This window comes from Lolium rigidum, chromosome 5 (genome assembly GCF_022539505.1).
Source record: "Lolium rigidum isolate FL_2022 chromosome 5, APGP_CSIRO_Lrig_0.1, whole genome shotgun sequence".
Taxonomy (NCBI): domain Eukaryota; kingdom Viridiplantae; phylum Streptophyta; class Magnoliopsida; order Poales; family Poaceae; genus Lolium; species Lolium rigidum.
In genome coordinates this window covers 116,875,066-116,947,154 of record NC_061512.1, presented here as the reverse complement: position 1 = coordinate 116,947,154, position 72,089 = coordinate 116,875,066, and the positions used below count along the sequence as shown (strand labels likewise).

The following is a 72,089-nucleotide window of genomic DNA, read 5'->3' as shown; positions in this document are numbered from 1 at the left end:
AGCATGCATATTGTTAGAGAAGAACTTTGGGCCGCTAACTAAAGCCATGATTCATGGTGGAAGTTTCGAGTTTTGGATGCATATCCTCAATCTCATATGAGAATAATAATTGTTGCCACATGCTTATGCATTAAAGAGGAGTCCATTATCTGTTGTCCATGTTGTCCCGGTATGGATGTCTAAGTTGAGAATAATCAAAAGCGAGAAATCCAAAATGCGAGCTTTCTCCTTAGACCTTTGTACAGGCGGCATGGAGGTACCCCATTGTGACACTTGGTTAAAACATGTGCATTGCAAAGATCCGGTAGTCCAAGCTGATTAGGACGAGGTGCGGGCACTATTAGTATACTATGCATGAGACTTGCAACTTGTAAGATATAATGTACATAACTCATATGCTTTATTACTACCGTTGACAAAATTGTTTCATGTTTTCAAAATAAAAGCTCTAGCACAAATATAGCAATCGATGCTTTCCTCTTTGAAGGACCATTCTCTTTACTTTTATGTTGAGTCGGTTCACCTATCTCTCTCCACCTCAAGAAAGCAAACACTTGTGTGAAGCTGTGCATTGATTCCTACATACTTGCATATTGTACTTGTTATATTACTCTATGTTGACAATTATCCATGAGATATACATGTTACAAGTTGAAAGCAACCGCTGAAACTTAATCTTCCTTTGTGTTGCTTCAATGCCTTTACTTTGATTTATTGCTTTATGAGTTAACTCTTATGCAAGACTTATTAATACTTGTCTTGAAGTACTATTCATGAAAAGTCTTTGCTTTATGATTCACTTGTTTACTCATGTCATTACCATTGTTTTGATCGCTGCATCCACTACATATGTTTACAAATAGTATGATCAAGGTTATGATGGCATATCACTTCAGAAATTATCTTTGTTATCGTTTTACTCTGCTCGGGACGAGCGAGAACTAAGCTTGGGGATGCTTGATACGTCTCCGACGTATCGATAATTTCTTATGTTCTATGCCATATTATTGATGATACCTACATGTTTTATGCACACTTTATGTCATACTCGTGCATTTTACGGAACTAACCTATTAACAAGATGCCGAAGTGCCGGTTCTGTTTTCTGCTGTTTTTGGTTTCAGAAATCCTAGTAACGAAATATTCTCGGAATTGGACGAAACGAAGACCCGGGGGCCTATTTCGCCACGAACCTTCCGGAAGACCGAAGAGCATACGAAGTGGGGCCACGAGGTGGCCAAACCACATGGCGGCGCGGCCAAGGGGGGCCCGCGCCGCCCGTGGTGTGGGCCCCTCGTTAGCCCCCGACTCCGCCCTTCCGCCTACTTAAAGCCTCCGTCGCGAAACCCCGATGCGAAGAACCACGATACGGAAAACCTTCCGGAGCCGCCGCCATCGCGAAGCCAAGATCCGGGGGACGGGAGCTCTGTTCCGGCACCCTGCCGGAGCGGGGAAGTGCCCCGGAAGGCTTCTCCATCGACACCGCTGCCATCTCCACCGCCATCTTCATCACCGCTGCTGCTCCCATGAGGAGGGAGTAGTTCTCCATCGAGGCTCGGGGCTGTACCGGTAGCTATGTGGTTCATCTCTCTCCTATGTGCTTCAATACAATAATCTCATGAGCTGCCTTACATGATTGAGATTCATATGATGATGCTTGTAATCTAGATGTCATTGTGCTAGTCAAGTGAGTTTTACTTATGTGATCTCCGGAGACTCCTTGTCCCACGTGTGTAAAGGTGACGAGTGTGTGCACCGTGTGTGTCTCTTAGGCTATATTTCACGAATACTTACTCATTGTTATGAATGGCGTAGTGAAGTGCTTATTTATATCTCTTTATGATTGCAATGTGTTTTGTATCACAATTTATCTATGTGCTACTCTAGTGATGTGTTATTAAAGTAGTTTTATTCCTCCTGCACGGTGTAATGGTGGCAGTGTGTGCATCCGTGTTAGTACTTGGCGTATGTTATGCTCATGATCTCTTGTAGATTGTGGAGTTAATTATCATTATGATAGTATTGATGTGATCTATTCCTCCTACATAGCGTGAAGGTGACAGTGTGCATGCTGTGTTAGTACTTGGTTTAGTCGTGTTGATCTTTCTTGCACTCTAAGGTTATTTAAATATGAACATTGAATTGTGGAGCTTGTTAACTCCGGCATTGAGGGTTCGTGTAATCCTACGCAATGTGTTCATCATCCAACAAAAGAGTGTAGAGTATGCATTTATCTATTCTGTTATGTGATCAATGTTGAGAGTGTCCACTAGTGAAAGTCTAATCCCTAGGCCTTATTCCTAAATATCGCTATCGCTGCTTGTTTCTTGTTTTCTTGCGTTACTACTGCTTGCGTTACTACTGCTGCGTTACTACTGCTGCGTTACTACCTTGCTTGTTCTTGTCCCGGGCAAAGCACTTTTACGGTGCCGTTGCTACTACTTATTCATACCACCTGTATTTCACTATCTCTTCGCCGAACTAGTGCACCTATTAGGTGTGTTGGGGACACAAGAGACTTCTTGCTTTGTGGTTGCGGGGTTGCATGAGAGGGATATCTTTGACCTCTTCCTCCCCGAGATCGATAAACCTTGGGTAATCCACTTAAGGAAACTTCGTCTGCTGTTCTACAAACCTCTGCTCTTGGAGGCCCAACACTGTCTACAAGAATAGAATCTCGTGTAGACATCAGTTACCTTGTATTGTATTGATATGGTTCCAATCACAAGAGTTTGATATTCTTCTTTAGGCTCATATATTGGACAATCAATAGTTCCCACTTTGATAGTTCTCACATTAGAAATTGTATTAACTCCACATGCTTTCTCAATCCTCTTGGGAAAATAAACGATATGCTCCTTGTCATCGACATTGAAAGTAACTTTTCCTTTATTGCAATCAATAACAGCCTCGCGGTGTTAAGAAAAGGTCTCCCAAGAATAATAGACATATTATCATCTTCGAGCATTTCCAACACAACAAAATCGGTTAATATCAAGCGGTTATTAGTAACTTGAACAGGAACATCCTCACATATACCAACATGAATAGCAGTAGATTTATCAGCCATTTGCAAAGATATATCAGTCGGTATCAACTTATCTAAATAGAGTCTCTTATAAAGAGAAAAAGGCATAACACTAACACCCGCTCCCAAATCACATAGAGCAGTTCTAACATAATTATTCTTAATAGAGCAAGGAATAGTTGGTATACCTGGGTCGCCAAGCTTCTTCGGAACCTTGCCATTAAAAGAGTAGTTAGCAAGCATAGTGGAAATCTCCTCATTAGGAATTTTCCTTTTGTTAGAGACAATATCTTTCATATACTTTGAATAAGGAGGCAATTTAATAGCATCAGTCAAAGGTATTTGCAGGAATAAAGGTTTCATCCAATCACAAAATTTGTTATAGTGTTCTTCTTCCTTTGATTTTAGTTTCTTAGCAGGAAAAGGCATTTGCTTTTGAACCCAAGGTTCCCTTTCACTACCATGTTTCTTAGCAATAAAATCTTCTTTAGTATACTTCTTATTTTTAGCATGCTTTTCGGGTTCTTCTTCAACCTCTTCTTTATCAGAAGCATCATTCTTATCATTATCTTTATCATGTTCATTACCACTTTCAGTTTCAGCATCAGAAATAGAAATACTATTAGGATCATTAACAGAGCTCGGAAGGATTCTACAACAGTTTTATGTTTCTTTTTCTTTTTCTTAGATGGAGCACTAGTTTCGGTTCGTTGAGAATCTTGTTCAACTCTTTTGGGATGCCCTTCGGGATATAGAGGATCCTGGGTAGAAACACCGCCTCTAGTTGTTACTTCATAAGCATGTTTTTCTTTAGAATTATCTTTTAACAAGTCATTTTGCACTTTAGTGAGTTGATCAATTTGAGTTTGAACCATTTGAAAATGTTTAACAAGCATCTTAACATCATTGGAGGTTCTCTCCACAATACCATGCAATTCACCAATAGCTCGAGAATTTTCCATTAAATGATTCTCTACTCTCATATTGAAATTACTTTGCTTAACAATATAATTATCAAACTCATCTAAGCATTGAGCAGGAGGTTTTGAATATGGAATATCTTCTCTAGTAAAGCGTTCAAGAGGGTGTACCTCAATCATGGATGAAGGGGGAGTGATCTTACATGAATCTTCTATGGGAGGTAAATTCTTCACGTCTTCGGATTTAATACCCTTCTCTTTAAGAGATTTCTTGGCTTCCCTCATATCTTCATCATTTAATTTAATCATACCCCTTTTCTTCAATACCGGTGTCGGGGTTGGTTCGGGTGTAGACCAATCATCATGATTCCGGCCTATTTTCGCCAATAATTCTTCAGCGTCGTCTGGAGTTCTTTTCCTGAAAACACAACCAGCGCAACTATCCAGGTATGCCCTAGACTCAATGGTTAGTCCACTATAAAATATATCAAGTAAATCATGCTTTTCCAAATCATGGTCAGGCCGAGTGATGCGTGTAGCTGACACGTCCGTTGGGAACCCCAAGAGGAAGGTGTGATGCGCACAGCGGCAAGTTTCCCTCAGTTAGAAACAAAGGTTTAATCGAACCAGTAGGAGTCAAGAAGCACGTTGAAGGTTGATGGCGGCGGGATGTAGTGCAGCGCAACACCAGAGATTCCGGCGCCAACGTGGAACCTGCACAACACAACCAAAGTACTTTGCCCCAACGAAACAGTGAGGTTGTCAATCTCACCGGCTTTCTGTAACAAAGGGTTAACCGTATTGTGTGGAAGATGATTGTTTGCAAGAACAGTAAAAAACAAGTATTGCAGCAGATTTGTATTTCAGTATAAAAGAGTGGACCGGGGTCCACGGTTCACTAGAGGTGTCTCTCCCATAAGATAAAAGCATGTTGGGTGAACAAATTACGGTCGGGCAATTGACAAATAGAGAGGGCATAACAATGCACATACATGTCATGATAAATATAGTGAGATTTAATTGGGCATTACGACAAAGTACATAGACCGCTATCCGAGCATGCATCTATGCCTAAAAAGTCCACCTTCGAGTTATCGTCCGAACCCCCTCCGAGTATTAAGTTGCTAACAACGGACAATTGCATTAAGTATTGCGCGTAATGTAATCAATAACTACATCCTCGGACATAGCATCAATGTTTTATCCCTAGTGGCAACAGCACATCCATAACCTTAGAGGTTCTTGTCACTCCTCCAGATTCACGGAGACATGAACCCACTATCGAGCATAAATACTCCCTCTTGGAGTTAATAGCGAAAACTTGGCCAGATCCTCTACTAATAACGGAGAGCATGCAAGATCTTAAACAACACATAGGTAATAACTTGATAATTAACATAACATAGTATTCTCTATCCATCGGATCCCGACAAACACAACATATAGCATTACAGATAGATGATCTTGATCATGTTAGGCAGCTCACAAGATCCAACAATGAAGCACAATGAGGAGAAGACAACCATCTAGCTACTGCTATGGACCCATAGTCCAGGGGTGAACTACTCACTCATCACTCCGGAGGCGACCATGGCGGTGAAGAGTCCTCCGGGAGATGAATCCCCTCTCCGGCAGGGTGCCGGAGGAGATCTCCGAATCCCCGAGATGGGATTGGCGGCGGCGGCGTCTCAGTAAGGTTTTTCGTATCGTGGCTCTCGGTACTGGGGGTTTCGCGACGGAGGCTTTAAGTAGGCGGAAGGGCAACGCGGGGGGCCACACGAGGGCCCCACACGACAGGCTGGCGCGGCCAAGACCTAGGCCGCGCCGCCCTAGTGTGGCGGCGCCTCGTGGCCCCACTTCGACTCCCCTTCGGTCTTCTGGAAGCTTCGTGGCAAAATAGGACCCTGGGCATTGATTTCGTCCAATTTCGAGAATATTTCGTTACTAGGATTTCTGAAACCAAAAACAGCAGAAAACAACAACTGGCTCTTCGGCATCTTGTTAATAGGTTAGTTCCAGAAAATGCACGAATATGACATAAAGTGTGCATAAAACATGTAGATATCATCGATAATGTGGCATGGAACATAAGAAATTATCGATACGTCGGAGACGTATCAGCATCCCCAAGCTTAGTTCTGCTCGTCCCGAGCAGGTAAAACGATAACAAAGATAATTTCTGAAGTGACATGCCATCATAACCTTGATCATACTATTTGTAAACATATGTAATGAATGCAGCGATCAAAACAATGGTAATGACATGAGTAAACAAGTGAATCATAAAGCAAAGACTTTTCATGAATAGTACTTCAAGACAAGCATCAATAAGTCTTGCATAAGAGTTAACTCATAAAGCAATAAATCAAAGTAAAGGTATTGAAGCAACACAAAGGAAGATTAAGTTTCAGCGGTTGCTTTCAACTTGTAACATGTATATCTCATGGATAATTGTCAACATAGAGTAATATAACAAGTGCAATATGCAAGTATGTAGGAATCAATGCACAGTTCACACAAGTGTTTGCTTCTTGAGGTGGAGAGAGATAGGTGAACTGACTCAACATAAAAGTAAAAAGAATGGTCCTTCAAAGAGGAAAGCATTGATTGCTATATTTGTGCTAGAGCTTTTATTTTGAAAACATGAAACAATTTTGTCAACGGTAGTAATAAAGCATATGAGTTATGTAAATTATATCTTACAAGTTGCAAGCCTCGTGCATAGTATACTAATAGTGCCCGCACCTTGTCCTAATTAGCTTGGGCTACCGGATCATCGCAATACACATGTTTTAACCAAGTGTCACAATGGGGTACCTCCATGCCGCTTTGTACAAAGGTCTAAGGAGAAAGCTCGCATTTTGGATTTCTCGCTTTTGATTATTCTCAACTTAGACATCCATACCGGGACAACATGGACAATAGATAATGGACTCCTCTTTAATGCATAAGCATGTGGCAACAATTATTATTCTCATATGAGATTGAGGATATATGTCCAAAGCTGAAACTTCCACCATGAATCATGGCTTTAGTTAGCGGCCCAATGTTCTTCTCTAACAATATGTATGCTCCAACCATTAAGGTGGTAGATCTCTCTTACTTCGGACAAGACGGACATGCATAGCAACTCACATGATATTCAACAAAGAATAGTTGATGGCGTCCCCGAAACATGGTTATCGCACAACAAGCAACTTAATAAGAGATAAAGTGCATAAGTACATATTCAATATCACAATAGTTTTTAAGCTATTTGTCCCATGAGCTATATATTGCAAAGGTGAATGATGGAATTTTAAAGGTAGCACTCAAGCAATTTACTTTGGAATGGCGGAGAAATACCATGTAGTAGGTAGGTATGGTGGACACAAATGGCATAGTGGTTGGCTCAAGGATTTTGGATGTATGAGAAGTATTCCCTCTCGATACAAGGTTTAGGCTAGCAAGGTTATTTGAAACAAACACAAGGATGAACGGTGCAGCAAAACTCACATAAAAGACATATTGTAAACATTATAAGACTCTACACCGTCTTCCTTGTTGTTCAAAACTCAATACTAGATATTATCTAGACTCTAGAGAAACCAAATATGCAAACCAAATTAGCAAGTCTGTAAGTGTTTCTTCATTAATGGGTGCAAAGTATATGATGCAAGAGCTTAAACATGAGCACAACAATTGCCAAGTATCAAATTATCCAAGACATTTTAGAATTACTACATGTAGCATTTTCCAATTCCAACCATATAACAATTTAACGAAGAAGAAACTTCGCCATGAATACTATGAGTAAAGCCTAAGGACATACTTGTCCATATGCTACAGCGGAGCGTGTCTCTCTCCCATACAGTGAATGCTAGGATCCATTTTATTCAAACAAAACAAAAACAAAAACAAACCGACGTTCCAAGCAAAGCACATAAGATGTGGCCGAATAAAAATATAGTTTCAGGGGAGGAACCTGATAATGTTGTCGATGAAGAAGGGGATGCCTTGGGCATCCCCAAGCTTAGACGCTTGAGTCTTCTTGAAATATGCAGGGGTGAACCACCGGGCATCCCCAAGCTTAGAGCTTTCACTCTCCTTGATCATATTGTATCATACTCCTCTCTTGATCCTTGAAAACTTCCTCCACACCAAACTCGAAACAACTCATTAGAGGGTTAGTGGACAATAAAAATTAACATGTTCAGAGGTTACACAATCATTCTTAACACTTCTGGACATTGCATAAAGCTACTGGACATTAATTTATCAAAGAAATTCATCCAACATAGCAAAAGAGGCAATGCGAAATAAAAGGCAGAATCTGTCAAAACAGAACAGTCCGTAAAGATGGATTTTATCGAAGCACCAGACTTGCTCAAATGAAAATGCCCAAATTGAATGAAAGTTGCGTACATATCTGAGGATCACTCACGTAAATTGGCTTAATTTTCTGAGTTACCTACAGAGAATTAGACCCAGATTCGTGACAGCAAAGAAATCTGTTTTGCGCAGTAATCCAAATCTAGTATTCACTTTACTATCAAAGACTTTACTTGGCACAACAAAACAAAAAACTAAGATAAGGAGAGGTTGCTACAGTAGTAAACAACTTCCAAGACTCAAATATAAAATAAAAATACTGTAGTAAAAACATGGGTTGTCTCCCATAAGCGCTTTTCTTTAACGCCTTTCAGCTAGGCGCAGAAAGTGTATATCAAGTATTATCGAGAGATGAAGCGTTGGCATTCTTACCAGGGGTGTTGCTCTTACCTTTCTTACTCTTATTCCTACTCTTTGGTCTAGGGAATACATGACCGCATCCGGGTGTAGAGGTAAAATTTAGAGTGCCTTTCCCAACATCTATGATTGCTCCCATGAGTTTCAGCAGGGATCTTCCAAGCGTGATTTGTCCCATCCCTACACATTCAATAACGAGATAATCAGTGGATACCGGTCCTTCCAAGAAAGGTTGTGAAAACACCTTCAGCTATACCCTTAGGAATTACAACTGAGTTATCCGTAAGAGTTATTTCTTCTCCTCCTTCAGTAAGTTCCCAAAGTGTCAAAGATTTATAAATATTTTCAGGCATAAGGCAAAACTCAGACATAATATCACAACGAGCAGGGAAAGTTTCACCACCAATAGTAGCTTTAATGGTAGGTGATACGTCTCCGACGTATCGATAATTTCTTATGTTCCATGCCATATTATTGATGATACCTACATGTTTTATGCACACTTTATGTCATATTCGTGCATTTTCTGGAACTAACCTATTAACAAGATGCCGAAGTGCCGGTTCTTTGTTTTCTGCTGTTTTTCGTTTCGAAATCCTAGTAACGAAATATTCTCGGAATCGGACGAAATCAAGACCCGGGTTCCTATTTTCACCGGAAGCATCCGAACACCGAGAGCCGCCGGAGGGGGCCCTGTGGGCCCCGGATGATAGGGTGGCGCGGCACGGGCCCCGGCCGCGCCCCCCTATGGTGTCGCCGCCTCTTCGACCCTCTGACGCTGCCCTTCCGCCTATTTAAAGCCTCCATCGCGAAAACCCTGATGTGAAGAACCACGATACGGAAAACCTTCCAGAGCCGCCGCCATCGCGAAGCCAAGATGCGGGGGACAGGAGTCTCTGTTCCGGCACCCTGCCGGAGCGGGGAAGTGCCCCCGGAAGGCTTCTCCATCGACACCGCTGGCATCTCCACCGCCATCTTCATCACCGCTGCTGCTCCCATGAGGAGGGAGTAGTTCTCCATCGAGGCTCGGGGCTGTACCGGTAGCTATGTGGTTCATCTCTCTCCTATGTGCTTCAATACAATAATCTCATGAGCTGCCTTACATGATTGAGATTCATATGATGATGCTTGTAATCTAGATGTCATTATGCTAGTCAAGTGAGTTTTACTTATGTGATCTCCGGAGACTCCTTGTCCCACGTGTGTAAAGGTGACGAGTGTGTGCACCGTGTGGGTCTCTTAGGCTATATTTCACAGAATACTTATTCACCTGTTGAATGGCATAGTGAGGTGCTTATTTATATCTCTTTATGATTGCAATGTGTTTGTATCACAATTTATCTATGTGCTACTCTAGCAATGTTATTAAAGTAGTTTTATTCCTCCTGCACGTATGCAAAGGTGACGAGTGTGTGCACCGTGTTAGTACTTGGTTTATGCTATGATCATGATCTCTTGTAGATTGCGAAGTTAACTATTGCTATGATAATATTGATGTGATCTATTCCTCCTACATATGCATGAAGGTGATAGTGTGCATGCTATGTTAGTACTTGGTTTAGTCTTTTGATCTATCTTACACTAAAGGTTACTAAAATATGAGCATTATTGTGGAGCTTGTTAACTCCGGCATTGAGGGTTCGTGTAATCCTACGCAATGTGTTCATCATCCAACAAGAGTGTAGAGTATGCATTTATATCGTTACTGTTATGTGATCAATGTTGAGAGTGTCCACTAGTGAAAGTCTAATCCCTAGGCCTTGTTCCTAAATATCTGCTATCGCTGCTTGTTTACTGTTTTTCTTGCGTTACTACTTGCTGCGTTACTACTTGCTTGTTTATTGTTCGGGCAAAGCACTTTTACTGGTGCCGTTGCTACTACTTATTCATACCACCTGTATTTCACTATCTCTTCGCCGAACTAGTGCACCTATTAGGTGTGTTGGGGACACAAGAGACTTCTTGCTTTGTTGTTGCGGGGTTGCATGAGAGGGATATCTTTGACCTCTTCCTCCCTGAGATCGATAAACCTTGGGTAATCCACTTAAGGGAAACTTGCTGCTGTTCTACAAACCTCTGCTCTTGGAGGCCCAACACTGTCTACAAGAATAGAAGCTCCCGTAGACATCAAGCACTTTTACAGGCGCCGTTGCCGGGGAGGAAAGGTAAAAGGATCTCATACTACGGTCTCAGGTAAAGTATTTTTCCGGCGCCGTTGTGTGTGTGCTCGAAGCTATTTCCTTTAGATCCTGCAATTGCATCTTTTTGTTTCTTGTTTACACTAGTTTGGCATAATGGACAACAATGAGCTTCTTATTCTATTTCCTGATTTAAAACATGGATTGTTTGATGCGAAAATTAAAAAAACCTATGAAATCTTATTTGCATGCTGGTAGTAATATTAGTATGAACGCTTTGAACACCATTGTTGATAATAATATAGAAAGTTCTAAGCTTGGGGAAGCTGGTTTTCATGATCTTTTTAGTCCCCCAAGCATTGAGGAGAAAATTTTCTTTGATGATACTTTGCCTCCTATTTATGATGATAATGATAGTGGTCTTTTGGTGCCACCTACTATGGAGAGTAAATTTTGTTGTGATTATACTATGCCTCCTACACTTGATGAGAATAATAATGATAGCTACTTTGTTGAATTTGCTCCCACTACAACTAATAAAATTGATTATGCCTATGTGGAGAGTAATAATTTTATGCATGAGACTCATGATAAGAATGCTTTATGTGATAGTTATATTGTTGAGTTTGCTCATGTTGCTACTGAAAGTTATTATGAGAGAGGAAAATATGGTTGTATAAATTTTCATGTTACTAAAATGCCTCTCTATGTGCTGAAATTTTTGAAGCTACACTTGTTTTATCTTCCTATGCTTGTTACTTTGCTCTTCATGAACTTGTTTATTTACAAGATTCTTTTTCATAAGAAGCATGTTAGACTTAAATATGTTTTGAATTTTCCTCTTGATGCTCTCTTTTGCTTCACATAGTATCTTTTGCGAGTGCATCATTAAAACTGCTGAGCCCATCTTAACGGCTATAAAGAAAGAACTTCTAGGGAGATAACCCATGTGTTATTTTGCTACAGTAATTTATTTTATATTTGTGTCTTGGAAGTTGTTTAATACTGTAGCAACCTCTCCTTATCTTAGTTTTGAGTTTTTTTGTGCCAAGTAAAGTCTTTGATAGTAAAGTAAGTACTAGATTTGGATTACTGCGCAGTTCCAGATTTCTTTGCTGTCACGAATCTGGGTCTACCTCCCTGTAGGTAGCTCAGAAAATTAAGCCAATTTACGAGCATGATCCCCAGATATGTACGCAACTTTCATTCAATTTGAGCATTTTCATTTGAGCAAGTCTGGTGGCCTAATAAAATCCATCTTTACGGACTGTTCTGTTTTGACAGATTCTGTCTTTTATTTCGCATTGCCTCTTTTGCTATGTTGGATGAATTTCATTGATCCATTAATGTCCAGTAGCTTTATGCAATGTCCAGAAGTGTTAAGAATGATTGTGTCACCTCTGAACATGTGAATTTTTATTATGCACTAACCCTCTAATGAGTTGTTTCGAGTTTGGTGTGGAGGAAGTTTTCAAGGATCAAGAGAGGAGTATGATGCAATATGATCAAGGAGAGTGAAAGCTCTAAGGTTGGGGATGCCCCGGTGGTTCATCCCTGCATATTCTAAGAAGACTCAAGCGTCTAAGCTTGGGGATGCCCAAGGCATCCCCTTCTTCATCGACAACATTATCTGGTTCCTCCCCTGAAACTATATTTTTATTCCGTCACATCTTATGCACTTTGCTTGGAGCGTCGGTTTGTTTTTGTTTTTTGTTTTGTTTGAATAAAATGGATCCTAGAATTCACTTTATGGGAGAGAGACACGCTCCGCTGTAGCATATGGACAAATATGTCCTTAGGCTCTACTCATAGTATTCATGGCGAAGTTTCATCTTCGTTAAATTGTTATATGGTTGGAATTGGAAAATGCTACATGTAGTAACTCTAAAATGTCTTGGATAATTTGATACTTGGCAATTGTTGTGCTCATGTTTAAGCTCTTGCATCATATACTTTGCACCCATTAATGAAGAAATACTTAGAGCTTGCTAATTTGGTTTGCATATTTGGTTTCTCTAGAGTCTAGATAACATCTAGTATTGAGTTTTGAACAACAAGGAAGACGGTATGGAGTCTTATAATGTTTACCATATGTCTTTTATGTGAGTTTTGCTGTACCGTTCATCCTTGTGTTTGTTTCAAATAACCTTGCTAGCCTAAACCTTGTATCGAGAAGGAATACTTCTCATGCATCCAAAATACTTGAGCCAACCACTATGCCATTTGTGTCCACCATACCTACCTACTACATGGTATTTATCCGCCATTCCAAAGTAAATTGCTTGAGTGCTACCTTTAAAATTCCATCATTCACCTTTGCAATATATAGCTCATGGGACAAATAGCTTAAAAACTATTGTGGTATTGAATATGTACTTATGCACTTTATCTCTTATTAAGTTGCCTTTTGTGCGATAACCATGTTTCTGGGGACGCCATCAACTATTCTTTGTTGAATATCATGTGAGTTGCTATGCATGTCCGTCTTGTCTGAAGCAAGAGAGATCTACCACCTTCATGGTTGGAGCATGCATATTGTTAGAGAAGAACTTTGGGCCGCTAACTAAAGCCATGATTCATGGTGGAAGTTTCAGCTTGGACATATATCCTCAATCTCATATGAGAATAATAATTGTTGCCACATGCTTATGCATTAAAGAGGAGTCCATTATCTCGTTGTCCATGTTGTCCCGGTATGGATGTCTAAGTTGAGAATAATCAAAAGCGAGAAATCCAAAATGCGAGCTTTCTCCTTAGACCTTTGTACAGGCGGCATGGAGGTACCCCATTGTGACACTTGGTCAAAACATGTGCATTGCAAAGATCCGGTAGTCCAAGTTAATTAGGACAAGGTGCGGGCACTATTAGTATACTATGCATGAGAATTGCAACTTGTAAGATATAATGTACATAACTCATATGCTTTATTACTACCGTTGACAAAATTGTTTCATGTTTTCAAAATAAAAGCTCTAGCACAAATATAGCAATCGATGCTTTCCTCTTTGAAGGACCATTCTTTTTACTTTTATGTTGAGTCAGTTCACCTATTTCTCTCCACCTCAAGAAGCAAACACCTGTGTGAACTGTGCATTGATTCCTACATACTTGCATATTGCACTTGTTATATTACTCTATGTTGACAATTATCCATGAGATATACATGTTACAAGTTGAAAGCAACCGTGAAACTTAATCTTCCTTTGTGTTGCTTCAATACCTTTACTTTGATTTATTGCTTTATGAGTTAACTCTTATGCAAGACTTATTAATACTTGTCTTGAAGTACTATTCATGAAAAGTCTTTGCTTTATGATTCACTTGTTTATTCATGTCATTACCATTGTTTTGATCACCGCATTCATTACATATGTTTACAAATAGTATGATCAAGGTTATGATGGTATGTCACTTCAGAAATTATCTTTGTTATCGTTTTACCTGCTCGGGACGAGCAGAACTAAGCTTGGGGATGCTTGATACGTCTCCGACGTATCGATAATTTCTTATGTTCCATGCCATATTATTGATGATACCTACATGTTTTATGCACACTTTATGTCATATTCGTGCATTTTCTGGAACTAACCTATTAACAAGATGCCGAAGTGCCGATTGCTGTTTTCTGCTGTTTTTGGTTTCAGAAATCCTAGTAACGAAACATTCTCGGAATCGGACGAAATCAAGACCCAGGTTCCTATTTTCACCGGAAGCATCCAGAACACCCGAGAGCCGCCAGAGGGGGGCCCTGTGGGCCCCAGATGATAGGGTGGCGCGGCCTGGGCCCTGGCCGCGCTAGCCTATGGTGTCGCCGCCTCTTCGACCCTCTGACGCTGCCCTTCCGCCTATTTAAAGCCTCCGTCGAGAAAACCCTGATGCGAAGAACCACGATACGGAAAACCTTCCAGAGCCGCCGCCATCGCGAAGCCAAGATCTGGGGGACAGGAGTCTCTGTTCCGGCACCCTGCCGGAGCGGGGAAGTGCCCCGGAAGGCTTCTCCACCGACACCGCTGCCATCTCCACCGCCATCTTCATCACCACTGCTGCTCCCATGAGGAGGGAGTAGTTCTCCATCGAGGCTCGGGGCTGTACCGGTAGCTATGTGGTTCATCTCTCTCCTATGTGCTTCAATACAATAATCTCATGAGCTGCCTTACATGATTGAGATTCATATGATGATGCTTGTAATCTAGATGTCATTATGCTAGTCAAGTGAGTTTTACTTATGTGATCTCCGGAGACTCCTTGTCCCACGTGTGTAAAGGTGACAGTGTGTGCACCGTGTGGGTCTCTTAGGCTATATTTCACAGAATACTTATTCACCGTTGAATGGCATAGTGAGGTGCTTATTTATATCTCTTTATGATTGCAATGTGTTTGTATCACAATTTATCTATGTGCTACTCTAGCAATGTTATTAAAGTACTTTTATTCTTCCTGCACGTATGCAAAGGTGACAGTGTGTGCACCGTGTTAGTACTTGGTTTATGCTATGATCATGATCTCTTGTAGATTGCGAAGTTAACTATTGCTATGATAATATTGATGTGATCTATTCCTCCTACATATGCATGAAGGTGACAAGTGTGCATGCTATGTTAGTACTTGGTTTAGTCTTTTGATCTATCTTACACTAAAGGTTACTAAAATATGAGCATTATTGTGGAGCTTGTTAACTCCGGCATTGAGGGTTCGTGTAATCCTACGCAATGTGTTCATCATCCAACAAGAGTGTAGAGTATGCATTTATCTGTTCTCTTATGTGATCAATGTTGAGAGTGTCCACTAGTGAAAGTCTAATCCCTAGGCCTTGTTCCTAAATACTGCTATCGCTGCTTGTTTACTGTTTTACTGCGTTATTACTCGCTGCGTTACTACCGCTTGTTTACTCGTTCGGGCAAAGCACTTTTCTGGTGCCGTTGCTACTACTTATTCATACCACCTGTATTTCACTATCTCTTCGCCGAACTAGTGCACCTATTAGGTGTGTTGGGGACACAAGAGACTTCTTGCTTTGTTGTTGCATGGTTGCATGAGAGGGATATCTTTGACCTCTTCCTCCCTGAGATCGATAAACCTTGGGTAATCCACTTAAGGGAAACTTGCTGCTGTTCTACAAACCTCTGCTCTTGGAGGCCCAACACTGTCTACAAGAATAGAAGCTCCCGTAGACATCAGTAGGCACCCACATTGAAGGTTCGAAGCTTAATGGAACACAATCATAGTATTCGCGAATTCGGTTATACACTTCTTTTAAACAAGATATATTTGTTTCAATAGTGTTTAATCTATTATGCATACTAGCATGAGATGGATCAAAATTATTATCGAGCTAAATGATGTAATCAATTTCCTTATAGCATTAAAAGCTTGATCCCCATCACAATGAAGGAAATCTCCTCCCACTACAGAGATCTAAGGCATATCTATAACGAAGAATAAGCCCAAAATAGAAATTACTAAGAAGCAAGCTTAAGGTCATTTTAGGTTCAGTTTTACTATAAGAATCAAAAATTCTAGACCATGCTTCTTTAAAATTCTCTTCACCTCCTTGTTTAAAAGTGAAGATTGATTCCTCAGGTGATAGAGTAACAACTACGGGACTAGACATGATAATAAAGTAAATGCGAGTAACTAATTTTTTTGTGTTTTTGATATAGAGTGCAAGACAGTAAATAAAGTAAAGCTAGCAACTAATTTTTTTGTGTTTTGATATAATGCAGCAAACAAAGTAGTAAATAAAATAAAGCAAGACAAAAACAAAGTAAAGAGATTGGGAAGTGGAGACTCCCCTTGCAGCGTGTCTTGATCTCCCGGGCAACGGCGCCAGAAATTTGCTTGATGCGTGTAACTGACACGTCCGTTGGGAACCCCAAGAGGAAGGTGTGATGCGCACAGCGGCAAGTTTCCCTCAGTTAGAAACCAAGGTTTAATCGAACCAGTAGGAGTCAAGAAGCACGTTGAAGGTTGATGGCGGCGGGATGTAGTGCGGCGCAACACCGGAGATTCCGGCGCCAACGTGGAACCTGCACAACACAACCAAAGTACTTTGCCCCAACGAAACAGTGAGGTTGTCAATCTCACCGGCTTGTTGTAACAAAGGGTTAACCGTATTGTGTGGAAGATGATTGTTTGCAAGAACAGTAAAAAACAAGTATTGCAGCAGATTTGTATTTCAGTATAAAAGAGTGGACCGGGGTCCACAGTTCACTAGAGGTGTCTCTCCCATAAGATAAAAGCATGTTGGGTGAACAAATTACAGTCGGGCAATTGACAAATAGAGAGGGCATAACAATGCACATACATGTCATGATAAATATAGTGAGATTTAATTGGGCATTACGACAAAGTACATAGACCGCTATCCAGACATGCATCTATGCCTAAAAAGTCCACCTTCGAGTTATCGTCCGAACCCCTCCAGTATTAAGTTGCTAACAACAGACAATTGCATTAAGTATTGCGCGTAATGTAATCAATAACTACATCCTCGGACATAGCATCAATGTTTTATCCCTAGTGGCAACAAGCACATCCATAACCTTAGAGGTTCTTGTCACTCCTCCAGATTCACGGAGACATGAACCCACTATCGAGCATAAATACTCCCTCTTGGAGTTAATAGCGAAAACTTGGCCAGAGCCTCTACTAATAATGGAGAGCATGCAAGATCTTAAACAACACATAGGTAATAACTTGATAATTAACATAACATAGTATTCTCTATCCATCGGATCCCGACAAACACAACATATAGCATTACAGATAGATGATCTTGATCATGTTAGGCAGCTCACAAGATCCAACAATGAAGCACAATGAGGAGAAGACAACCATCTAGCTACTGCTATGGACCCATAGTCCAGGGTGAACTACTCACTCATCACTCCGGAGGCGACCATGACGGTGAAGAGTCCTCCGGGAGATGAATCCCCTCTCCGGCAGGGTGCCGGAGGAGATCTCCAGAATCCCCCGAGATGGGATTGGCGGCGGCGGCGTCTCAGTAAGGTTTTTCGTATCGTGGCTCTCGGTACTGGGGGTTTCGCGACGGATGCTTTAAGTAGGCGGAAGGGCAACGCAGGGGGCCACACGAGGGCCCCACACGACAGGCTGGCGCGGCCAAGACCTAGGCCGCGCCGCCCTAGTGTGGCGGCGCCTCGTGGCCCCACTTCGACTCCCCTTCGGTCTTCTGGAAGCTTCGTGGCAAAATAGGACCCTGGGCGTTGATTTCGTCCAATTCCGAGAATATTTCGTTACTAGGATTTCTGAAACCAAAAACAGCAGAAAACAACGAATCGGCTCTTCGGCATCTTGTTAATAGGTTAGTTCCAGAAAATGCACGAATATGACATAAAGTGTGCATAAAACATGTAGATATCATCGATAATGTGGCATGGAACATAAGAAATTATCGATACGTCGGAGACGTATCACCGAGCTCTAATGAGAGAGCAAAATCTAGCCCAAGCCTCAGGCAATTTCTCTCCATCTTCCTGATCAAAATTATAAATTCTCTGCAAAGCAATATGTTGAGCACTAGCAGGAAAGTATTTCCGGAAGAAAACATCAAGCAATTCTTTTGGACTATTAATGGAATCAGGTGGCAAACTATTATACCAAGTTTTAGCATCGTCCTTTAATGAGAAAGGGAAAATTTTAGCAACGAAATAAGTACGCTTCTTAACATCATCAGAAAACAAGCTACTAAGAGTAGATAGCTCAATCATGTGTTCTACATCACTTTCTTTTTCAGTACCACAAAAAGGTGTTTTCTCCACAATAGATATATGAGACAAATCAAGAGAAAAATCATAATCCTTATCCTTAATGTTTATAGGAGATGTGGCAAATTTAGGATCAGGAGACAGTTTATATCTAACAATATGTTGTGCAAGCAACTTTTTAATTTTTCTTGCATCAGTAGTAGCATTGCATTTATCAATAAAATCATCATCAAGTTCTACATAATCCTCATCAAGATCATCACTAGAGTATTCAACAGACTCAGGTGAATTAACGAGTGTAGCGAGCATTTTCATTAGGAGTTTCAGCATTTTCAATTTGTCTAGACCTAGCAATTGTAGCATCTAGAAAAGATCCCAATGAACCACTATCATCAAGCACAGCAGAAGCATCATCAATATTATAAGAATTCTCAGATCTAGCAGAAGTACCAGCATGTGAAGCATGTGGTGGTGAAACAAGTTTATCAATCATAGATGGTGAATCAAGAGCAGCAGAGATACTCAGAGTTGTACCTTTTCTTGTAGTGGATGGTAATATGGCGACTTTAGGATCGCGAGGTTTACACATGATGGAGAATTTGCAGCGAACAATATCAATCCAAGTGAACTTCCAAATAAAGCTATGCTCCCCGGCAACGGCGCCAGAAAATAGTCTTGATGACCCACAAGTATAGGGGATCGCAACAGTCTTCGAGGGAAGTAAAACCCAATTTATTGATTCGACACAAGGGGAGACAAAGAATACTTGAATGCCTTAACAGCGGAGTTGTCAATTCAGCTGCACCTGGAAACAGACTTGCTCGTAAGAGTTTATCAGTAGTAACAGTTTTATAGTAGTAGCAGTAGTAAAATAACAGCAGCAGAGTAACAAAGACACCAGTAGTGATTATAGTAAACATCAGGATTAAAATACTGTAGGCACAGGGATGGATGAACGGGCGTTGCATGGATGAGAGAAACTCATTTAACAATCAAAGCAGGGCATTTGCAGATAATAATAAAACGGTATCCAAGTACTAATCAATCAATAGGCATGTGTTCCATATATAGTCGTACGTCCTCGCAATGAGAAACTTGCACAACATCTTTTGTCCTACCAGCCGGTGGCAGCCGGGCCTCTAGGGAATCTACTGGAAATTAAGACACTCCTTTTAATAGAGCACCGGAGCAAAGCATTAACACTCCGTGAACACATGTGATCCTCATATCACCGCCATCCCCTTCGGTTGTCCCAATTTCTGTCACTTTGGGGCCTCGGGTTCCGAACAGCAATACGTGCATACAACTTGTAGGTAAGATCATAAAGCAATGAATATCATAATGAATTGATAACATGTTCAGATCTGAGATCATGGCACTCGGGCCCTAGTGACAAGCATTAAGTATAACAAGTTGCAACAATATCATAAAAGTACCAATTACGGACACTAGGCACTATGCCCTAACAATCTTATGCTATAACATGACCAATCTCATCCAATCCCTACCATCCCCTTCAGCCTACGAGCGGGGAATTAGTCACACATGGATGGGGGAAACATGGCTGGTCAATGGAGAGGCGTCGGTGATGATGATGGCGATGATCTCCTCCAATTCCCCGTCCCGGCGGAGTGCCAGAACGGAGTTTCTGGTCCCGAGACGGAGTTTCGCGACGGTGGCGGCGTACTGGAAGGTTTCTGGCGATTTCCGACTTCTCCCCGTGCGTTTTTAGGTCGAAGGCAATAAGTAGTCCGAAGGAGGGCGTCGGGGGCCAGCCGAGGCCGCCACACACTAGGGCCGCGCGGGCCCCTCCTGGGCCGCGCCGGCCTAGTGTGTGGGGCCCTCGGGCCCCCACCGGCTTGCCCTTCCGGCTCCGTCGCATTCTGGGAAAATAGGACCTTTCGCATAAATTCCGAGGATTTTCCTGAAAGTTGGATTTCTGCACAAAAACGAGACACCAGAGCAATTCTGCTGAAAACAGCGTTAGTCCGTGTTAGTTGCATCCAAAATACACAAATTAGAGGTAAAACAATAGCAAAAGTGTTCGGGAAAGTAGATACGTTTATGACGTATCATCCACTGTTACCCATATGAGCCGTGTTAAATATCCACTACCTATCGTCATTGTTTCTTGGTTGAGCCTTGTGAGTTGTAGCGCGTGTTTAGGGATCTGCTTCTCTATATCTGTTGGGTTGTTGGGAGGTTATAACATGTTATACCAGTGGTTGGAGATACTCATGATTTACTTAATTGGTAACAACTAAAATTGTAAGAAGTGGCATCTGTGAGCCCCTTTGCGAAAGCATTGAATCTTTGTCTCTCTAATGTCCCCTAGGACCCGAGTTTTTGTTATCTGTTCCGAGACTGAGCGCTCTACCCGTACGTGGGAGAGTGGGACCCCCATCACCCACTACCTTTCCTCGAGTCTGTTTATTGGGAGCCACAACCTTGGTTTTATTTGCTCATATGCTCATATTTGCTCATATGTTTATATTCTGTACTATACTCATATCGTGGGCCGCCTTATCCTGTGCCTAGTTGTTAATGCCCGCCTGGACGTCATCGCAAACTTCTGGGTCTGTATCGGAGTACGGCCGAACTTCGTCACGTGTAGCTTAGTTGGGTGGCTCCCGTTAAACTTTCTCTTTCATTGGGAACGGTCTTGTTGTGAGACTTCACCTGTGGTAAGTGGGTTCAAGCATGCGTATGGTTACATTTGGGCAACCCCTGCAGGGTGTACATCTTATCGGTAAGCCGGGTCCGCGGTTATAGACGACTTGGAATTGTATGGCTTGATCATAGAACAACTTACACCGCTATCTTGTTGATACTAATTTGCTAATAACTTGCGTAGTAATATAGCATTACTACAACCAATATCTAATAAAACTTGTCAACCATGTGAGTGCCCTTGTTAGTACTTCTTCCGTTGTGAAGGGGGAATGTATCGGTTGGGTTATGTTTGCAGAGTTTAGAACTGTTAGCTTATGCGCTCTCTCACCTTCTGTGATTAGACGAATATTGTAGCGTGTCTCTATTGGTTAGTACAAGCTTTGCTGCCGCTTAACTCCACCATATAGTCGGGCGATGTTTATACCGCCCACCAGCGAGCCAGCTGGTCTTGTCTCGCAAGTACGTGCCATTGGTACTTACCCTCTCCTTTCTTTCTATTTTATCTCTCCTCTCCCTTTTGTCGGCAACCCTTGGCCCGACTTTCACAGGTTTAAGATGACGATGTTAGCAAGGTTACCCTTCCAGCTTGACCTGGGCAGGGTTATGGACGCCACTGGTTATCTTCGGGACTCTTAGTACAATTTGTATCTTGTCCATACTCGGACGTATTTGATCTTTTGTATGATTCGGATGTTCGTGTTGTATATTTGTATCTTGACTCGTTGGAGTCGTTGTTGCAATATATGTTTCTTGTGGGCTCTATTGTAAACATGTTGTAATGTTACTGCTCGTGGTAATTGTCTGGCATCACGTGTGTGGTTCGTCGCGCACGTCGTGCCGGAGGGCGTCTCTGAATCGATATCGTGCGGATTTCGGCAAGATCGCTGGAATCCTCATGATACTGGTTCCGCGGCGTCACATGCCACCGGCTGGGCTAGGTATATGGGGTGCGGGGAGAGAGGGGAGATGGGTCAGGAAGGGAGAGTGGCCCAGGTTAGGTTAGGTTAGGTTAGAGTTTTTTCCTTTTTCCAAAACATTTTCTCCTTTTCTTTTAAAATCCGATTGCAAAAAGATTTGAAACCAGCTCAAATAAAATTTTAATTTCTAATACAAAGGTGGAGAGATAGAGAAGAAATTACAAGCATTGCCAAAATATTTGATACCAAAAATAAAATAGTTTTGCTTGGTAGGGTTTTGTGAAAAGAAAGAGAAGGGGAGGTTTTATTAAACCATATGAGAAGGAAATAAAATAACTAGTATTTATAAAAATAATTTTTATTTCGTAAAAACATGGATGATATGATGCATGATATCATGATGATGCACAAAAATATAAAAAAACAAAATCTAATAGGGGTCGTTAAAATCGACACCACTAACAAGGAACCTTGACCCGAGGTTCCACTTCATGGTACGAGGGAGAGAGGTGAGCTAGCGGATCTTCTTGCGACGTGTCGACCTCCTCGACACCACTAACAAGAGTTCTTGCTCCAAGCTGATTGGGCTACACGGCCAACAAGAATTGTTCCATCGACGATGATGTGCTTCTATCGAGAATGGTTGCATAAGATCAGGCTTCGTACAATAAAGATGAAAGGAGTAGCAATCACATTGATCCACCAATTCACGTAACGAGGGTGAATAGTACGAGTAGTCAGTATGGGGGCCACTCCATTCTGCACCCAAACATTAACCCTGAACATGAATAGGAGAATCGTGCAACAAACTCCCAAAAATCAGATTGACGGCCTTGAAAGCATTGTCAGGAAAGATTCGATGGGGTCAAGGCACAAAGAATTTAAGGGATTCCACAAAAGCAAAGGTGGTTTCAACGGAGAAGACAAGGTTAGCCGTCGTTGTTGTTCTTCTGTCGGAACTTCAGAGATCGGACCTATTAGGTTAAAGGCATAGATCATCCAACCCACGTGGAAACCTAAGACTAAGAAAACTCAGATAAGAGAGAAGACTCAAAACTCGTAAAGGTAAGAGGAGAAACAATATAGATAAGGAAAAAATGCAGAGCTAATCAGAACTATCAAATAAATTTTCAGAAAATAGGTTTTGACACTAGACACAACAACGTCCGTTGGCAAGGTTAACCTACAGGCAAAGCGGACCAGTGGGGTATTGTCAACCTGAGCTCTGATACCAACTTGTGACGCCCTGGAACCGGTACCATGAGGATTCCAGTGATTCTGCCGAAATCCGCACGTATCGATGCTGAGACGCCCTCCGACACGACGTGCGGGACGAATCACACACGTGATTTCAGAGGAATTACCACGAGCCGTAATATTACAACAGGTTTACAATAGAGCCCCAAAAAAACATATGTTACAACAACGAGTCAAGAATACAAATATACAACACAAGATCCAAATTGGACTAAGAGTGCTGAAGATAATCAGTGGCGTCCATAACCCCGACAAACTTGACCCAACTCCGGTGATGGATGAGTGAGAATGGCAGCACGCTCTCGGCTCGCGCTAGTGTATGTAGTTGTTGCTAGGTAGTCCACATTAATTCTTGGGATAGGGATTTGGTGTTCACACAAGTGCTCTCTCCACTTTATTTTTTTAAACTTTTTTAAAATCTCACACTTCTATTTCTGAAAAAATTATGGCATTAAATATGTAGATAGATATGTACAGGAGAAGTCTACACAAAAAGTCCCGGTAAAAAATACTTTAAATTTTGAGAAATACAAAATAAACAAATTTCTGACCTAAAGACATACTATTTTAATACTATTGTACTACCATTTACTATCAAAAATTTGTCTTTTTATATTTCCCCAAAATACAACGCATTTTTAACGGGACTTTTTTTGCATACATCCATACTGTACATATCTATCTATATATTTAACACCATAATTTTTAGAGACACAGAAGTGTGAGACTTTTAAAAAATTAAAAATCTGAAATTGAAGGGAGCACTAGTGCCTATATATGTCAAAGACATTTTTTGTAGTTTTTGTTACTTTGTAGATTGTCTGCACTTTCGATGACGATTAGCAATAGATTGAGGGTGATTTCTTAAAACCCAACGGCGCTGTTAAAAAATACTGCACGGGCGCGCATGTGGCTCGACGAAGTCAAGACTTGTGCGTGGACCGTAGAGCATGAGTAGCTCTGTTGTGCATGCACGCAGCAAAGTAACTAGATAGGCGCATCCAAGCCAGGTCAGATGCTCAAATCAAGTCGGTAGGCAGCGTACGGTTGCCAGGGATCCACGATGGATGAGCTCCTGCGAGTCGTGGACGTACGTCACTGCTAATCCAACGAGGTTGTGCGTGTGGCGGCGAGACGATCTACGTACGACGGAACGACGTGACGTGCGACGTAATGGTTGCCTTGGGGCGGGGTACGGTGCCTATCGATGCGGTGTTGACTGCGCTGTGCAAACCACGGGATGGACCACACCACGCGCGGGCGCGGCGCGGGGGAGAGAAGCAAAGTGTCCAAGTCGATCTGCCGCCTGTTGGTCGGCCGGCCCGAAACCGCCGCGACTTTTCCATGAAACTGAGCGGGAGCATTGCCTGATAACTGAAATTATCTACCGACTCATTCTGTTTTAATATAAGTGTCGTAACTTTATTTAAAAACAGTAGTCAACACACTAAAAATATAGATCTTAAGTCTTGGGATGGAGGTAGTAGTACTATCATGCATATTGGTCCCACAAAATAGCTGATATGGCAACTAATTAAGTTTGTGGCAGCTAATTAAGGAGAAGAGAGAAGATTATGTGCTAACATAGGTGAATACCGTATCATAGCGTATATCACGAGAAAAGTTAATGCAAAACAAATCTTATAGAGATAATATCATAAATATGCATTGAAATTATAAAAAACAATAAATATAGCATATCAATGATACTATTAATACTCCATAATGATAGCATATCCAATATAGAGATAGTATCATACGCATGATACTACTACATAATACTTACCACTATGATCAGCCTTAGAACTTACCCATTTGTACACCCTCCCTAGCATTACTACGAATAACTGATGCGTGCAGTTAACACACGTCCGTTGGGAACCCCAAGAGGAAGGTGTGATGCAGACAGTAGCAAATTTTCCCTCAGAAAAAAACCAAGGTTTATCGAACCAGGAGGAGCCAAGAAGCACGTTGAAGGTTGATAGCGGCGAAGTGTAGTGCGGCGCAACACCAGGGATTCCGGCGCCAACGTGGAACCTGCACAACACAACCAAAGTACTTTGCACCAACGTAACGATGAGGTTGTCAATCTCACCGGCTTGCTCGTAACAAAGGATTAACCGTATTGTGTGGAAGATGATGTTTGTTTGCGAAGAACAAGAAAGAACAATTGCAGTAGATTGTATTTCAGTATGTAAAGAATAGGACCGGGGTCCACAGGCTCGAGTAGTGGTGTCTCTCCCATAAGATAAACGGATGTTGGGTGAACAAATTACGGCTTGGGCAATTGACAAATAAAGAAGGCATAACAATGCACATACAAATATCATGATGAGTACTATGAGATTTAATCAGGGCATTACGACAAAGTACATAGACCGCTATCCAGCATGCATCTATGCCTAAAAAGTCCACTTTCAGGTTATCATCTGAACCCCTTCCGGTATTAAGTTGCAAGCAACAGACAATTGCATTAAATATGGTGCGTAATGTAATCAACACAAATATCCTTAGACAAAGCATCGATGTTTTATCCCTAGTGGCAACAGCACATCCACAACCTTAGAACTTTCTGTCAGTGTGCCAGATTTAATGGAGGCATGAACCCACTATCGAGCATAAATACTCCCTCTTGGAGTTACAAGTATCAACTTGGCCAGAGCCTCTACTAGCAACGGAGAGCATGCAAGAACATAAACAACATATATGATAGATTGATAATCAACTTGACATAGTATTCAATATTCATCGGATCCCAACAAACACAACATGTAGCATTACAAATAGATGATCTTGATCATGATAGGCAGCTCACAAGATCTAACATGATAGCACAATGAGGAGAAGACGACCATCTAGCTACTGCTATGGACCCATAGTCCAGGGGTGAACTACTCACACATCAATCCAGAGGCGATCATGGTGATGAAGATCCCTCCGGGAGATGATTCCCCTCTCCGGGAGGGTGCCGGAGGCAATCTCCTGAATCCCCCGAGATGGGATTGGCGGCGGCTGCGTCTCTGGAAGGTTTTCCGTATCGTGGCTCTCGGTACTGGGGGTTTCGCGACGAAGACTATATGTAGGCGGAAGGGCAGGTCAGGGGGCGTCACGAGGGGCCCACACGCTAGGGCCGCGCGGCCAGCACCTGGGCCGCGCCGCCCTGTTGTGTGGTCGCCTCGTCGCCCCACTTCGTATCTCCTCCGGTCTTCTGGAAGCTTCGTGGAAAAATAGGCCCCTGGGCGTTGATTTCGTCCAATTCCGAGAATATTTCCTTACTAGGATTTCTGAAACAAAAAACAGTAGAAAACAAAGAATCGGCTCTTCGGCATCTCGTCAATAGGTTAGTGCCGGAAAATGCATAATAATGACATAAAGTGTGTATAAAACATGTGAGTATCATCATAAAAGTAGCATGGAACATAAGAAATTATAGATACGTTTGGGACGTATCAAGCATCCCCAAGCTTAGTTCCTACTCGCCCTCGAGTAGGTAAACGATAACAAAGATAATTTCTGAAGTGACATGCTATCATAATTTTGGTCAATACTATTGTAAAGCACATGAGATGAATGCAGCGATTCGAAGCAATGATGAAGATAATGAGTAAACAAATGAATCATATAGCAAAGACTTTTCATGAATAACACTTTCAAGAGAAGCATCAATAAGACTTGAATAAGAGTTACTCATAAAGCAATAAATTCAAAGTAAAGGCATTGAAGCAACACAAAGGAAGATATAAGTTTCAGCGGTTGCTTTCAACTTCAACATATTTATCTCATGGATAATTGTCAACACAAAGTAATATAACAAGTGCAATAGGTAAACATGTAAGAATCAATGCACACAGTTTATACAAGTGTTTGCTTCTAAGATAGGAGGAATAGGTAAACTGACTCAACAATAAAGTAAAAGATAGGCCCTTCGTAGAGGGAAGCATGGATTACTATTTTTGTGCTAGAGCTTTTTATTTTGAAAACAAGAAACAATTTTGTCAACGGTAGTAATAAAGCATATGTGTTATGTATAAGATATCCTATAAGTTGCAAGCCTCATGCATAGTATACTAATAGTGCCCGCACCTTATCCTAATTAGCTTGGATTAACACGGATTATCATTGCATAACAACCAAGTGTCACAAAGGGGTACCTCTATGCCGCCTGTACAAGGGTCTAAGGAGAAGGTTCGCATTGAATTTCTCGCTTTTGATCATTCTCAACTTAGACACCCATACCGGGATAACATAGACAACAGATAATGGACTCCTCTTTTAATGCTTAAGCATTCAACAACAGATAATATTCTCATAAGAGATTGAGGTTTTGTGTCCAAACTGAAACTTCCACCATGATTCATGGCTTTAGTTAGCGGCCCAATGTTCTTCTCTAACAATATGCATACTCAAACCATTTGATCATGAAAATCGCTCTTACTTCAGACAAGACGAACATGCATAGCAACTCACATGATATTCAACAAAGGTAAAAGTTGATGCGTCCCCAGAAACATGGTTACCGCTCAACAAACAACTTATTAAGAAATAAGACACATAAGTACATATTCTTCACCACAATAGTTTTTAAGGCTATTTGTCCCATGAGCTATATATTGTAAAGGCAAAGAACAGAAGTTTAAAGGTAGCACTCAAGTAATGTACTTTGGAATGGCGGGGAAATACCATGTGGTAGGTAGGTATGGTGGACACAAATGGCATAGTATTTGGCTCAAGGATTTGGATGCACGAGAAGAATCCCTCTCAATACAAGGCTAGGCTAGCAAGGTTGTTTGAAGCAAACTCAAGTATAAAATTAAGGTGCAGCAAAGCTCACATATGAACATATTGTAAGCATTATAAGACTTTACATTGTCTCCTTGTTGTTCAAACACCTTAACTAGAAAATATCTAGACTCTAGAGATCAATCATGCAAACCAAATTTTAACAAGCTCTATGTAGTTATTCATTAATAGGTACAAAGTACATGATGCAAGAGCTTAAACATGATCTATATGAGCACAACAATTGCCAAGTATCAAATTATTCAAGTCATTATACCATTTACCACATGCGGCATTTTCCGTTTCCAACCATATATCAATGAACGAGGTAGTTCAACCTTCGCAATGAACATTAAGAATAAAGCTAAGAACATATGTGTTCATACGAAACAGCGGAGCGTGTCTCTCTCCCACACAAAGAATTCTAGGATCCGATTTTATTCAAACAAAAACAAAAATAAAAACAAACAGACGCTCCAAGCAAAGCACATAAGATGTGACTGAATAAAAATATAGTTTCACTAGAGGAACCTGATAATGTTGTCGATGAAGAAGGGATGCCTTGGGCATCCCCAAGCTTAGATGCTTGAGTCTTCTTAAAATATGCAGGGATGAACCACGGGGCATCCCCAAGCTTAGACTTTTCACTCTTCTTGATCATATTGTATCATCCTCCTCTCTTGACCCTTGAAAACTTCCTCCACACCAAACTCGAAACAAACTCATTAGAGGGTTAGTGCATAATTGAAAATTCATACATTCAGAGGTGACATAATCATTCTTAACACTTCTGGACATTGCACAAAGCTACTGAAAGTTAATGGAACAAAGAAATCCATCGAACATAGCAAAACAGACAATGCGAAATAGAAGGCAGAATCTGTCAAAACAGAACAGTCCGTAAGACGAATTTTTTAGAGGCACCAGACTTGCTCAGATGAAAATGCCCAAATTGAATGAAAGTTGCGTACATATCTGAGGATCACGCACGTAAATTGGCAGATTTTTCTGAGTTACCTACAGAGAACCATACCCAAATTCGTGGCAGCAAGAAATCTGTTTCTGCGCAGTAATTCAAATCTAGTATTGACTTTACTATCAAAGACTTTACTTGGCACAACAATGCAATAAAATAAAGATAAGGAGAGGTTGCTACAGTAGTAACAACTTCCAAGACTCAAATATAAAACAAAGGTACTGTAGTAAAATGATGGGTTGTCTCCCATAAGCGCTTTTAACGCCTTTCAGCTAGGCGCAGAAAGTGTGAATCAAGTATTATCAAGAGATGAAGCATCAACATCATTACCAGGGGTGTTGGGAGTTTCCTCAACAATGCATTGTATCTGGTCTATATAAGTAACTCCTCTTTGTATGCTTTTAGGCTTACTATTCTCATCAAACAAATTTTTAGAAACAAGCCAAGCATAATTATTTTCTAGAGCTTTATGCATTCCTAGGAGCTTACTAGGTATCGGTGCTTTAATTTCCTAACCATCATTAACATTACTAGTGTATCTTATTCTATCCATGTCCATCTTTTCAAGTGTTCTTTTAAAATCAGGGAACAAACCAAGCCTCTTATGCTTGATAAAAACTTTTCTAGCTTCTTTAGCTATATCTTCAAATTCTCTAATAAGGACTTTTAAAACAAAATTTCTCTTTTCTCCCATCTCCATATCACCAAGTGTAAGAAACATATGTTGAATTATAGGATTGAGATTAACAAACTTAGTCTCCAACATGTGTATTAAAGAGGCAGCAGCAATTTCATAAGTAGGAGCAAGTTCTACCAAGTGTCTATCTTCAAAATCTTCAGCTATACTAACATGAGTGAAAAAATCTTCTATATTATCTCTTCCAATTATAGACCCTTGGCCTACCTGAGTATGTCTTTTAGAGTGTACTTAGGAGGAAACATGATGAAATAAACAAAAGGTAAATAAAGTAAATGCAAGTAACTAATTTTTTTGTGTTTTTGATATAGAGAGCAAGACAGTAAATAAAGTAAAGCTAGCAACAAATTTTTTTGTGTTTTGTTTTAGTGCAGCAAACAAAGTAGTAAATAAAATAAAGCAAGACAAAAACAAAGTAAAGAGATTGGAAGTGGAGACTCCCCTTGCAGCGTGTCTTGATCTCCCCGGCAACGGCGCCAGAAAACATGCTTGATGCGTGCAGTTAACACACGTCCATTGGGAACCCCAAGAGGAAGGTGTGATGCGGACGATAGAAAGTTTTCCCTCGTAAAGAAACCAAGGTTTATCGAACCAGGAGGAGCCAAGAAGCACGTTGAAGGTTGATGGCGGCGAAGTGTAGTGCGGCGCAACACCAGGGATTCCGACGCCAACGTGGAACCTGCACAACACAACCAAAGTACTTTTCCCCAACGTAACAGTGAGGTTGTCAATCTCACCGGCTTGCTGTAACAAAGGATTAACCGTATTGTGTGGAAGATGATGTTTGTTTACGAAGAACAGTAAAGAACAATTGCAGTAGATTGTATTTCAGATGTAAAGAATAGGACCGGGGTCCACAGTTCAGTAGTGGTGTCTCTCCCATAAGATCAACAGATGTTGGGTGAACAAATTACAGTTGGGCAATTGACAAATAAAGAAGGCATAACAATGCACATACAAATATCATGATGAGTACTATGAGATTTAATCGGGGCATTACGACAAAGTACATAGACCGCTATCCAAAGCATGCATCTATGCCTAAAAAGTCCACTTTCAGGTTATCATCCGAACCCCTTTCCGGTATTAAGTTGCAAGCAACGGACAATTGCATTAAGTATGGTGCGTAATGTAATCAACACAAATATCCTTAGATAAAGCATCGATGTTTTATCCCTAGTGGCAACAACACATCCACAAGCTTAGAACTTTCCGTCACTCGTCCCGCATTTAATGGAGGCATGAACCCACTATCGAGCATAAATACTCCCTCTTGGAGTTACAAGTATCAACTTGGCCAGAGCCTCTACTAGCAACGGAGAGCATGCAAGAACATAAACAACATATATGATAGATTGATAATCAACTTGACATAGTATTCAACATTCATCGGATCCCAACAAACACAACATGTAGCATTACAAATAGATGATCTTGATCATGATAGGCAGCTCACAAGATCTAACATGATAGCACAATGAGGAGAAGACGACCATCTAGCTACTGCTATGGACCCATAGTCCAGGGGTGAACTACTCTGGGAGGCGATCATGGCGATGAAGAGCCCTCTGGGAGATGATTCCCCTCTCCGGCAGGGTGCCGGAGGCGATCTCCTGAATCCCTCGAGATGTGATTGGCGGCGGCTGCGTCTCTGGAAGGTTTTCCGTATCGTGGCTCTCGGTACTGGGGGTTTCGCGACGAAGACTATATGTAGGCGGAAGGGCAGGTCAGGGGGCGTCACGAGGGGCCCACACGCTAGGGCCGCGCGGCCAGCACCTGGTCCACGCCGCCCTGTTGTGTGGCCGCCTCGTCGCCCCACTTCGTATCTCCTCCGGTCTTCTGGAAGCTTCGTGGAAAAATAGGCCCCTAGGCGTTGATTTCGTCCAATTCCGAGAATATTTCCTTACTAGGATTTCTGAAACCAAAAACAGCAGAAAACAACAACTGGCTCTTCGGCATCTCGTCAATAGGTTAGTGCCGGAAAATGCATAATAATGACATAAAGTGTGTATAAAACATGTGAGTATCATCATAAAAGTAGCATGGAACATAAGAAATTATAGATACGTTTGGGACGTATCAATAACCTTATAACCACACTTATTACCGCCGGCGAGTGCGGTTTGAAGAAGCCGACGGTAAGCTTGTTAGGCCCTCCTCGCGTTACCGCCGGCGAGTTGATATGTAGTCGCCGAGGATAAGGCACTTACCACCGGCGAGTAGAAATTGCAACCGCCTAGGATAAGGTGGCCGAGAGCACCCGGATGGGCCTCCCCTTACCGCCGGCGGTTTGGTCTAGGAGACGCCGGGGTAATCTACTTACCGCCGGTGAAATCAATTCGCATGCGCCGGGAGTAAAGTGGGATCATGTGGGCCATTTGGGCTTCTTTTTTTACCTTTCTTTTCTTATCTCGGTATACCTGGCCGATACCTCCTCCACTCCCCACGCTCTTCCTCCTCCACTCCTTTTTCGATTCCTCCTTCACTCCCCACGCTCTTCCTTCTCTCCACCCGGCGGCGCCCCCACTTTCCACCCTCTCCCTCCTACACCTCTACCTAGCGGCATCCACCCACTCTCCACCCTCTTCCTCCTCCACCTCCACGCCGAGAGGACCCAACACCCCGAGGAGGAGCAACGCGCGCGGTGAGGAGGAGCGGCATGGCGTGGCGCGATGCGGCGACGACCCGCTGCGCGACACGACGACTGCAAGGGGCGCGAGGTGGCGACGACCAGCAGCGGGACACGACCAGCGGCGCGACATGACGACCAGCGGTGCGACACGACGACTGCAAGGGGCGCTGCATGGCGATGGCAAGCGGGGCGACACGACGACAACCAGCGGCACCACACGGTGACGGCAAGCGGCACGAGGTGGCGACGACCAGCAGCGGGACACGACCAGCGTCTCGGCACGGCGACGACAAGCGGTGCGGCCAGGCTTGGCGGAGCAGCAGGACTTGATTGCTTTGTTTTAGTTTATAGGGACCTAACTGAAAAGTGTGTAAACAATTAAAGAAATGGACAAGTCAGTGGTCTTGTGAGTGACCACAGCCTTTTTTTTTGTCTGCCAAACAGATTATCACCGGTGAATATGGGAAGGCGCCGGGGATAGCGGTACCTTACCACCGGCGAAAACGAAGGTGTCGACAGTAAGGCATTACCACCGGCGAGGTGATCATCGGCGAACGCGAAGGCGCCAGCTGTAACCAATTATGTGTGTCGGCGGTAAGGTAATTCCTAGTAGTGTAGGCAGCTAAGTCCGATGTTTAGCACGTCACTTTTTAGATGAAAAAGTGCAATTTTACTTTTTTGACGACAGAAAAGTGCAACTAAAACACTTATATAAGTGACCGAGACCTAAAGATCTTAAGCATACTACCTTCCTTACTTAAACTAAGGCCCATAACTTTTTTTTGCAGAAGTCACACATGGCTAACATACTATTGGTCAAATTAGCGGTAAAGTATAAACCAAAATAAAAAGGGAAGACACGTAAATAGGGAATGAAGGGAGTGATCTTAGGACCCTCTGAGTGGCCAAGTGTATATTATCTCTTTGAGAGATTTATATCATGATTGAAATTTTATCAATAAAGATACAATGGGTTGGCATATTTGGGAAAAGCTTGAAACATAAAACTAATGTCATGCACTGATTGATGTACTATGAAATATATTGTGCTACATTTTGATGGTAATCTATTAGCACTTTTTGTTACACAACCTTATTTTGACATTATACTCGTATTTTTTGCATAAAAAATATGAATCAGGTTAGTCATGCCACAGATAGACTACAATGTTCAAGTGCATGACGAGACCTTAAAACACATGTTGCATGGTAACATTTTGTTGTTGGCATAGTGATTGATGGTAGCGCATAATATCGAAAAATCCATCCAAGACAATCTATACAACACAACAAAAATGTAATCTAAGATCGATCAATGAGATATCACATCCATTTTATTTGCCCCCAAATAAGAAAAAATTATGAAGCTTAAATATATACCATTAATAATTACATTGAGATCACTCTTTCACAAACAAACCTAAGGCTTTGTGTAGGTTTGGACGCATGCATTGTAGTGGAATTATCACGTCCTTAACATTTACTAACTCAAGGGTCATTCTCATTACTAGAAGAAACATATGTATCAACATATACAAAGTAGGAATAGGTCCAAACCCAGTGAGTGAATATATGACCAACCCTAAGTGCTTGCAAGAGACAACTAGGACATGCAGCATGTACGTTTAGTAAGAAAAACGTACAAGTACCGTGTGCTCTACATTTGGGAGCACGATAGTTTGCAACGGTGGAAACCTCCTAAATTTGGGTAAACCCCATAGGTTGAAATCACCCTGAACTTCTTCTAGCATTATTAGGGTGAAATACATTTTTCTATAAAGCACTAAGGGTTCTCATGCATCTAGATTTAGTTCACAGAACTTGGGGATGGAAGTTCTCAGCACAATATCTTGGAGCAGACAAGATGGTTGGTCTGGAATTTACAACCTTGCAAGATTCACTTTGCTTGATGCTAGACATCTTACTTCAACTTCCACTTTTTCCTTCTCTTTTGGCTTTTTTCCTTCTCCGTTAGAGTCTAATACATGGCTTCCGTCACTTCGCTTGGGGATTGCTAAAGGGGATGCTTAATACCGTGTTACGGCATGTGTAAATCCTAAAATGCTTCAAGATTAGATGGTTGATTCTTGCGCATGTGGGTACATAAAAGCTTTCAAGCCTCTCCTCAAAACTCATATGAGGAGGATCCCATCATACATTTCATGTGTAAAAATGAGAAAGACAATAGAACAGTGTAGCAAAGCCACCATAGTCACATGCCTTTTGCACCAAAAAGTATCTTCAAAGTTTACGAACTCATTTTCTGCACATGAGAATAGCAATAGCACAATGCATACAAGAAAATGAAGTACACAATTGAGAATCACCTAAAAAAGGGAGAAACAACATGTATTGCGGTATTTGTAAAACACATTACAAACATGAGAAACTTGCCTCTTTTAATGGATGAGTACACAAAAGAGGTTAGGAATCAAAAAAAAAAAAAAAGTATTGCCATAACGATAAAACACATGACAAACATGAAACTTGCCTCTGCTAAGTAATAGTAGATGAGTACACAAAAGAGGCTGGAATTGATTCTTACAAAGATATGGAAAAAAGATACACAAAAATTCATAGCATATCGCTACTCAACAAACGTGTGTGAAAGATAGAAATTCTGACAATACAATCAGTCTTATAAATAGTACTACAAGTGATCAAGATCTTCGATCAAAAGGACTAGCAATATACACATTGCCGAAACTTAAACACGAGTTATTTCCGACTTACTAGAAGAGGAGCACGACCAAAACGTTAGTGAGCCGGAAAAAGCATATGAACACGAGGAGCAATGGAAAAAGATCGCCTCTTCATCGTGTGCAAACGGCCCCAGCTGTCATAGAGCTCCGATACGGACCCAGATGTCATTGACGGTGCTAAATAAATGACCAGGCATGAGCTGTGTACACGCAAAAGTTCACAGGCAGCTGCTAGCTAGCGAGAACGTTGGTTTATGCATTGGCGCACGTGCTACATGTGCTTCTTCGATCGTCCGCACGCGTTATATATAGACATCCCCCCTTTGACTCTCCCACACCAAGCTCACATATTTTCCTCATCGATCTCCAACCAGCTCCATATTTCCGTCGAATCCAACAGCAATGGATGCCGCCATGGAGTTGTCATGGGGCGCGCGGTGCGCAGGGCTGCTCTTCTTCGGCTCCTCCATCTTCCTGGTGGCGCTCGCCGCGGTGCTCCTGCTCCTGCGCCGGTGGCCGTGGTGCAGCTGCCATGTCTGCCGGGCCTACCTCACGGGGTCCTGGGCGAGGGACTTCACCAACCTCGGCGACTGGTACGCGCACCTGCTGCGAGAATCGCCGACGGCCACCGTCCACATCCACGTCCTCGGCTGCACCGTCACCGCCAACCCCGGCAACGTCGAGTACATGCTCAAGACCAACTTCGACAACTTCCCCAAGGGCAAGCAATTCGCCGCGCTCCTCGGCGACCTCCTCGGCGGCGGCATCTTCAACGTCGACGGCGACGCCTGGCGCCACCAGCGCAAGATGGCCAGCCTCGAGCTCGGCAGCGTCACCGTGCGCTCCTACGCCTACAAGATCGTCGCCCAGGAGGTGGAGACCCGCCTCATCCCGCTCCTCGCCGACGTCGCCGACAAGGGCACGGTCGTCGACCTCCAGGACGTGTTCCGGCGGTTCGCCTTCGACACCATCTGCAAGATCTCCTTCGGGCTGGACCCAGGCTGCCTGGAGGCCGACATGCCCATGTCGGACCTAGCCGACGCCTTCGACACCGCGTCGCGCCTCTCCGCGATGCGGGGCGCCGCGGCCTCGCCTCTGGTGTGGAAGATGAAGCGGATGCTCAACATTGGGTCCGAGAGGGAGCTCAAGAAGGCGATCAAGCTCGTCGACGACCTCGCGGCGGCGATGATTCTGCAGCGCCGGAAGCTGGGCTTCGAGAACAGCCACGACCTCCTGTCCAGGTTCATGGCCTCCGACGGAGACGTGCATGCCATGGACGACAAGTACCTCCGCGACATCGTCGTCAGCTTCCTCCTCGCCGGGCGGGACACGGTGGCCTCCGCGCTCACCACGCTCTTCATCCACCTGTCCCAGAACCCCGAGGTCACGGCCGCCATTCGCGCGGAGGCCGGCGGCGACAAGCCGTCCACCAACGGCTACGAGCACCTCAAGAGCCTGCAGTACACCCACGCGGTGCTGTACGAGAACATGAGGCTGTTCCCGCCGGTGCAGTTCGACTCCAAGTTCTGCGCCGCCGCCGACGTTCTCCCGGACGGCACCTACGTGGAAGGCGAGTCGCGCGTCATGTACCACCCGTACGCCATGGGACGCATGCCGACCATCTGGGGCGCCGACTACGAGGCGTTCCGCCCGGACCGCTGGCTCACCGGCCCTGGCGGCTCGTTCGCGCCGCCGAGCCTGTACAAGTACCCAGTCTTCCAGGGCGGCCTCCGCGTGTGCCTGGGCAAGGAGCTCGCCATCACCGAGATGAAGGCGGTCAGCGTGGCCATGGTGAGGGCGTTCGACGTGGAGGTGGTCGGAGACAACGGCCGCAGTGGCTGCGCGCCCAAGTTTGTGCCGGGCCTCACCGCTTCCATCAGCGGCGGGCTCCCCGTGAGGATCAGGCGCGTTTCAACTCCGAATTCAGACTTCAGATAACGAAGCAGTAGACTTTTTTCTCGGTCAGCTGATAGGAGACGCGACAAGAGTGTACATTGCAGTAGATGAGCAGATATCAGTAGGAAAGTTGTTTTTTCAATAAGAAATCGAAATTTCTCCACGGTTTCTAAGGTTCTTACTTCTTAGCCAGTTATGCCTACAGATTTTGTTGTGCGAAACCCAATACACACGTCTCAGAAATATGTATATATGTTTACCCGTATAAACTTACGTACACTGAGTCCAATAAACTGATGCAGCTGGTCTTAAAATTTAAAATTGATGAAGTCACCACATTCAACTCGCAATCGATGGGATCGTTGTCTCCCACTGAAAAATTATTCCGACTTTGTGAGACACCAAACTTCAAATTTGGAGGTGCCACAACCCTTCTAAGAACCCAACCACTGGTTGATTCTTGATTTTTATATTATGAAGACATATTGTATAAACATTTTTTTATGTTTAACTCAATTTAGCAGATGTGAGGCTTGAACTTTGATTATTGTTCTTCTAGCCAACAACTAGATGCGAGCCAACTAAAGCCAGGAGAATACACAGCTGTGGAATCTCTTCGAGATTTTCCTTTGACTCCAAAACATTTATTTTAAAATGTTTCTTCATTGTCCAACTAAATACATTGTTTAATCTAATTCATAATAGGTGTTCTGGTTTTAGTTCATACGGACAGCATGGAGTACATTAGTCAGGATAGATTGAAAAAAAGACTGAGAACAATAATTATAAATTGGAAATTACATCAAGGTCCCTTATTTCCGCCATGTGAAATTACTTATTGTGCATTTCAACTTTCAACCTTCCCCATATTAAGAAACTTGCAGAACATCAAATTTGTATGAGCTAGACTAAACTTGCGGTTTTTGAAAAGCCGTTTGAACCATCCATCACAATAAGGGGCAGTGTCATGCAAAAAAAATGGTCTGAGCCAATTGATGCATACTCCATGAATTTTGTCAAAATTTCTTCACATAAATATAGAAGTAAGAGTGATTTCTCAAAATCTACGGGGTGTGACTCCACATCTTGTACATGGAGTCACCACTTACCACTTTTTTTCGAAAAGTGGAATTGCCCTGGCCTATGCATCATCGATTCAAACAGACTTATTTATTGCAAAGTTATTACATCATGGAGCAGAATGCGTGGATACAAAAACCAACCATCTAAGCAACATATATCTTCTATCCATTATGTAATTTATTAATAATTGAACCGACAACCACCCTGGTTGAAGAAAGCATGTGCGACCATCTCCAAATGGTTGCACCAAAAGCTCCAAAGGTTAGTCGACATATTGTGTGTCGTGGATGTGGCCACGGCAGATGCTACAGGGGGTAGCACTTCGTTGATGCGAGGGGAAGGGAACATCGCCATCTACGGGTCGAGGTGCAAGAGACGCAAGGGTTTTACCCAGGTTTAGCCCCTCCGGAGAGTAAAAGGCCTACGTCCTGCTAGATCTTTATTGCTCAGTGGAGAATTACAATGGGGGGGCTCAGTCGGCGGCTACGCCGTGAGCTTACAAAGGGAGATTAGATCTTTAATCAAGTGTCCTCTAGGGTTTAAGCTCGGGGGTTTATATAGACACCCCCGATCTAGGGTTACATGGTGATAACTCCGAATCGTATCCGTTGCTATTAATCCGGGATTCGTTAACCCTCTTGCAAGTAATCTTCTAATCCAATCGCACAGGTCTTCTCCTTAGGATCGCGGCCCAGTCGCCTTTGGGCCCAGTCGCTTGGGCGACTGGCAGTCCGCCCGGGCCTTCGTCTTCACGGCGAGTGGGACCGGCGACCCACCCCTATGGGCATATCCCCATCAGTAGTCCCCGAGCGCGGTGGTGATGAAGCGTGGATCTATGGCAAGTCTTGGAGAGGCGCAGTCATGGATCAAGTTGAATCGCCTCCGGGCTCCCAAAGATAAAGTTGCGGGTTCGGTGCCAGTCTCCAATTGCCAGGCCTTGATCAGTCAGTCGGCGTAGGACAGTCGGCGTTAACCAATCGTCGTTGGCCAGTCGGCGTATGACAGTCGGCGTTAGCCAGTCGTCGTGGGCCAGTCGGCGCGCATTCACCACAAAGACACGTGGAGGAGCCAACGGCTGGATTTCACGTTGACCGAGGCGTGAACCATTTGCATGTTGTTGACCGTTGGACCTGACGTGACCGCTAACGGCTAGTTTAACGGCTATTCAGCCGGAACCGGCGCGGATCTCGACCGTTGATTGCGGGGCGGCGATTCCGGGACGAATTAACGAACGGATTTCATCCTTAATGCGGGCGAGTGCGGGCGGTATAAAGGATCACCCCCGGGATTAGGGTTCATCACTCCTCCGCACTCTTCTCCCATCTTCTCCCCATCTCATCTTCATTCCAAGCTTCACACGCATCCATGGCGACGAAAGGCTGGGGCAAGTCGAAGGTCACGCGGGAGTCTCTCCTCCCGTACGTTGCTTCCGGGGTCATCCCCGAGTTCAACAAGGAGCGATGGCGAGTTCCGCCGGCGAACGAGGTGGAGCCCCTCCCGCGGCCCGGGGAGTTCGTGCTCTTCCTGAGCTTCCTTGATCGCGGGTTCGCTCTCCCCACTTCCGATTTCCTCCGGCAGCTGCTGGCCTTCTAACAGCATCAAGGTCTCCGACCTCGGGCCGCACAGCGTCCAACAAATTTCTCTGTTCGTGGCGTTGTGCGAATGCTACTTGGGCTGTCCGCCCTACTTCCCGCTGTGGGTGTCCATCTTCCACGGGCGGGCGACTCGGGCCAGCAAGAACAGCGAAGCGCTCATCCCGAACGGCGGGATCACCTTCCAGGTGAAGTCCGGGGAAAGCTTCATCGACATGGCGCTCCCCAAGAAGGCGCGATCCACCGTGGCGCCGCTTCTGGTTTTACGCCAAGGAGTACACTCCCCCGGCGAGGTCTGCATTCCCCAGTACAGCCCCGAGCCAAGCGTCCCGCGGCGCCTCAATGTCCGGTCGCTACCGCGCGAGCAGGAGGAGGTGGTGAAGGAGATGCGCCAAGCGATCCAGGCGCTGAAGGATAGTGGCCTGACGGCGGTTGATATGTACAACTGTTGGCTTGGCCGGCGGCTGATCCCCCTGCGGTGCCGAGCTCACCCCATGTGGGAATACCGGGGGCAAAACGACTGCACCCGGTCGACAGCGACTGAGTGGGACGAGGGCGAGTACCGGAAGGCGCTCGCCAAGATCACCACGGCCACTTTTACCTCCTTCGAGGACGGCCTGCAGCCCTATTCCGAAGAAACCCCGGCGCCCCAGGTATCATTTAGTACAGTGACTCCGCATGGCTTGGCCTCGTTTTTTCATTTCTGACTCGTTTCCTTGATTCAAATGTAGCGCTGGCAGAAGATCGCTGACCACCTTCCCCCCCTTGCCGGGAAGGAGCCACCAGAAATGACCGAAGGCGAAGAGGAGGAGGTCGATGATGAGGAGGAGCGCACCGAGTCGGACTCCGAGGCGCGAGACTTCATCAGACTCCCGCGCGGGACGAAGAGGAGTGCCGGGTCCTCGTCCCAGGGCGCGGTTGAGGAGGAGGCGACCTCGCGTCCGGGAGGGCGAGGCGGAGCCTTCCAAGGAAGGGGCCGAGCCGCTGTCGAAGCGCTTGCGCCCCACTCTCCTGGAGGGTTCCATGAGGCTTCAGCGCCCCCTGAAGGACGCGATTGACGCGGGAGCTCGGGCCGGCCCCGGCGTAAAAGCAATCCCCACCGTGAAGTAAGTGCTCCTCGTCAAACTTATTCTCCTTGTGGCGGGATTGGGTGTCGACTCACCTTGCCTCCCTGTAGGTCCAAGAAGAAGACCTTGGTGAAGCCGGCCGTGGCTGGGGCGGCGGCCACAAGGGCGGCTGAGGCGAAGAAGAAAGCCGCAGAGAAGAAAGCGGCGCCGTCCGATCTTGGGGGCGCGGGGTCGGCTCCGGAAGAGCCTGCCACCGCGAGCCAAGCTGAGAAAGTGGGAGCCCGCCACGCCGAGCCCACCGCCAAGGTCTTTCCTCTACCCAGCATGGCTCATGGGGGGATGGCGAGTGCAGCGACCGGATCGGACGTCGTTCCACCCATGGTGGAGAAGGGGTCGGCGGTCGTCGGGTCGACCAAGGGCGAGAAGCGCCCGAGGTCGAGGATAACGTCGTTGAGAAGGGCGGCCTCTCGGAGCCATCGAAGGAGCGCCGGTCCAAGGCTGCCAGGGACCGAGCCCCACCCAATGACGCCGACACTCGGGTGGGCGAGGCGCCGTCGACTGAGGCGGTGACGCAGGCGGGAGAGGCGACCGGGTCGCGCCATCCGCCGCTTTCTACCTTGACCTTCGCTGAGCTCCACACGGCGCTTGGTGAAGCACACGCGGTGAGTGTTTCCGAACTCGTAGTCTAGTCGCCCCCAGTCCCCGAGGGTCGACTTGGTCTGAAGGGGCGAGTCGAGTCTCCTTTTATTTGTTTCCTTTGTTGACCTTTTGCATTGTTCTTGGACTTTTGCAGGCGGAGGTTAAGAGGCTGACCACGCTCGTGGAGGAGGCGGCTCAAAAGAACCGGAAGTTGATTGCTCTGGGCAGTAAGTCACGCCCACTCGCCTTCCTCTTTCGGTATCACTAGTCCTGGCTGAGCTTTAGTTCTCACCATTTTCTTTTTTTGGCAGCAGAGGCGCAGGAAAAGGCTCTTGCCGAGGCTCGGGAAGGATTCGTCAAGGAGTCTTTCTACCGCGAAGCCGACTTCCGGGCGCAGCAGGCCGAAGAGGCCCGGAAAAGGCGAAAGCGGAGGTGGCCGATCCGACCAAGGTCCTGGAGCGAAGGGCCGGGAAGCTCGGAAGACGTCATCACCGAGTACAAGGGAAAGGCGGCGGCCGCGGCCGAAGCGCGGGACTCCGCGCGTGGGGCTGCCGCGTCTCTGCGGGAGGATATTGCGGCCTTGAAGCAGCAGCACGCCAAGGAGTTGGCTGCGGAAAAGGAGGCGTCCGAAGGCATCGTCCTGGCGGTACAGGCCAAGAAGACCAACTTCGAGGCTTTCGTCCGGGAGATGTCGCGGCAGATTCTCGGTAAGCTCCTGTGCTCACGTTTGCTGTTTTTCCTTGCCGAGGCGTCGAGTCTCCGGTCGTGGCGACTTGGCTCCGGGGGTCGGCCCCCGGGTCATGGCGAGTCGGCTTTGGGGGCCAGTCCCCGAGCATGGCGAGTCGGCCTCGGGGGCCAGTCCCCGAGCATGGCGAGTCGGCTTCGGGGGCCAGTCCCCGAGCATGGCGAGTCGGCCTCGGGGGCCAGTCCCCGGGCATGGCGAGTCGGCTTTGGGGGCCAGTCCCCGAGCATGGCGGAGTCGGCCTCGGGGCCGGTCCCCGAGCATGGCGGAGTCGGCTTCGGGGGCCGGTCCCGAGCATGGCGAGTCGGCCTCGGGGGCCAGTCCCCGGGCATGGCGAGTCGGCTTCGGGGGCCAGTCCCCGAGCATGGCGAGTCGGCCTCGAGGGCCAGTCCCCGAGCATGGCGAGTCGGCCTCGGGGGCCAGTCCCCGAGCATGGCGAGTCGGCTTCGGGGGCCAGTCCCCGCGTATGACGAGTCGGCATTGGAGGGGAGTTCTCATTTTTCCCTTTGTGTTGTTGATGGCAGGTACGTGCGACTTCGTGGAGACGGCGACCCCGCGGGAATGCCTGTCGACCGCGACCGCGCGTATCATCGCCTGTGCGGGGAGATGCCGGCCGCGCTCCAGTGCACCGAGTCCGCGGGAGGTGATGCCGCGGGACACGCCGTCCGTCTTCAAGGCCGTGTCCAACATTCCGGCTGTTGTTGATTGGCTTCGCCGTTCCTCCTGCCGCGTTGGTATTACCATGGCTCTGAGCATGGTGCTGGCGCACTACTCTGAGGGGTTCGACGTGGAGGAGGTCACTGCGGGCTTCCCCTCGGAGACTGGCGAGTTTGACGTTGCCGAAGTGCTGCGGCTGATGGACGCGGTACGCCCCTTTGCCGACCGAGTGCTGGCGACTGCGGACTTGGAGACTCACATCCCCAGCCAGGCGGCGCCAGGGGACGCGGAGAAGGAGCCAGGCCCGGTGGACTTCCCTGCGGAGCGCCTCTTCCATGCCGCGGCCGCCGGCTCGTTGTCGACATATCCGGTCGTGCTGTACACGCCGAAGTTTCGTCACGGCGATGATGGCGTCGAGCCTGTCGTAGAGGGAGCGCCGGGGTCGTCCGCGTAGTTTCCTGAGTCCCTGTGTAAGAATTAGCTTGGATTCCCGCGAGCGGGTGTCAGTTGTAAATACAGTGATAACTTTTGCTTAAATATAATTTGGTGGTTGCTTTTGCGTTATTCGTGGCGACAACGCGTTGGAGTTGGTTCCGACTATCCATGGCCTTCGGGCCAGTCGCCTTGCGACCCCGATGAAGGCTATTGACTTGACTGTTTTCCTTTTCGAGCTGGGCGTCCCCAGTCGCAGTACGTAGTCATTATAGTACAAATAGCAGCCTCATGGGTGGAGTAGCGGTGAGTTGTAGTTTGCGCTGTTCGGATGTAGCGCGCCACTCGTCGTGGCTCGGTGAGCCAGTCGCTGGGCGACTCCAAAGGGGTCATTGCGGGCGTATTTTCCTTGGCGAGCCGCGGGTCCGTTTTGCGGGGTCCCTAGTCGAAGTACTTAGCCACGCAAGTCGCCAGCCTAAGGTAGAGGAGGGCATTGGTGTGCTGTATATCGTAGCACAAGGCGGTCGCCGTGGCCCGTGGGGCTGGCCGAGCATGCGGCCCTGCTGTGGGTTCCAGTCGCCGTTTTCACCCGACAGCGTAAGGGGTGGTGGATGGCCGGACCTGGTGTTGCGACCGGTCACTCCATCATGCCCTTGTTAGCTCGGCTACTTGGCCGATCGTGGACTTCGCTCTTCCAGCAGCGGCGACCGGAGGTCTCTCAGTACCTAATCGCTTATCGCGGCGACTGGGCCGGTATATACCGGGATGAGAGATGAGGATATCTGGCGGGTGAGGGTGAGGTAGTCGAAGCTGGAGATCAAAAATGGTCGGCGATTTTTATTAACCTCTGAATTGTCGGGCTACATTTTTGTCCTTAGGTATAAAACCGTCGGAGGAGGTTGATGTTCCAGGGACGCTCCACCTCTTTGGTGAGTGGCTCGCCTTTGTCGTCCTTGCGGACGTCGATGAGGTAGTAGGAGTCGTTGCCGAGTACGCGGCTGACGGCGAACGGTCCTTCCCAGGGCGGGGACAACTTGTGCATCCCTTTCCTGTCCTGGATTAGCCGGAGTACCAGGTCGCCGACTTGGAAGGAGCGACTCCGAACACGGCGACTGTGGTAGCGGCGGAGGTCCTGCTGGTAGATGGCGGTTCTGGAGAGTGCGAGGTCTCTGGCCTCGTCGAGGAGGTCGACGTCATCTTGGCGAGCTCGCTCGTTGTCTTGTTCGGCGTAGTTGGCGACCCGAGGCGAGTCGTAGGCGATGTCCGTAGGCATAACGGCTTCGGCTCCATACACCAGGAAGAAAGGCGTGAAGCCGGTTGACCTGTTAGGCGTTGTGCGGATGCCCCATAGTACTGAAGAGAGCTCCTCTGCCCAGCAACCGGCTGCGCGCTCTAGGGGCACGACCAGGCGCGGTTTGAGTCCATGAAGGATGCTCTGGTTTGCCCTTTCCGCTTGGCCGTTCGACTCGGGGTGGGCGACTGAGGCGAGGTCGAGTCGGATGCCCTTCTCTTCGCAGAAGTCAGCCATTTCCCCTTTAGCGAAGTTGGTGCCATTGTCGGTTATGATAATGTGAGGGTAGCCATACCGATAGATAAGCTCGCGTAAGAACTTTGTGGCTGTCTTCCCGTCGCACTTCTTTATGGGCTTTGCTTCTACCCATTTGGTGAACTTGTCCACCGCCACCAGGAGGTGAGTGTATCCGCCGGGGGCCGTTTTGAATTTTCCCACCATGTCCATGCCCCAGACGGCGAAGGGCCAGGTGAGGGGAATGGTTTTCAATGCCGACCCTGGCATGTGCGACTGGCTTGCATACTTTTGGCACCCAGCGCACGAACGGACGAGGGCGACTGCATCTTCGTGGGCTGTTGGCCAGTAGAAGCCGTGACGAAAGGCCTTGGCGACGATTGAACGCGCGCCTGCATGGTGGCCGCAGTCCCCTGCGTGGATGTCGCGCAGGATGTTGCGCCCTTCCGTAGTAGCGACGCATCGTTGGAACACTCCCGAGACACCTGCGCTTGTATAGCTCATTGTTGATAATGGTGAAGGACTTGCATCTGCGCACGATGGCCCGTGCTTTGGCTTCATCCATTGGCAGTGCCTGGCGCTCAAGGTAGCTTATGTATGGCTCGGTCCAATCGATGCTGTCGACGGCGAGTGCGACTAAGGTGGAGTCGGGAGCAGGTGGCACGGCAATGTCCAGCTCGCGTGGTGCGCGCACCGAGGGGTGGCTGAGGATGTCCAGGACGACGCCCGGAGGAGGTTGGAGCCGCTTGGACCCTATTCTGGCTAACGCGTCGGCTTCTTCGTTCTTGCGCCTGTCGACCCATTCGACGACGTGGCCGACGAAGCCAGCGCCGGCTTGGTCGACGGCGCGCTTGTACGCGATCATGTTGGCGTCGGTGGCGTCGCAGGTGCCGGAGGTCTGGCTGGCGACTAGGTCGGAATCGCCGAGGCAGCGCAGCCGTGTTGCGCCCATCTCCTTTGCGACTCGCATGCCGTGCAGGAGCGCCTCGTACTCGGCCATGTTGTTGGTGCAGGGCTCGAATCTAAGTTGCAGGACGTACTTCACTGTGTCGCCCTTTGGTGATGTGAGGACGACTCCCGCGCCTGCCCCTTCGAGGTTTTTAGAACCGTCGAAGTGCAGTGTCCAGTGTTTAAGGTCCGCGGGGGAGCTTGGCTGCTGGGCCTCTTCCCAGTCGGCGAGGAAGTCGGCGAGTGCCTGAGATTTGATGGCATGGCGCGACTCGTAGGTGATGTTGTGGACGCCGAGCTCGACTGCCCACTTGGCGATCCGGCCGGTTGCGTCACGGTTTCGGATGATGTCGGCGAGTGGTGTTGAGGCGACTACCTTGATGGGGTGCTCGTGGAAGTAAGGGGCCAGTCGCCGCTGGGCCCTGAGGACTGCGTACACCAGCTTTTGGTAGTGTGGATACCGCTGCTTGGATTCGATTAGGGCTTCGCTGATGTAGTAGACCGGGCGTTGTACCAGTTGCTCCCTTCCTTCTTCCTTTCGTTCGACGACCATGACCGCGCTTATAGCGCGGTTCGACGCGGCAACGTATAGGAGCATGGTTTCTTTTGGCAGCGGGGCCGCGAGGATAGGGGCGTTCGAGAGAGCGTGCTGGAGTTCTTCCAGGGCCCGCTGCGCCTCGTCTGTCCACCCGAATGATTCTGACTTCTTGAGCAAGCGGTAAAGTGGCATGGCCTTGTCTCCGAGCCGGGGTATGAAGCGACTGAGGGCGGCGACTCGACCGGCGAGTTTCTGCGCGTCGACTAGGCAAGTCGGCTGCTTGGTGCGCATGACCGCCAGTGTCTTCTCCGGGTTTGGCTCGATGCCTCGCTTGGAGACGACGTAGCCTAGCAGTTGTCCTGATGGAACCCCGAAGGTGCATTTCAAAGGGTTGAGCTTGATCTTGTACCGCCGCAAGTTGGCGAATGTTTCGGCGAGGTCGCTGACGAGGTCGGTCTGGCGATTCGATTTGACCACCACGTCGTCGATGTAGACATGCACATTGCGGCCGATCTGGCTTTCCAGGCAGCTGTTCATGCACCGCTGGTATGTTGCTCCGGCGTTCTTGAGGCCGAAGGTCATGGACGTGTAGCGTAGGCGCCTAGGGGCGTGATGAATGCTGTCTTCTCTTGGTCTTCCTTGGCCATCTTTATTTGATTGTACCCGGAGTATGCATCAAGGAAGCATAGCGACTCGGACCCGGCGACCGCGTCGATAATCTGGTCGATTCGCGGTAGGACGAATGGGTCCTTGGGACACGCACTCGTTGAGGCTTGTGTAGTCGATACACATTCGCCACGTCTTGTTTTTCTTTAGCACTAGGACTGGGTTTGCCGGCCATTTTGGGTGCTTGATTTCTATGATGAAGCCGGCAGCGAGTAGCCGGTTTACTTCTTCGGCGATTGCGCGTCGCCGTTCTTCTCCCACAGGGCGCATTGCCTGCCTAACGGGTCGCGCGGTGGGATCGACGTGTAATTTGTGCTCAGCAAGTTCTCTCGGGACACCAGGCATGTCAGAGGGTTTCCATGCAAAGATATCTCGATTCTCACGGAGGAACTTGATGAGCGCGCTTTCCTATTGGGCGGACAGGCCCGTCCCAATGGTAACTTGCCTACTTGGATCGTTTTCTACAAGATCTACTTGGCGAGTGCCTGCTGCGGCCTTGAAGGTTGTTGCGGACGAGTCGAGCTCGGTTGGCTTCTCCAGGATGGCGGGGTCGTTGCGGTCGACTGGGTACTTGGCGAGCTCGGCGGAGTTGTCTTGTTCGTCGGCGATGACGGCGTCGGCGAGCTTGGCGCTGTCATCTTCGCATTCCAACGCCATCTCCGGATCGCCGTGGACGGTGATGACGCCCCGAGGCCCTGGCATCTTCATCATGTTGTATGCGTAGTGCGGGGTCGCCATGAAGCGGGCGAACGCCTGCCGGCCGAGTACGCAGTGGTAGGAGCTGCGGAAGTTCACCACCTCGAACGTTATTCGCTCGGTGCGGTAGTTCACGGGCGTGCCGAAGGTGACTGGCAACGTCACTTTGCCGATCGGGAAGGCCTTCCGCCCAGGGACGATGCCGTGGAACGTAACCTTGGTGTTCTCGAGGCGCGAGTCTGGTAGGCCAAGCCGCTGGAAGGTTTCGTAGTACATAATGTTGATGGAGCTTCCCCCGTCCATCAGGGTTTTCGGTAGCCAGTAGTCGGCGACCTTAGGCCCGACGACTAGCGCCACTCGCCCGGGGTACTCGATGCGGGGGCGTGGTCTTCGCGGCTCCGGGTGATGCTTTGCTCGGACCAGTTAAGCCACCGGGGCACGTCAGAAAGTATGACTGCGTGTACCGCCACTGCCCTTGCGAGGACCTTCCTGTCCCGCCGGTCGCCGACCCCGGTGAAGGTGTGGAGCGAGCCGGCGCTGCGACCGAAGCCCTCTCCCTGGTGCTGGTCTTGGTCCTTGGCACGGTCTTTGTGCTGGTTACCGCCGTCGTTTTCCTTGGCGCGGCGAGCCCGTTCTATCTGCTTCAGGGAGTAGCAATTTCCCGTCGTGTGATTGGCAGGCTTGCCTTCCTTGCTGTGATAGATGCATGGTGCATCTAGGAGGCTGCGGGCGTCGAAGCGCTTGGGTTGGGGCCGATCCTCCCGAGGTGCGCGAGTGTCGCGCCGGAATGATTTTGGCTCGCGCTGCTCGTAATCGGTGGTAGCGACCAGCTCGTTGTGTCCTCCCTCTCCGCGGCGCTTGCCGTTGTTAGACCGGCCGGCGAATCGGTAGTCGCCGCGCCGGGGCTCCGTGTGCGCAGGGCGGCGATTGCGTCGTTGACCGTACTCGTCGTCCGAGTCGACTGTAGGGTCTTCGTCGGCGTAGCGGGTGGCGATGTCGAAGAGTTCGGAGATTGAGATATTATCCCTACTGACGCGACGGAGCTTGGCGCTTAGTGGTTCATACCGGCAGCAACGTCGGAAGCAGTAGATTGCCGTGTCCGTGCTGATGCCGCTGGAGGTCGTCCACATGTCCTGCCAGCGTTGCACCCACCGGCGGGTCGACTCGCGTGGGCCTTGGACGCAGCGATCCAGGTCTTCTATGGTTGTGGCACGGGTGTACGCACTGGCGAAGTACTGGATGAATGCGGCGCGGGCTTCTTCCCAGGAGTCGATGCTGTTGACGGTGAGGGTGTTGAACCAGTGGCGATTGACGCCGTCCATCATGAGAGGCAGGTAGCGTGCTGCGAGTAGCTCGGAGTGGCCCTGGATCCCCATTGCCATAGCGTACGAGTCGATCCAGACGGTAGGGTCGATGTGTGTGTCGTACTTCTCGATGTCGCGGGGTCCTTTGAACCCCACAGGGTATGGCTCGCCTCGGATCATCGGCCCGAAGCAGGCGGGGCCGATTCGGGTGAACGCGCTCTGGCGCGGGGCCTCATCGGCGTGGCGGTCGTTCAATCGGTTACGCGCCCGCCATTCTTGATCATTGACGATGTGGGTTCGGGCGTCGACTGGCTGCCCGTTGGCGGCGACCATCACCCGCGCGGGGCGCGGCTCGACTCGGTTGTTAGACGAGTGGGCTGCGCGCGGTGCTGGGGGCGGGCCATTGTTGGCGTTGACGATTGCGCGATTTGCCGCGTCTGACGACGCCGCGCGACTGACGGATGTGCGCGAATAGAGTCGCCCTTGCGAGTCGGCTGCGGAGTGTTGTTGCTCCAATGCCTTGGCTACCAAAGCCTTGGCGTGCTGGACGAGGATTGCATCGTCTCCCGTTTCGGGAATTCTTGCGAGGACGGCCTGCGCAGCTGCAACGTTGTCGGCTGGAGACGAGTGCAGTGGTAGGCCGTTGGCGTCGACTTCTGCCCGAGGAACTTCGGGTGGTGGTGGTGGGGGTGGCGGAGGTGCTCCGCGCGCCGCTCTATCTGCAGCAGCCCGACTTCCTTCCGGGATGTCAGGGTTTTGGATTCGGGCGACCCGGATTTCTCCGTCTGGGTCGTCGAAGTTGAGGCGTGCGTTGGGAAAGTCGTTCGCACGGGCGCGCTCCATGCGCCGGCGGTTTCGCTGCTGGCGGTAGTGGGATACGGCCCTCACTTCGTCTTGCTCGAGGCGAAATTTCTGCCTTTCGGCAAGCTCCTTTTTCCTCTGCCCCTCGAGGGCCGCCCGGTTGAAAGAACATTTCATGATCTCTGAGTTTTGTGTGTTTGTTAACAACACCGGTGACAATTTAACCGTGTGCTAAGTGGTTTACAGTTGTGGAAAAGATACCTCGGAAAATCTCGACCCACTCAAAAAGGAAGAAAAGAAAAGAAGGAAGAAGCTGTCACCTGGTCCAGGCCGGCACTGCCGGCAACTCCAGGCCGGCACTGCCGGTGTGTCCAGGCCGGCACTGCCGGCGTTTCTGGCCCGGCACTGCCGGCCAGCCTGTTAGCTGCTGTTTCGATATTCTGGCCGGCACTGCCGGCGAATCCTGGCCGGCACTGCCGGCGATTCTTCTCCAACGGGCAGAAAAGTAGGTGGGGTATATATACCCCCCTTCACTTACCTTGGAAGGTTGCTCAAACCCTAAGAACTTCATCCTCCATTGCTGAGCCACCAAGAACACCAAAATCGCCAGATCTCCTCCCTCAACCAACCAAATCACTTGTGCTTTGGAGAATCGAAGGAGAAGACCCCGATCTACATCCTCACCGAAGCGTTCTTCATTTCCCCCTCTTATGCTTGAGGGCCCCCTTGCTAGTGTTCCTCTTTGGATCCCTAGTTGTTGTTGTTGATGTATGCTTGTTGATTTGTTGTGTTGTTACAGATTTGGGAGCCTCCAATTTGGTTGTGGATGTGTGCCCCAAGAACTTTGTAAAGGCCCGGTTTCCGCCTCGAGGAAATCCCTTAGTGGAAGTGGGCTAGGCCTTTGTGGCGTTGCTCACGGGAGATCCGAGTGAAGCCTTCGTGGCTGTTGGTTTGGCTTGCGTAGCAACCACACTCCTCCAAACGTAGACGTACCTTCTTGCAAAGGAAGGGAACTACGGGAATCATCTCCGTGTCATCGCGTGCTACACTCTCGGTTACCTCTATCCCACTCTATCTACTATTGCGTTGCTATACCTTGCTTAGTTGATATCCTTGTCATATAGGTAAATTCACATAGTTGCATATCTAGAGAATTTACCTTTCGTGTCAAGCCTAATTTGAAAAAGAACTAAAAATTGGTTAGCACCTATTCACCCCCCCTCTAGGTGCGGCATACGATCCTTTCAATTGGTATCAGAGCCTCGGCTCTTATTTCGGGCTTAACCGCCTAAGAGTATGCCGGACGAGGTGCCCTTGGTAGGGGCCGCCCAGACGGTTTCCGTGGAAGACTTCAATTCTTTGAAGTCCTCCATGGAAGCCCAAATGGAAAGCATGAAAAAGATGATTGCCGAGCTATTGGCTCCGGCCCCACCCAAGGCACCTAGTGTAGAGGTAAAAGACACGGGTGCGTTAGATGATGGAGAGGCTTCGGACTTACCCTCATCTACCAAACCCGTGGAAGGTGACAACTTAAACACTATCAAAGCTACAAGTGCATCTCCCAAGGGAACTAGTGAAAGTGAGAGCTACAATCGAGTACCTCCACCTTTCCAATCACTCGATATACCGGTTCCCATGCCTCATTTGAACATTAGGGGTGACCCACCTAAGTTTTCCGTTGATAATTTCGATACTTGGCAATTTGAGTTCCGCTCTCATGTTTGTAGTGCCTCAAATGAACTATGGAGAATCATCATGGAGGGCTTCAAGCCATACAACCCCGACAAGTTGACTAGAAGAGAAGTCGTTGATAGTCAACTCAACAACACCGCCCTTCACATGATTCAAACTAGTGTGGGGACTCCGGAATTGCATCGGGTCCGGGACTTCACCACCGCCAAGGAAGCTTGGGACGGCTTGGCCGCTAGTTGCATTGGAAGTGAGAGCACAAGGAGGAACAAGTATAATGCTCTTAAGAATAAAGCCGAAGGATTCTTGAGGCTACCGGATGAAGATCATGAACTCATGTATGGAAGACTTCTCACCGTTGCCAATGCCTTCCGGCTTATTGGTGCCACCCACATCAATGACTCTTGGATCAAGGAGAAGTACATTGAATGCATGATGCCGTTTGTTCCCATTGATGTCAAGACTCTTGTGGGAAGGGAATGCTATTCCTCTCTTACTTCTCAACAAGTCGTGCACGAGATGCAAGCTCTCAAGGTGCTTGAAGAAACCTCTCATGATTCTCGCAACCGTGCTCTTGGAATGGCAAAAGGTTCCAATCTTGCCTTGGTGGTCAACTCCGGTGAAGAAGTGATTCCTCAAGAATCTTATAGGGCATCTTGGAGTATGTCCTATCCGGAAGATTTGCAATGCCACTACCATGATCACATGGCCTTCCATGCAAAATCCTTTTGGGTTGATCCCTCCAAGGCCAAGGAAGACAACATCAAGAGGAACAACAAAAGTGGTTTCACTAGCTTTGGTCCAAAGACAAGATCTTGCTACAATTGTGATGACAAGCGCCACTTCATTGCCGAATGCCCCTATGAAAATAGAGAGCTTCATAATGGAAGGCTCATTCCCAAGGACAAGAGCAAGGATACCAAGGGCAAGTATTCAAAAGCCCCCAACAAGAAGTTCTACAACAACAAGACCAAGAAGGGCAAGAGGCCCTCAAGAGTTGTGCTAGTAACAAGGGAAGAATATTCTTCCGATGAAGTTGAAAGTTCAAGTGGTGAAGAAGATGAAGAAAGCTCAAAGGAATTGGCCGCCATTGTCACCACCAACATACCCTCTTCATCTCTCTTTGAATCTCCCAATGAGAACCCTCCTATCAAGAATGCACATTGCTTCATGGCAAGGTCCTCCTTGGACACATCTATCGTGCTATCAACTCAAGAAGAGTATACCTCCGGAGATGATGATGTTGATGATGAAGAAGATGCATCTTCCAATGGATTGGTTGCTCTTGCCTCCCTCTCCACTAACTCTTCATCACCAAGTGAATCCCCCAATGAAGTCATTCTTGTGGAGAAAGAAAGTTGCCTCATGGCTAAATCCTCCGAGGTATCATCTCCTAACCCCTCTATGCCTAACATATCTAGTGAACTAGGGGTTGATGATGCTAGTCTAAAAGTGAAACAAGAAATGCTAGATTTTGATGATTTCATTCTCAACCTACAAGGTAACACTAAAAAGCATGTTTCAAACCTCATGATTCGTTTAGCTCAACAAAGTGCTATGCTTGAGAAAAAGGGTCAAATAGAGAGAGAAGACTCTCTCGAAATCCATGCTCTTAAAAATGCTCTTGAGGAATGTCAAGAAACCATATCTTCTCTTGAAGAGAGGTTAGAAAATATTGAAGAGCCTCAAGATAAAATTAACAAGCTCACTAAAGCTAGAGATCTTGCTAGGGCTAAGAATAAAGTGTTTACAAAGGAAAAGGCCCAATTTGGGGTCGATCATGAGAAACTTGTGAAGGATCTAGATGAACTAGACAAAGCTCACAAAGCTTTGAAGAGTGAATACACTCTCCTATCCAAGTCGTTTGAGCAACTTCAAATTAGGCTTGCTTCATATGATGTGCCTAGTTCCTCTACTCCTCTATGTGATCATGCAAACATTGTTGAGGAAAATGCTAGGTTGAAGGATGAACTTGCTAAGGCCTCCTCTCCCCAAAGTAAACTTTCTTTGGATGATCTTTTGAGTAAGCAAAGATCAAACAATGGGAAGGAGGGCATTGGTTTTAATGCCAAGGCAAAGAAGGCAAACAAGCAAAAGGCCAAGCCCGCACAAGAAAAGAAGAAAGTCGTCACTAATGGTGAAGCCTCCAAGGGCAAAACCATGAATGATGATGATGCGGGAATTGCTAACCCTCACTATGTTTTATTTAAAGATTATTATGGTGATGTTTATGCTAAATATGTTGGCCCATATGATGGTTATGTTGCTTGGTCTATTTGGGTCCCAAAGACCCTTGTTGCTAACAAAAGAGGACCCATTGCAAAATGGGTACCTAAATCCAAGAATTGATCTCATGTAGGACTATGCCGCCGGAGGTTCAAAATGGGTACTTGATAGTGGATGTACAAGTCATATGACCGGCGGCAAGAACCTCGTCAAGGAGTTGAGGCCTAACATTAATGATATCACCGTCTCCTTTGGCGATAATTCTACATCCGAGGTATTGGGTTTTGGCAAGGTTGTGGTTGCACACAACATTACTCTTGTGGATGTCATGCTTGTCAAAACCCTTGGTTACAATTTGCTTTCCGTTTCCGCCCTTGGCAAGATGGGTTTCGCCGTCTTTATTGATAATGATATTGTGGTCCTCTTGTGGAGCAAGACTCTAAAAGTCGCATTCGTTGGGTATCGCGAACACAACTTGTATGTGGTGGACTTTTCGGGGACCACCACGTCAAGTGCGATGTGCCTATTCGGAAAGGCGGACGTGGGTTGGTTGTGGCATCGCCGCCTAGCCCATGTCAACATGAGAACTTTGCAAAGTCTTCACAAGGGGAACCATATTGTGGGACTAATGGAAAATGTGTCTTTTGCCAAAGATCGTGTTTGTAGGGCTTGTGTTGAAGGCAAAATGCATGACTCTCCGCATCCAAGCAAGACCATCATCTCTTCCAAGAGGATCTTGGAGCTCCTTCATGTGGATCTCTTTGGTCCCGTTACTCATGCAAGTCTTGGTGCGAAGAAACATTGCTTGGTGATTGTTGATGATTACTCAAGATACACTTGGGTCTACTTTCTCAAGACGAAAGATGAGACTCAACAAATATTCATTGACTTTGCTACCGAGGTGCAACGCCAACACAACCTCCTCATTATGGCAATAAGAAGTGACAACGGCTCCGAGTTCAAGAACTACACACTCAATGATTTTCTTAGTGATGAGGGGATTCGTCATCAATATTCCGCTGCTTACACCCCTCAACAAAATGGTGTTGCGGAGAGGAAGAACCGGACTCTTATGGATATGGCAAGGTCTATGATGGCAGAGTATAAATCCCGCTATAACTTTTGGGCCGAAGCCATCTCCACCGCTTGTCACTCCTCCAACCGGCTCTATCTCCGCAAGGGCTTGAACAAGACTCCATATGAAATACTCACCGGGAACAAGCCTAATATCTCATACTTCAAGGTGTTCGGGTGTAAGTGTTTCTACAAAATCAAAGGAGTTCGTTTATCTAAATTCGCTCCTAAAGCTTTGGAGGGTATATTTGTTGGTTACGGTGCCGAATCTCACACTTATAGAATCTTTGATGTGTCCTCCGGGATTATCATTGAATCTTGTAGTGTGAAGTTCGAAGAAAATGATGGCTCCCAAGTGGGGCAAGTTGATGTTTGTGCAGGTGATGAAATACCTCAAGATGCCATAGTAAGAATGGGTGTGGGATTTTTCCGCCCCATTGAGGGACACGGTGTGGCGTCTCGGGAAGAACTATGCTCTACCACGGTGGAGCCCTCATCTTCTCAACATCAACAAACCTTACCTAGTGAAGCAAATGATGCACCAACCCAAGAACAAGAACAAGACTCTCCCTCTTATGTGCAAGATCAAGGACAAGATCAAGGTCAAGATCAACCTATCACTCACAATGCCTCCAATGAGGAACCAATCAACTCTTGCCCTTCTCCGAACATTGTTCAAGATCAAGCACATGAGATTGAGCAACCCCAAGCAATTGAGGAAGCTCAAGTTCAAGGTCAAGACGGGGACCCAAATGATCAAGTTGATCAAGTGACACCTCCAAGGCCTAGAAAGACCAAGGAGGAGATCGAGGCCCGTCGTCTAGCAAGAAGAGATAGGAACCGCGAGCTACGTGGACACACTCATGACAAGGTTCTTGGTGATGTTAGGGCAAAGGTTTCCACAAGAAGGCAATTGGCAAACTTTAGCCATCATCATGCTTATATCTCTTTAGTGGAACCCAAGAAAGTATTTGAAGCCCTTGAAGATTCGGATTGGTTGGAAGCTATGCATGAAGAACTCAACAACTTCAAGCGCAACAAAGTGTGGACTCTAGTAAAGAAGCCTAAAGAGTGCCGCAATGTTATAGGCACTAAATGGATTTTCAAGAACAAGCAAGATGAGTTTGGAAATGTTGTGAGGAACAAGGCAAGATTGGTGGCTCAAGGGTTCTCTCAAGTGGAGGGTATTGACTTTGGAGAAACCTATGCTCCCGTGGCTCGCCTTGAGTCCATCCGTATCCTTCTTGCTTATGCCTCGCATCATAACTTTAAATTACAACAAATGGATGTGAAAAGTGCTTTTCTTAATGGTCCTTTGCATGAAGAGGTTTATGTTAAGCAACCCCGGGGTTCGAGGATCTCAACTTTCCTAACCATGTCTACAAGCTTGATAAAGCACTTTATGGTCTCAAACAAGCTACTAGAGCTTGGTACGAGCACCTTAAGGAATTGTTGGTAGACCGTGGGTTTGATGTTGGGCTAATCGACCCCACTCTTTTTACTAAGAGGGTCAATGGGGAGCTTTTCGTTTGCCAATTATATGTTGATGATATTATTTTTGGATCTACTAACAAAGCTTTCAATGATGAATTCTCAAAGCTTATGACCGATAGGTTTGAGATGTCTATGATGGGAGAGATGAAGTTCTTCCTTGGTTTTGAGATCAAGCAATTGAGGGAAGGAACCTTCATCAACCAAGCAAAATATCTCCAAGACATGCTCAAGAGGTTCAAGATGACCGAGATGAAGGGTGTGGCCACTCCTATGGTTACCAAATGTCATCTTGCACTTGATCCCAATGGTAAAGAGGTGGATCAAAAGGTATATCGCTCTATGATTGGATCCTTGCTTTACCTTTGTGCATCTAGACCGGACATAGTGTTGAGTGTTGGTGTGTGTGCAAGGTATCAAGCTTCTCCTAAAGAGAGCCACATGATGGCTCTCAAAAGAATCTTTCGATATTTGGTTGATACCCCAAGATATGGTATTTGGTACCCCAAAGGCTCAAGTTTTATTCTCAATGGTTATACCGATGCGGATTGGGCGGGTGACAAGGATGATAGGAAATCAACTTCCGGGGCTTGCCAATTCCTTGGTAGGTCCTTGGTGTGTTGGTCTTCTAAGAAGCAAAATTGTATATCTCTCTCCACCGCCGAAGCCGAATATGTTGCCGCCGCAAGTGGATGCACTCAATTGTTATGGATGAGGCAAACTTTAAAGGAATACGGTGTCATTTGTGACAAAGTGCCTCTATTATGTGACAATGAAAGTGCTATCAAGATTGCCTATAATCCGGTGCAACATTCAAGAACGAAGCATATTGAGATCCGGAATCATTTCATTAGGGATCATGTTGCCCGGGGTGATATTGAGCTTATCTATGTTCCTACCAAAGATCAACTTGCCGATATATTCACGAAGCCTCTTGATGAAGCAAGGTTCTCTTATTTGAGGAATGAGCTAAATATCATTGATTCAAGGAGTATAGCTTGACCATCTTGCAAACACACCTTCGTCTCAAAACTTTATTTGGTTTAGATGTGGGCATGGAAATAGGGGGAGTGCGGTTTAAATTATTGAGCTATCCCTCCCCCCCATAATGCCAACATTAAGAAATCATTCTCTTAATATCATATGTTGATATGTGAGCTTCAATGATGAGTAGTGACTTGGACCCAAGATATATCTTCGCGGTGCCATGTCACATCACTCATATATGGTGGCCTAGGCCACCACACTCTTCTTTGTGAAGAGTTGGAGTTGTTTGGATTTTCATTGGATCTTTTTGACATCTCCTTGTTTATGGGAAGTCACTCATTTTTGGCCCTCATTTGATTTATTTGCAAAAATGAGTGATCATGTACCATCTCACAGTTTGGCGTATCTATCCTAAGCCTCATCTTTCCTAAAGAAACCATATCTATCTCCATTCTCCAAAACTCAGCTTTGTTTTGAGGGTTTTTGGGCAGTGGGCTGCTTCGGCGGCACTGCCGGCGTGCCCACACCGGCACTGCCGGTGGTGCCGGCACTGCCGGCCTCGGCTGGGCGGCACTGCCGGTGTCGGCGTGGGTTAAGTAGTGGACCCGCCAGGGGGTTAGGGCAACTGCCCTCTTCTTCCCAGCGCGTGGCTCCTCCTCCCATCCGACTCCAGCCGCCGCCGCCGTCGCCCCTGCCCTCCGGCCGCCGCCCCGGGCTCTCCTCCCTCCTCTGGGTGGTTCCTCCGGGCAGGGCCCCCCTCCCCTCCATGGCTTCCTCCTCCGGTTAGTCTTCCTCCTCTCTCTCCCTCTCTAGATTGGGTAGACCTCTCTAGAAGAAAGATGGGTGGATGATTCTTTCCGAAAGTTTTGCCATAGAGGTAGATAACCTTGAGCATGGGTGTGTGAAAGTTTGAGGAACAATGTTGAAGTCTAGAGCAGATCTGGCCTTTTCTCCTGTTGACCGGCACTGCCGCCGCCTCCCCACCGGCACTGCCGGTGTGGCCGGCACTGCCGCCCTTGTCTCACCGGCACTGCCGGTCGGGCCGGCACTGCCGCCCGTACCTCCCCGGCACTGCCGGTGAAGCTGTGCCCAGATCATCTCTAGCCTTTTTCTTGTTGAATCTTAAACACTTCATTCACCATGCTTTGATTATCATTATTTGCTGTGTTTTGGTGTACCTTATCATATGCTATTCCTATCCTTTGCTCTCACAGGTGCAGGTGGTTCTCATCGCTCAAGTTCGGGCAAACGGGCGATACCTAGTGACTTTGACGCCGAAATTCCATCTCTGAAGAAGTCATCTCGTCGGGAGAGGGATTCCGCTCCGGCTGAACCTCGTGCTAACATTCTCCGGAGGTTGAGAGGCATGCCTATTGGGAAGTGGCCTGATAATGAGTATGCTCGGTTGCGTCAGTCCAACGCCTACACCTCTCCCAAAGGCACCAATTGCTCTGCTCTGTTCTGGACTAAGTATCAAGAGAAGACTTTTGATGATCTCTATGCAAATGCCACTTATAAAGTCGCTCCTATGCATCACATCAACTTTGCTCACATGGATAAACACGCCAACTACTTTGCTGAAGCTCGCAATATTTGTGAGCAGTTTGGTCTTATTCCTCTGATGGAGTTTCAGCACCCTTACTGTGTGGAGGTGATTGGGCAATTCTTTGCCACAGTTTATGTTGACAATGATGATGCCAAGACTATGACTTGGATGACAGAAGGTCGCATGTTGCATGGCACTTGGGATCAATTTGCAGCTTGTCTTGGTTATCCTGTGCTCATTGGCAATGAAGATGGATACTTTAGAGCCCACAACACTCCCAAGCCCGTTGAGAAGGCTCTCCTTGCTGATCTTTATCTTGAAGGAGAAGTGGTATATGGTTCTCGAAATTTCTTCGCCCGGTGTATGACATCCTCCTCCGCATTTACCGAGAGGTCCTTAATCCCAAGGTTGGCTGCGTTGATCAGATCTATGGATACCTTGGGAACTTGTTGCTCCTTTCTCACGAGCACCGTGACACTGGTATGCAGCTTGACGTGATGGATTTTCTGTGGCATGAGTTTTGGGCTTGCATTATGGCTCGCAAGGCCCCTGTGTTTGCTCCCTACTTCATGTTCTTCATTTGCACTCGTTGGGAAAGTGCTGGATATGGCAAGCTCACTGATGAGGTTAACCTTCTACCTCACAAGGCTAAGGATCTCAAGGTCAAGACTCACAACAATCCTCCTCGTCTTCCCAATGATGAGGATTCTGCTGAAGAAGAAGACTCTGATTTTGAGCTCGCACCTCATGCCGACAATGGCTGGTTTGCTCGCATAGAGGCCAAGTTGGCCAAGATGTTCGCCTCAAGTCCGACATCAACGAGGCGTCGATATCGGGCTCATAGGGAGCGGAAAATGGACAGGGAGGAACACAAAGCTCATCATGCGCAAGTTGGATATTCCTGTTGAAAGTGGATCCGAGGAGGTCATCACTCCCGAAGAAGAATGGCTCTCCAAGCATGGCAATGTGACTGAGTTTGAACAGATTGGTCTTCCCGGTCCCTCTCGCCGTCGGCACCCTCCTAGTGATGATGTTGAGCCCGCCGAGTCTGAAGATGATGAAGAGTCGGAGGACAATGAAGAGACGGAGAGTGAGTGAGCTCTCATGGGACGTTGTAGCATCGCTTCTTTTCTCCTTTTTGGTGTCTTGATGCCAAAGGGGGAGAAGAAGGTCTAGTAGGACTTGCACGGGATTTGCTAGGGAGGTTTGAGGGCACAAGCATTTGCTTTTTATCATTCCGTTAAAGCTTGTGTCCTCCCTTTATCTTCTATATTATGTTGAACCTTATCTTATGTCTTATGTGTCCTATGTGTGGTGAACTATTGCTATGTTTGTCGGTATTCTATATGGTTGAGAGTACTGTCATGGTTTGGTATGATCATCTTATATCTCATATTGTCTATGGATCTATCTCAAAATTGATACTTGATGTGATTATGGAATTCTTGTTCATGATATTGAGGCTATTATCTTGAAATGTTAAGGATGTCAATATGAAAAGGTATGATCTTAACTTGTCATCTTCTATCTTTTCCCATACATTTTATGCCTTATGTCTTATGAGCATTGTGCTTTCTATCTTGGTAGTTGAAGTTGCTCTATACCTAATGTGTGCATATATATATTCTTGCACTAAATTTCTCGCATGCACACATCTAGGGGAGTTTCTCTCTGCTGCCAAACATATAGATATTCTTGCTCTATTCTTTGCAAAATCCCGGTATTGTCATCAAACACCAAAAAGGGGGAGATTGAAAGAACATTTCATGATCTCTGAGTTTTGTGTGTTTGTTAACAACACCGGTGACAATTTAACCGTGTGCTAAGTGGTTTACAGTTGTGGAAAAGATACCTCGGAAAATCTCGACCCACTCAAAAAGGAAGAAAAGAAAAGAAGGAAGAAGCTGTCACCTGGTCCAGGCCGGCACTGCCGGCAACTCCAGGCCGGCACTGCCGGTGTGTCCAGGCCGGCACTGCCGGCGTTTCTGGCCCGGCACTGCCGGCCAGCCTGTTAGCTGCTGTTTCGATATTCTGGCCGGCACCGCCGGCGAATCCTGGCCGGCACTCGCCGGCGATTCTTCTCCAACGGGCAGAAAAGTAGGTGGGGTAGATATACCCCCTTCACTTACCTTGGAAGGTTGCTCAAACCCTAAGAACTTCATCCTCCATTGCTGAGCCACCAAGAACACCAAAATCGCCAGATCTCCTCCCTCAACCAACCAAATCACTTGTGCTTTGGAGAATCGAAGGAGAAGACCCCGATCTACATCCTCACCGAAGCGTTCTTCATTTCCCCCTCTTATGCTTGAGGGCCCCCTTGCTAGTGTTCCTCTTTGGATCCCTAGTTGTTGTTGTTGATGTATGCTTGTTGATTTGTTGTGTTGTTACAGATTTGGGAGCCTCCAATTTGGTTGTGGATGTGTGCCCCAAGAACTTTGTAAAGGCCCGGTTTCCGCCTCGAGGAAATCCCTTAGTGGAAGTGGGCTAGGCCTTTGTGGCGTTGCTCACGGGAGATCTGAGTGAAGCCTTCGTGGCTGTTGGTTTGGCTTGCGTAGCAACCACACTCCTCCAAACGTAGACGTACCTTCTTGCAAAGGAAGGGAACTACGGGAATCATCTCCGTGTCATCGCGTGCTACACTCTCGGTTACCTCTATCCCACTCTATCTACTATTGCGTTGCTATACCTTGCTTAGTTGATATCCTTGTCATATAGGTAAATTCACATAGTTGCATATCTAGAGAATTTACCTTTCGTGTCAAGCCTAATTTGAAAAAGAACTAAAAATTGGTTAGCACCTATTCACCCCCCCCCTCTAGGTGCGGCATACGATCCTTTCACCGGTGCGCCTCGGTCTCGGTTGCGGTGGCGGTTGCGGGGAGGGGAGTGGTGAAGGCGTCGACTGGGTGCTCTTCTTCACCCCCTGCCATGAAGACTACGGTCGGGTAGCGGTAGCGCGGGGCCTCGACGGAGTCCGAGTCGGAGTTGCTGCCGAAGAGGGAGAGGATGGAGTCGTCCTCGAAGCCACCCTCGAAGTCGCTCGGGTGGGAGACCAGGGAGATAGAGTCCTTGGTTGACGCGGTGGCGACGGAGCGAGCAGTCGGGGACGCAGCGGTGGATCCTGCAACCGAAGTTATAGCGATGATGTCGGTGAAGTCGGCGTCGATCGCGGCGATGACGGAGTCGATGACTGGGATGGTGTCGATGGAGTCGGCGGCTGGAGCGGTGTCGGCGGAGTCGGCGACTGCCGAGGCAATGGGGGCGTTGGCGGTTGGTGCCACGACCGCCGACTCGGCATCGTCTTCCAAGGCCGCCTCAGCCTCCGCGTATACCTCGCCGGTGACCGGGCGAGTAGCAGTGAGGAGCTGCCCTGGCGCGAAGGGGTCGTGCGAGCGACTGGGGCGAGGCTCAGAGGGGTCGCTAACGCCGGCGAGCCCAACGAAGAGGTTGATGGAGCCGATCGGCACCATCCAGGCGTGCTTGAGAGGCGACGAGGCGGGCCGGTAGGTGCTTGGCTGGATGTGGAAGAAACTGCCGGTAGCGATCATCCTGCCGGAAGCAACCGGCCGCCGCACTGGCGAGTAGGGCCTCGCCGTAGCTCGGAGGCTTGATGTCCCATGCCCCACGGTGGGCGCCACTGTCGTGGATGTGGCCACGGCAGATGCTACAGGGGGTAGCACTTCGTTGATGCGATTGGAAGGGAACATCGCCATCTACGGGTCGAGGTGCAAGAGACGCAAGGGTTTTACCCGGGTTCGGCCCCTCCGGAGAGTAAAAGGCCTACGTCCTGCTAGATCTTTATTGCTCAGTGGAGAATTACAATGGGGGGGCTCAGTCGGCGGCTACGCCGTGAGCTTACAAAGGGAGATTAGATCTTTAATCAAGTGTCCTCTAGGGTTTAAGCTCGGGGGTTTATATAGACACCCCCGATCTAGGGTTACATGGTGATAAATCCGAATCGTATCCGTTGCTATTAATCCGGGATTCGTTAACCCTCTTGCAAGTAATCTTCTAATCCAATCGCACAGGTCTTCTCCTTAGGATCGCGGCCCAGTCGCCTTTGGGCCCAGTCGCTTGGGCGACTGGCAGTCCGCCTGGGCCTTCGTCTTCACGGCGAGTGGGACTGGCGACCCACCCCCTATGGGCATATCCCCATCATTGTGGCTAGAGACACACACTCCTTGCATGGTAAGTATTAACTTGTTGATCCATCATCGTACTAGCACTAGAAAATTGGTAGACCGAAAGATTAAATCGAAACTTTGATAAATATATAGTTACTTGACATCATGATCGCCGCTGATGGTGACACTACGATGGAGGTGGATCCATGGGACTTTAGTCCATGTGGTATCTTATTAACTGCCCATACATTGTTGCAAAACACACCTAATCTAACATATGAGCAAATAAAACTGCATTTCAACGTTGATATATTGGTTATATCTCTTGAGAACCGGGGCATAGCCGGGATGGTAGGAGTGGGTTGATGGATGTCTACCTGCCTAGGTTTGAGCCTCCACGCTGACAATGCCAGTTCATACTTGCGAATTCTTTTATACTCCTAGAAACAAGCAAAAGGATTCTTCCCTCCAGTCTCTTTAGTTGGTTCTATCAATCTACAGATGTTTGAGAGGTTCATTGGAGACTATGTAACCGAAAAAACTAGCTGACAAACAAAGGTTGATCCCAACATGTTACATGTTCTAAGTAACAATTTTCCGAGGCACACATTGCTATTTTTGACACGTATGATTTCTCTAACATGGATTTACTATTTCTAATACAACAACATCAAATCCTTTTTTTCAAGCAAGTTGTGTAGGCTAGATATGAAATCCAACAGAAATAAAAGGAAGTCAAAAACAAGAACAAGATGAAAAAATAGAGTAAACTAAGATTCCGGCACATGGATGATTTCCATGCAGTTCTATCAAGAGCCAAGACTTTAGGTACATCCAAATCCCTCAAGTCTCTTTTTACCGCCACCGCCCAAGTCAACTTTGATCGTCCTCTACCGCTTCTAGTCTCATCCATACTCCTTAGAATTACACTGTTAACTGGAGCTTCTGGAAGCCTCCACTGGACATGCCGAAACCACCTTAGTCGGTGTTGGACAAGCTTCTCCTTGATCGGTGCCACCCCTAGCATATCGCGAATTACCTCGTTCCTAATCCGGTCCTTTCTTATATGGTCGCAAATCCATCGTAGCATGTCCATCTCCGCAACAATCATTTGTTGTATGTGTTCTCTTTTCGTTGGCCAAGATTCTGCCACATATAGCATCACTGGTCTGACTGCCGTCCTATAGGACTTACCTTTTAGTTTTTGTGGGACCTTCTTGTCCCATAGGATACGAGATGCTTGCTGTCACTTCATCCACCATACCTTGATCCTGTGGCAAACATCCTCGCCGATATCACCATTGCTTTGCAATATTGATCCCAAATAGCAGGTGTCCCTCTTAGTCACTATTTGTCCTTCCAATCTGACATCCATCTTCTCCACCAACACCACTAAAGCTGCATCGCATGTACTCAGTCTTGGTCCTGCTAAGTCTAAACCCCTTCGACTCCAATGTGTGTCTCCATAGCTCTAATTTCCTATTCACGTCGGCCCTGGTTTCATCTAGTAGCACCACAACATCATCAAAGAGCATACACCAAGAAATATCCGTATATCCTTGGTCACCTCATCCATCACCAAGGAAAACATGTATGGGCTTAAGGATGGTGACTAATATGACTGATAAATTTATTTCGAAATTAATTTAATTGAACATTATGCAAACTAGAGCTGCATATAAAAAGGTGTCCAACTTTACGCTTAAAAATATTCAACTACGAAAAATGTATAACCACAAAATCTCCGTCCGATCGATAGAGGATCAAGGCTTCTTTGTTTAAAGAAATTTCACTGGAAAACTATGGCTTTGTTCTATTGTTATACAGTTATGGTGCCACGAAAGGACTATGGTACAATCTCAGATCACCACGGCAAGGAACTGTCAACTAAAAGGACGTGGTGCTTTTGGTGCCACAAAAAAAATGCGCATAACATAGCTTCTCGAATTATTGAGGGAATACGGACCTGGTAAGATGTATGTGTCAAAGGTACGTCGCAGGAGCTGTATGTGTCTGTACTTCACGGTTGCAGAGGTGAGGACCATGAAAACGATTGATTTTTGTATTTGTGTCCATTTCTCAACAAGTGAATGCATGCCCACATAGATGACGCTGAATCTTTTGTTGACGTGAGGAAATTAATGAAATGATTTCTGGGTCAATTTCTCTCAAAATCGATTGGAATAAAACAGAGCTGTCCTCCTATGGTAATTTAAGTTCATCGAGGTGTTCTGCTGAATAGGCAAACAAATGCACCAAAAGGGTGCTGAAACTATTAAAACAGCTAGGATCATATATATGCGTGTTTCTTGCTGTCAACACCAGAGCATAGATTTTTTGTAACACCAGAAAGGACACCGCTACTTATTTTTGTGCTTGATTCGGACATAACGCGCGTGATGGAATCAGAGAAGCACACTGATATGTCAACACAGTCGAACTGTTGTCAACAGCTTGGCTTCTTGGAGCATTAATTGGTTCGTTGCAGAGGATTCTCTTCCTCGGTGTCTTTTCGTATGAGGAAAAGGGAAAGTATGGTGCGGTCGGTGGCTCATCCACAACTCCTTCGGTCGAAGTCGGACCATGCTTGGCAAGACATGTTTAGCTCTTTGCCATTACATTGTTTTAAAATTCTGCACATAGTTTGATTTATTATGTAAAGTTATAAGTTTTAATATTTAGATCTTATGGATCAAAAAGGGTGTACGTAAAATTCAACGAGAGGAAGAATATCAGAACAAGACGCCTATGCATCATCTTATCACCGTATAGAAAGCCGCCAGCCACCTTGATTGAAAATATCCCCTGCAAAGGTTTTTAGACAGGTGCACCCAGAATTTATATGCGCACACTGCGGCTCCCGCAACAAGAAAGACCACTCATGGATCTAATGAGTAGCCATACAGATAACCTTAGAATAAGCAGTTCTTTTTTTGTTAAAATTTATATCATTTTTACAATTCCATAAAGACCACACAAAAACAGAAGTTCCTACTCGAATTCATGTCTTTTTATTTTTTTATCATTTCGTTCAACTAATTACCGTACATATTTGTACAATTTTTTGGTGGTGCAATATTAAAAATAAAGTGAACTATTCTCCAAACAAGACGAGCAAAAGGACATTCAAAAAATAAATGATTGATGAATTTTACAGGGTCGCAAAAAACACATTTCTTACAAACATGGCAACTACATGTTTATAAATTATCTTTGCCTCAATTACTTATCCATTTTTAAAGTGATTTTGGAAGTCCTACATGGTCACTACTGCAATTTCATTGCAATAAGATAATCCTTGGGGGCAAACGCTGCAATATCATAAGCTGCGGTTCGGCAGGTGTTGGCTATCTTCTCTAGATCGAAACTAGATAGGAGGATTAGAGTACTGTTGTCCCGCAAATGTTATTGTTTTCCAAACCTAAGCATGTTGTCAGGTATTGTGTCGGCAGCCGGCTGTCTCTGTATCTTGAAACATTACAAGCTTTTTGTATTCCTCGCATCACGCCCTCCAAGCAGATATACTAAGACTACTCATAGTGGGAGTAACTAAGGCTGGTGCCAATGCATCATCCCACTATAGCCTCGCCACGTCAGCTTTTACCCTCACTCTCACCCCACTCTCACCCCACGGTGCCAGTGCACGGGCTATAGTGCCAGCTCTCACTTCTCTCTCCTCCCTACCGCCTCCCTACCGTCCCCACTAGCACCGCTATCGCCTCCCTCTCGCCCCGCTCTCGCCTCCAACGCGGGCTATAGGCGGGCGGTACCGCGCCCTACCGCCGGGCGGTGGAACCACCGCCCGCCGCTACCGTCTCGCCCGCCTGTCGCCTCACTCTCGCCCCGTCGCGGGCGGTAGCGCCCCGCCTTCAGCCCGCGTTGGCACCAGCCTAAGGCTAGTAACATATGTCATGTTACTAGTCTAGGTTAGTACCTTCATAGTGGGTAGTAACTTATATGTGGTGTTATGTATTGTGTCATTTAGTATGTTGTAGACTCATTTTACCTTGGGGTGTGCGATGTTATGGTAACATAGCTAGTTACCACCTCACTCTCTTTCTTCATTTATTGGCATGCCATGTCACCAAAATGCCTTGAGATGTGTGATGCTACTAGCTATGTTACTCCCACTATGAGCAGTCTAATAAGAGTAAGTACAGTAAGACACAGTGAGCATGCTATAAAACTTAAAATAATACTATAGTTTCGCTGAGTTGGATGAGAGAAAAAAGGAGAGAGAAGAGAAGCAGGCTACAAGATAATAGCCAGCTGCAGCACGCGCTTCTAGGTATTTCTGTGACCATCTTTAATATGGGCGTGAACGCGATGCGCTTGTAATGTACGGAGTAGCCCTTTTTGTATATCAACTTGGTTAGATTACTGTGATCCAATCGATCGTTAATTGATGGGATGGGGCCAGCTAGTAGAGATCATTGCTTGATCGGTTCTTGGGGTTGTTAATTTTCAGAACACGATGTGATAATTAAGAGTGATCCGGGTTTTGTGTATAGGGTCTGACCAGCATGTTAGACATGCCATGTACACTACAAATTATTCCTCCAGTCGCGAACAAGTGTATTTGTAACTTTTGAATTATGTTAAGTTTATTAAAATTTGATCAATCTTATAGGAAAAATAACAATGTTTTTCATACTAAATTAGTATCACTAAATTTGTATTGAAATATAATTTCATATGTCGATTTGATGTCATAGATGTTACTATTCTTTTCTAAAGTGTTGGTGAAATTTAAGTAAGTTTAGCTAATAAGGTGCATCATGTTACAACTTACAGATACCATCATTGGCGATAAATGTTACTCCATCCAATTCATAATAAGTGTCGTGGTTTTTTTACTTTAAATTTAAAACCGTGATACTTATTATGGATTGGAGGGAGTACATGATATAAAATCACGTAACACATGCATGTGTACGGAAAGTTGCCGGTCGGAGATATATGTTGCGGAAGATGTAGTCTTCCTTGTCTATTTAGTTCTTTACATAGTAGGCCAAATGTAGTATATGTTGGAATCCCCGGTCTGCGTCGATATTTGCATGGCACATTGGCATGTGCAGGATGTATGTTGTTGGCTCTGGTTTTATTGATGGTATGGGTCCGAAAGCTTTGGCACTACGGTCTATTTGGTTCAAATAAATTTCATAGAAATTTTAGAGGATTGCATTGCTTAGGAATTTCTTTTATATAGGTTGTTTGGGTCATAGAAGTAGAACCATAGAATTTATTTTATATGGCCTACTCTGGATGCAATTTCATAGAAAAGATTTCCATTGGTATATATTTTCTCTTTTCTGATGACAACTATGACATATCCAAGTATGTCCTGATGAATAAAAGAAGCCATGGCTGTTGACCCTACCTTGATGTTTTGTTATGAAGTGTACTTGTTCTTAAAGCCTAATATTTACATTCTTGTTGATGAACTGCTTGTGATGTGTAAGAGACATAAGCTACCTGTTAGAGACACAATTATTATCCATGTTGTAATATTTTCGGTACTTGAAAACTATTTTGTGTCATGCGTATTGTACTTCCCTCTTTATTCTGATTATTTTAATGGTTCATTAATTTTGGAAAATAATAGTTATACAGTATAATATATATGTATGTTATTTGTCTACATGTACGCAAATTTATATTGTTCAAACTCAACAAATCGTTAAATTCCATAGATTGTACATCCAAACAACATTTGGAATTGGGCAACACCCATTGATTCTAACATCAAATTCCAAGCATACGCAAACGGTAAAATTCAAATTGGAAGCCAATTCAGTTTCATCTTGGAATTGGAATCTTCGGGCCAATTCAATTCCAAGCTCAATTCTCTGCATCCAAACACAGCGAAATTCTTGTGTTGTGTTTTCTTGTGGTACAACCAAGCAGCTTCTAAAATACTCGCATCCGCCTATAACAAGATGTCTTACATTTGTTTAAGGTTAGATCTATATATTGATAATATTTAGTGTATAGATAAGTGTAAGGCATTTTTTTATAAATAGAGGGAGTAGTATTTTGTGCTTTCGATTCATGTAGATTGTCTTGTTCTTTTTTGTGTCAGAAGATGTGCACATGCCGCGGAAACATCTGTTTACTCATTGATCTTGACATCATCGGCAGAGAAGAGAGAACAGCAGTTGTGCAACACACCCAGAAATCTATGATGATCATCATCATGGAGGAAATAGCATATCACACCAATTGTTGGTGCTTTTTTTGCAAAGAACCACAACAATGGTTTGTTGTTGCAAGGAACACCACATTTTGCCTTAATTGTTTGCAAAGAACACATAAAAGTAATTAAACAACTTAATGGTCAATCCATTAGTCAGGCTTACTGTTACGCCGGTAATTCGTCTCGGTCTGCCGCATCATCAGTTTGGATCGGCCTAACTGCCATTTTTTTGTTTCGTTTCCAATTTACCTTTTTTTTATTTATTCTGATTTTCAAAATTAGAATATTTTAAAAAATTGCATATTTTTAAAAGCCAGCCAATTTTTAAACAATTTTTTTTGTAATATTCAACTATTTTATAAAACGCTATGAACTACCCATGCATATTATCAACACATACTACCTCCATCCCAAGGCTTATGCCACCCAGGACTCCGAAGTCTGAACAGCAGCCGGCAGCACTAGCCAGCCCTTGTGACATTGGTAAAATCATGAGGTAAAAAGCATCGCGAAGAGGTACGCGTGCTTTGGCGAGTCGGGAGGCGACTGGGAGCTCGCCCTCCACGAGCGCCGTCGTCGTGGTACCTCCCGCACCCTTGACACTCGAACAATGGCTATTTTTGGTGCGGAAACTTGCATTAACACGGAAGTTTAAACCGTGCCGAAGCGCGAGGTGAAGGAGTACACGACACCGCCCCCAAATCGGAGACGCGGCAGCGACAACGGAATCACAATCCGTGAACCGGCGCAGCAGCAGCAGAGACGCGCGGGTTCCGGCGACATAACCCTCATGGTCCCGAAGCCGGAGGTGAAGGAGGAGGAGGACGATGAGGAGGCCACGAAGGTATTGGAGTACCTTGGATGGCAGTGCCTCATCGTCGGTAGCGACGACCCCGAAGACCGCCCGAGGTACTTTATCACTATGCATCTAATGAGAAAGGGTGGCATAAGCCTTGGGATGGAGGTAGTATGTGTTGATAAAATGCATATGTAGTTTATAGTGTTTTATAAAATAGTTGACTATTACAAAATTTGTGTTTAAAAATGGTTGGATTTCAAAAATATGTAATTTTTAAAAATATTCTGATTTTGAAAATTAGAAAAAACAAACATAAAAAGGAAAATTTAGAACGAAACAAAAAAAAATGGCAGTTGCGCCGATCCAAACGATGTGGTAGACCGAGAGGAATTGCCCGCGTAACAGTAAGCCGACTAACAGATTGAACATCAAGCTTCTTAATTACGTTTATGTGTTCTGTGCAAAGAATTAAAGCAAAATATGGTGTTCCTTGCAACAACAAACTACTGTTGTGGTTCTTTGCAAAAGAAGCACCAACAAGTGGTGTGATCTGCTATTTCCTCTCATCATGCGGTCCAAGAAATCTGATTATCTGATCCTACATGACCACATGTCGACCAGACCAGTTTAGCGACAATTAGTACTATCCAGTATCCAGGTGGGCGGTTCTGTTTAAAAAAAAAAAAATCTGTTTAAGATCCAGTTGGGCGGTGGCTGACAGAAGATAAGCATAGACTATAGAGGCACAATCACTCGCACAGGACACGGTATCCATCTGCCACTGCGTTATCTCAGAACACGGCTGGAACACTGAGGAAGCACCCACGTTTCAGCTCCCTCTTTCGGCGCCGTCAGCTGCCGCAATAGCAGGTGAGGCCAGACGCCGCTGGGTTCGCGTGGCCGTCACGGGCAACTTCGTCGCGATCCCTCGACGGCGACCCATCCGTTCACCGGTGCCACGTACAGCGGGCCGGAAACTAGCAAAAAAGTTGGATAAGATCGGCCATACGGTTCTATATAAAATGCAAACGGGAAAACATACTCCCTCCGTGCATAAAGGTATGTATGAGCTTGTTAAAATTCGAGGATCAGCGAGAATGCGTGGTTTCAGCGTGTAATCGCTAAATGATGGTTACACGGTATTTTGTACCGAGCTACCTGGCGGTCTATTAGCAGATTACATGATGGTTGGGCTGGTCTTGTTACTTTCGATGGTTGATAGTCGTATTGATCATTGATGATCTTTGAGTTGTAAACTTTAAATCATACTACGTATACATTTTGTTTTAACGAATAGATGTGTGCATCAATAGATGTAGAGGCCGGGATAATCCTCCATTTCAAAAAAAAAAAAACATCGTGAAGTACATTTGGAAATATGTTTCAAACGTACGTGTGTACAAGGAGAGATCATGCTGCCTTGTTGTAGCTCCGGACCTAGAATTCCCCAACTTCATAAGTATTTAATTAGACTTGTATTGTTCTTACAATCCAATGCGCGCTCTCTCCCTCTTTGCGTGCCTGCAAAACGTGCTTGTTTAATTAGGGACGATAATGCGTGCGGCCGGACAATTTGCTCCATCTTCCTAGGCGGTTGTTCTGCGGGCTGTCTGAACTTCGCCAAAGGTAGTCTAGGAAGCCAAGTGCTCCAACTTCAATGCCACGAAATGATATTTCCGTGCCAATACATGTGTACTTGTTGGAAAGTTCAGTTGACCTGAATGCGAAAGGTACAACGTGGCAATACCAAACAAGTACGCGGCGACACGAGAACTCCATGGAGGCAGGCACTTGCTCCCGCTGCATCGAGGATGTTGTTCTTCCGAGGCTGCAAATTAAGTTACTCCGTATTAGTATTTGGATCGTGATATCCATGTGCTTGAACAAGTCCGAACAGACCAGACCAGATGGCCTGAATGCTAAGCAAAAGGAGGATCAACAAACTACCAATCTGATATGTGGGAACATGTGCTGTGATCTAACCTTAGCTTCTTCACCCGCGTGCACGTGATGCGCTTGCAGTGTTATATGCGATATCATTTGTACATCAAGCTGGGGAAATTAGCCTGATCTGCTTCTGGGCTGATGGGTGGTCAGTGAGGAGATTATTGGTCGATTAGCTTTTTTTTTTTTTTGGAGATCTGGTCTATGCTTCATATGTATTTGTATATAAGGTTCGGTTAAAGTAATTTTTTGCCAA

At 46.3% G+C, this 72,089-nt stretch overlaps 1 protein-coding gene across 1 annotated transcript; it reads left to right on the top strand.

Annotated features, from left to right (window-relative positions):
* The first annotated feature begins 35,573 nt into the window (after positions 1–35,573).
* On the top strand, positions 35,574–37,109 carry LOC124653834 (cytochrome P450 94C1-like). Its single transcript, XM_047192897.1, has one exon. The coding sequence runs from the start codon at positions 35,574–35,576 to the stop codon at positions 37,107–37,109; it is 1,536 nt and encodes a 511-aa protein (XP_047048853.1).
* Positions 37,110–72,089: the final 34,980 nt, after the last annotated feature.

What these genes read in the sequence shown, in the direction of transcription:
- LOC124653834 (XM_047192897.1), top strand. Translation starts at nt 35,574, where the DNA reads ATGGATGCCGCCATGGAGTTGTCATGGGGCGCGCGGTGCGCAGGGCTG.